This window comes from Linepithema humile, chromosome 4, assembly GCF_040581485.1.
Source record: "Linepithema humile isolate Giens D197 chromosome 4, Lhum_UNIL_v1.0, whole genome shotgun sequence".
NCBI classification, from domain to species: Eukaryota; Metazoa; Arthropoda; class Insecta; order Hymenoptera; family Formicidae; genus Linepithema; species Linepithema humile.
Genome location: NC_090131.1, coordinates 16,062,566 through 16,131,521, shown reverse-complemented (window position 1 = coordinate 16,131,521; position 68,956 = coordinate 16,062,566). Strand labels below are relative to the sequence as shown.

The 68,956-nt window shown below is 38.3% G+C and overlaps 2 protein-coding genes across 3 annotated transcripts; both read right to left on the bottom strand.

Moving 5' to 3' along the window:
- Positions 1-19,877: 19,877 nt before the first annotated feature.
- LOC105672254 (uncharacterized) lies at positions 19,878-22,828 on the bottom strand. The gene is made up of 2 exons (XM_012367063.2): positions 22,484-22,828; positions 19,878-20,932 (listed from the first exon to the last, which is right to left on the bottom strand). Exons 1-2 carry the CDS (start codon positions 22,826-22,828, stop codon positions 20,609-20,611), a joined length of 669 nt encoding a protein of 222 aa, XP_012222486.1. The 3' UTR covers positions 19,878-20,608.
- A 2,623-nt stretch (positions 22,829-25,451) lies between these two features.
- On the bottom strand, positions 25,452-51,729 carry LOC105672250 (uncharacterized). 2 transcript variants are annotated; one of them, XM_012367058.2, is made up of 4 exons: positions 51,393-51,729; positions 29,495-29,766; positions 28,228-28,500; positions 25,452-27,952 (listed from the first exon to the last, which is right to left on the bottom strand). In XM_012367058.2, exons 1-4 carry the CDS (start codon positions 51,433-51,435, stop codon positions 27,440-27,442), a joined length of 1,101 nt encoding a protein of 366 aa, XP_012222481.1. In that variant the 5' UTR covers positions 51,436-51,729; the 3' UTR covers positions 25,452-27,439. The 2 variants fall into 2 exon arrangements, with proteins under 2 accessions (XP_012222481.1, XP_012222480.1); XM_012367057.2 differs by lacking the exon at positions 51,393-51,729 and adding an exon at positions 45,921-46,991.
- Between the last annotated feature and the right edge of the window lie 17,227 nt (positions 51,730-68,956).

The following is a 68,956-nucleotide window of genomic DNA, read 5'->3' as shown; positions in this document are numbered from 1 at the left end:
AGTAACCGCGGACCATAAAACCAAAAATTTTTACTATATTTCACGTATGAAAAACATAGTAAAAATTTGTATAATTCCTTCATGGTCCACGGCTACTGCTGTACGTAGTAATTTTTTATATAAAATTTTCTCCGTGTTTAAAGAGCGCTTTAGTAATCACATTTTTATTAATTTGCATTTTTACAAATAAATAGTAAGATACAAAATTGGTTTTTTTATGGATTGGAGTAATAGATAGAGCAACAAGAAAATTGGTATAATTACGAGTGTAGAATTACTGACATATTTCACACTATCGATGACAAAGTCTGTTCCGCCAACTGTATCATTAACCACAATGATGGTGTCAATACCATTGCAAGCCCTCGTTACCGCAATCTGTTCTATGATTAATTGATATAGCCGGAAAATGCACGATGAAAGATAGATAGAATGAAATTTTTACAAGTTCTTTCATTTATCGTGTGAATCATCATGATTATTCTCATTGAAACGATACGTATTCGTGTGGGAAAATAATGTTCGCGAAGGACGTCTTTTATTCAATATTATACCTTTCCACGATAAAGTCTGAAGTATGCATTATGCAATATAACAAACAAAAAAATGCTGTAACAAATTATGCAACAATTCTACAACGAGTAGAAAACAAGCAGCATTTATTTACAGTTGAAAACAATTATATATATATATATATATATATATATAAATTTATCATAAAATATATAATAAAATAACATAGATGCACTATTATTGCTTATAATCTGATTTAATGTATTAGAAATTTTTGCGTTGATAGAATTAATTTGATAGATAAAAATATACATATTTGTTTCATAGTTAGGTCACAAAACATACCTGCAATTTGATTCATTGTCGATTGCACCTTGCCGGTCAGTCGCTGCCTTAGATGAATCATTACTGTATCCGTGATCATTATCCTTGGTCGTTGCACATAATTCGTTCACACGTTTCGAAAGCTTTGACAATCCTCCCGAGTCATATGTTTTATATTGCTTAATACGTAGCGCGCGCGCTCTCACTGAGGGCGCTGATCTAGTTCTTGACGCTTGAAGTACTCGGGTCACTTCCATGATCGTGCATCAATGTCATAGAATAGTAATGCACTAATGAATGACCTTAACGATATTATTGGATGCATATTCTACATATTGAGATAATAAGATGGAATTTTTTTTGTCAAAAGACAAAACATTATTTCAATATATTTTTATATATTTGTCATTTAAATATAAATTGGAATTCAAATTTCTTCAAAAGCAATAATGCTTAAATCAAGCATTTTGTGAAATGCACAGATTAATCGATATATAATGTGAATTCATGCGAAAATGTGCGAGAAGAGGGAGGTATCGATAAATGCCTGTTACCTGAATAAACCGGTTTCTGCACTTCCGCTATTTGGCAAGCCTCATTATTTTGAAGCAGGACCGATTTTATTTTGAATATCGTTAATCATTTCTGACTGCGAAGAGAGATCTTCAAATGATTTTCGTCACGCTACGAGAAGTTATGAGCAGTTATTCATCACTAGGTATTCACACGTCTTAATCTGTATCCTCATTACGCGTAGACGTTGAAAATGAAATACAGGATTAGATTTAATATTGCATTGAAAATTAACAAATAATTTGTATATTTCTTTCAAAATTAATTTTAAAAATATTATATAAACATTTATTTCAAAAGAGCATATAATTGTGTATATATATAATAATGCACATAATATTGCATTGAAAATTAATCAATAATTTGTATATTTCTTTTAAAATTAATTTAAAAAATATTATATAAAAATCTATTTTTTAAATTAATTTTAAAAGAAATATACAAATTATTTGTTAATTTTTAATGCAATATTAAATCTAATATATATATATATATATACACTAATTACTTTTCAAAAATTAAATTCTGCAAGTAGTGTGTACGATATATATTCATATCATCGTATAAAATAATATAATAACGATAATAATGAACAATATCATGATGAATCGCGTCTTAAGTCGATATGTTGATTATGTCAGTAATATTCTGCACTCTTACTATCGATATATGATAGTCGCTGTTGCAATGCTTTGCATATTCAACCGAATTAAATTGATTGATCTTGAATTGACGCAAATTCTATGTTACGCTTGACCTAATTTTGCATGATTAACGCAATATTCTTGTATCTAAAATTTTTGTTGGATTCAGTAATCTATTACTATCACAGTAACAAAGGTAGGTCTGTGTAATGTATACATATATTATATTACGGATCGTCTTCGAAGAGTCACGTTTCTTATGCCTTACGAAGGCATTTAATATCACGATTCACTTTCTCACGATTGCACAAATGATCTATTGTAGACATTTTCTGCACTATAATAACATCGTAAAAAGGTTTCTAATATAAATAAGAAGAGAATGAAACTGTTTTATGTATAATCAATTCTAAACATGCTTTAGTTTTTTCACGTGAAATATAAACAGTTGCAATCATTAAGTTATCATGATTCCACAATGAAGTCATAAATTTACTTTTTTGTAATCTTTATTTAAGTATTCACGATTTTAAATTTAGATAAAAGAGAAGATTGCCATACGTTGCACATAAATTGGTCAAATAATGGTTTTTATGTTACTGTGATGATAGTGTAAAATTAATTCAAAATTTAAAATGTAAAAATTTAAACTTAACGCATAAAGATTATTATTTTCCTCATAACTCTCTATGCAATATTATGCTAAATTAGCATAAAAATTATAAATGAGTAAAGATATTTATTTGTATTTCCAAAAATGCTGAAAATGAAATGTCGAAATGTTATATGACTCATTGCCAGAGAAATCATATGAGCATAATTGTATTTTAACAAACTTTAAACAAAAAAGTGAACGGAAACCGATAATGATCGCAACGTTAATTAGTAATTATGATTCTGAACACTGATTTAATTTAAACAGTATTTCGTAGCAGTTTCCTTTTCTCGAGCCGATAATGTCTTTGCGAGACTGGGAGTTTGTGCTGATACCTAACCCATTAATCTAGTGCAAACATCCTTAATAATTAGCCACGCAAGGGAAATGTTGACACACACTCGGCATTATTGCTCTGCGTCTCTCCCGTTCTAACGTTTTTTCCTTTTAATTGCATTCCCGCATTTTGCGATTCTTTCGCAACAACTCAAATGTCATGTAGTACTTGAACCTGATCTTAATTAGCGTGAAAATTAGAGCAACATGGCAGCGAAATGAAAGTAGCAACTTGATTAGGAATTTCTTCTTTTAAGATGCACGCAACGTGCGATTTTCACTCTAGAAAGTTTGCTAACGTGTACTAGGGATGCGCCAATTTAAGTATTTGTTTGCTTGAACTGTGAGCAGTTAGTGCCGCTTTTACCAAACGCCCGCCTATCATTAATCAGAATGAGCTTAAGAAAAATTTTCATCCGTTCTTAATGAGTTCCACGATTCGAATTCTGACGTAATTTAGGTTGGTGCAATCATCAGCGCAGCCACGTGGCATTCCGGACTCCTGGGGTATCGCGTTTATTTCGCTTTGAAAATCCATAACTCTTTTCCGAATACTACTGTACGATACAGATCAATGATGATGCCGCGATGAATATATCTAAGTCAAACACAGCTCATGCCGCCGTCGATCATCGACCCGGAAGAATTTTGTAACATTTCCAAACCGAATCTATTCCACGATTCATTAAATATTCACGAGGCCTTGCGGCACGCGATAATATCACTTTCTTATGTGTCTAGCTCGATATTTTCTACTATGATTGCTTGCGGACGCTTCTAAACGTGCGATATCTTTATGCAGATAAATTGATCGCTTTCACGCGTAGGTGCGATTGATGATTGCCAATACTTTGTGCAAAAGAGACATGTGCGATTTGCGACGAGTTCATTGATCAATTTGTCTCAATGCCGCTTAAGGCGTGAATCGATAATAACGCATTAGATCACAGAGCGATCTGATAACTGATATGATTTATATAATCACTCGATGATTAATAAATATATTTATCAATAATAAATTAGAGTCGTCACGAATAATCTGTATGGTGTCAAGAGATTATAAAGTAAAATGATTTGGAAAGTAAAGTGTGATCTCCTAAGGATTGTCATCTGGATTTATCTGACAATTAAAAGATATTCTTGCTAAAAATGCAGATTGCGCGCGGCAATATGCCACAGGCAAGTTGTAAATGGCCGAAGTAATACATTATAGGCATTATAGATAGTAATTTGTACATGCAATCATTCAATCGCATCGACACGGTTGCCTGTTAGTGTTTTAAAATATATTACGCAAAAGGTTTACGTCGAATAGCTTATTTGCGTATTTTGATGCGATTGATAAACGGCAACTTTTTACGAATTACATCGATATTTGATAGAAATATAAACGTACGCGAGAGATAACATTGCGCGATAGTGTGAATCTTTATGCAGGTGTACATGCGACCGAAGTTTATTAGATGCAAAATACAGATTTAAATCCTATGCACAAAATATTCCTTTCCTTCGTTCGTGTTTAAAACACGTTGGAACTCGGTTTAATTAGCTAATCAATTATCTGGATTTTTCACGCTATTTTGCACTTGCTGTGCCCAGACACTTGTGCCATCGAACCAAGCACTGCGTTATTAATTATCTTGACGAGAAACTCGCACGATTTCGCGGTTACTGCAGCTCGTTTACCAACGTTTACTGCCATCAGAGAAAGAACCGATGATGCATACACGGAATTGTGAGTAGACTTACGCGAGGCGGTTGATGAAATCGCGGAACATTCTAAATTGCGCACATCTTGCGAGCACGCATCTTATTATATGTAGTCGCTCTTTCAATCTACTGCAGTTAACGCAAGTTTCCATTGAACGAATTTATTGATTTTAATGAATTAATTAAATTTGACAATATAGTATATCGGAAATATCAAAAGATTGATAATTCAATTATATCTCACTGGGAACGTGGAATGGAGAGAAAATTATTATATGTTATAGCAAATAAATATATTACGTGGTTTTAAATAATTTTCTACTTAATATTCAGATAAAGTGTTCTATTTTATGTTTAAATGAAAATATGATAGGTTGAACCAATTTTGAAATTGCTAACTGATAAACACATCTATTAAAATTGAATTTAATCTGTGTGTATCAATCTCTCTTTTGCGCAAAGACTTGTGAAACTTGTTTCTTTTCATGTGATAATTATCCAAACGCTGTGCAGATATTTAGTATTTATAGATTAATGAATAGTCGAACATTAATCATACAAGAAATGTTATCCGTATGTAAAATTGGTAACACGCCATAAGTCAGGCGTTTATCAAATTATTTAAAAATGCGAGTATATAATATGGCACATTAAACGAAAAGAAATTCTCTATGGAATTCTATTCCATTAATTGGCTTAAGAATATTGTCCGTTTGAGATATGCAAAGTAATGCAAAGTGTAATCAATTCACCTTACGTTATTCTACATGGCAGTCAAAGGAAAAAACCGCAGATTATCGAAGACTGTCATTCGTACATAGAGAGATTCATTCGTCCTTGATCCATACGATGTAATAGATCTCGTCTCTACCGTATCTCCGTTTGCCAATTAATACTGGTTATCGTTAGAGAACTCAACAGCAGCTCTCTCGTTAGCCCGCCGAGATAAAATAAGGTTTTTATGCTACGATAATCGTGCGATTTCGAAATACGTGCGTCCTCCGACGTGTCCACAAATGGCAATGGTGGGAAATTACTATCGCGGACGAAACGCAGGTCGGTATCGCGATAACGATCTGGACTCTTTCTCTCTCTTTCGCTCGATCGACACCTTGCTGGAGCCGCGATAAAAATGGAAAATCTTATAGGACTCGATTTCACGACACGTGACTGTTAGCGCGGCACGCTACTTCTATGTACTGCCGTTTGTCCGGATTGATTTGTGATCGATATATACGATGTATTTTCGCCGTTCTCAAAAACAGACATTCCAAGTGCTCGATCTACCGTGATTGATCATTACTTTGACTATTAATCCTTCGATGCAGGTGATGCAGGTTTCGATTTCGTTTTCCCGAAGGCGAGTAACGTGGCGGACTAATGAATTTTGATACGGCGATCACTCGAGTAGCCGCGCACAGACGATGAATAATTCGTTACCATAATATTTATCTCATCGCTTACGCGTTATTAATGATCGTGAAAGTTATCACTAAGCTATTACGCGAGTGCACGCCTCGTGAGTTGATGATTTAATAACCACACCTCTTTTACTTCACGCGTTTACTTTTGAATTGCAGACAACTTCAATAATTTTATATTACGCAGTAAACATTTTTTTTTTCAAGGGTACTTGAATACATTTTTGCTTGTGTCATATTATCACGGCCAAAAAAGGAGTCTTTACGTTCTTTTGTACGCACTCGTTTGTATAATTTTAATTTGCACCTTGTTCCTCGTCATAATTATATCCTTTGTTTCTTTAATGTCTTTGTACGTTCCGACAAATGTCATTGCCATCTTGAAAAGTGCCATAATAAGGATAATAACAAGTAACTTTAACGCGGAAGTTTCTTTTGAAATATGTGTTTCACGATGCATAAAGCCTCTGGCGATTATAGTCGGCGGAGTAAAAAAATTATTTCCCTGAAATAAAATAAATTTATGAAATCTTTTCTGCCGTATTATAAAGTTTATGAATTATAAAAGTTTGCGGATTACTAGTTTTATTAAGCAAATTAAATTAAACTCCGCATAAAAATACAAAATTTGTAGATAATATAAATTTTTCTTTGCGTAACACTGTGAATATTTTAATTAGAAAAATAGAAAAATAAATAGAGAAATTGAAATAATAATAAAAATTGAAAAACGTAGAAACAAAGGAGATAAATTTGACAAAGAGGCTTTCTTTATTCGGTGCAATCGGTATACTAATCTGTGACCTAGATCTTTCTAAGGGCGCCCGCCGTTTGTCGTCACAAAACGAGAGTAAAAGCGTAACGTGCGCACAGGCGTAGTGAACTGTCGCAATGATAAATGGATGGCGGATGTCATTGTTTATCACTTGTAATTGTTATCGATAAATGTGATAAAATGTTGAACAACAAACAATTACTCAGAAAATGGATCGCTATGATAAATCTGTCGGTATCTATGTAATAAATTTCTGATTTATTTAGATTATTTAAAAATCTGAAGTTGTTTGGAAACTCATTCTCTTTTTATATATATTGATTCTGTATGTACGACATAAAATCTAATGTTAGCTATCCATTTCATGAAGTATACGACTTTACAAATGCTGATAAAGATAGTAAAGGTACAAGGAACATTCGTGTAAGCTAATGAATATTACATGCGATCGATCCTCGAGTGAATGTGCTTACATTGCGTAAGATGAACCACGCCACCAATAGTCATAGAGTTTCACGAGCCGATATATGTCATGCGTTTGCCATTGCTTCCTTTGTTTGGCACAGTTTAACACTTTAGTCCCAGCAATCCTTCGCATTTCAATTCAAACTGGTTCGTCGGCGAAGGTCAAGCCGCGTCGTTCTCCGATTGCCAAATAAAAGACATTAGTAACGGTCTCAAATATTACGGACGGCCATAGTATTCCAATTAATTCAATTCTAAAGTCGGTCAGACATGAAACTGGCCTGACACGTTTGTACCAAATTTTTACTATGTAACCTTGAACGTTACAACATTCACCGTTATAAACGGCACAATGGTATTGATTGAAATTGGGTCTAAATCTTGATAGCAGCGGAATTTTTCTTGTCAATGGAAGTATGCGGCTTGACCGAATCACCGCTTGACCTTGCGCGCATTCTCTTCTGGACTAATATCTGACTCACATCAGTCCGTTGTCGCTCTACCATTTGCTTGCTCTGTCTCTGTCAAAACAACATACGATATATGTAATTGCTTGCGGAATAGTAATCCCGGGATAAGAGTGACAGTATCGTAAGCCAAAATCACAAGAACAAGCATTATTCATTCGACAAGGTGCGCTATTGTATCTGTTCTGACAAAATACCCAAATTAATCTTAGTCGTTTATTTTTACTGTATTTATTTTTATCTATCACATTAACTTTTTGTGGGACGTATATATCGCGCTTATCTTATTTTTTATCGTATTCTAAATTAATTTTGACATAAATACTTCAAAATCCCTTGTCAGTGTTGTAATATCAGTTTATTAGTTTTATATTATTTAATAATTTTTGCAATATTTCTTTCTTCCGAAATTATAAGAGCACGTCTGTTTTTATCACTTTTTTATTACTATATACATTTGTATCCTTTTCTCAGTAATGCCTTTATATTGACGAAGCTGGAGTCGTAAATGTCAAGTCAGTCAACGTAACGGTAGCTGCTTCGAATGTCATTATCATTCATACCTTATTTGGTTTGATATCGATGAATCTTGCTATTTACACAATTATATTTCCGGAGTTTACATAACGCATATGCGTACTTATCTAAGATTTATTTTATCTAGTGCGACAGTGATTTTACCTACGCAATCGGACTATTGTTGGTGAATGATCTTATGTAATTCCTTGATGCTCTTTGTTTCATCGCTTGGAATATGAGCAGGTTGAAACATTTTAATGAATTTTCAATGAATAAGCATACGCGAGATTATTTAATTCAAAACATAACAATTTTATATCGCGGATACAAGTGGAAAACTGTTGATTAGCGATTTTTGAAAATAAAATGTTAACTTTACAGAGATTCTTCCGTCCAAAGGCACGTAATTTCAGACGCTTATGCAAGATTGAAGTATATAATAATACTTTTTTTAAATGCAGAGCTTCGTAACAGTTGTTCGCGCTGAAGATAGACCGATCATGATCATTGCGCAAAGAATTTTTATCCGACTGAGAATTGCGTTACGGCGCTCAGCAAGAGCGAGTTGTCATTATAGGAAAGCGCCGTTTCCTGACTGCGGTGTTATGGTGTAAAATACGTGAATATAATGCTTTCACCAAACGCTGATTGCTTCCACCGCGGTGAGCGATTGGCGGGTCACGGATGTCACGTTCTCGACAAGGTAAGGCATAACTTTCTTCTCGAGAAATGATGACGACTCTTCTTCTCGGACGCATCTCACTAACAAATATCTAAGCAACTCTTCAAAGCGATCATATTTACAAAGGAATATAACGCGTTACGACAACATTCATTGCGTCAAGGATTCGCTTTTTATTAAATGACAGACAGACGGAAATCCTGTTTAAAGTCATTCCTTTAAACCTCGTTTACATATCAAAAGAATGATTGAAAAGGCAAGAGAGCTGTATCAAAGAATTGTTGGTTAATAAAGTCGCTAAATCTATCTTAGCCCACATTGAAACTTAAAATGTTCGTAAGTAGAATGATTTAAGCACATTTAAGTGCTGAATAATTATGTTAAAAGATTTTAGCTATTGAAATCTCATTAAATATCATCGTTTATGAAGCAATAATAATGACAGTCTATAATTCATAATCGGATTTCTTGGATTGATGTGTTCGAAATGTAACGTTGCTTAACTCAAAGATTATGTATATTAACACTCCGAAATTTTATCCAAACAGTTTTATGATCATATCGAAATTATTATGAAACGCTTTTATTTCTTAGTACTTTAAAAAGACTTCAGAAAAAATTCAAAAAAAATTTCTACAACAACGATATTATTAAATAAATTTTATAGTATAAGCAATTTTATAAAATTTTTGTATTACTTTTTCTCTAGAGTTTTAGGAATTATTTGTACATTTTTAATTATGATTGAAACAAAAAAATTATTGCATTTTACTATATTTTTTAAATAATATAAGATTTTATAATAATTTTTATAATATAAGACTATTGCTTTTCATGAAAAATATTAAAGTGTTATATTATGTCACTGTTTTGAAAGCAAATAAGACTGTAATGAATCAATTAAAAAACTAACCGGAGAAATCGTGAATAAGATCTAATTAAATTTAGAAATCAGAATATTAGTTTTTTAAAATTAGAAATTATAAAATATGACACAGTTATGTGTGTATATATGTATATATATAAATACTAAAGAGAGATTACATATATATAAATACATAGCATAAACCGTACCGATAAGATTTAAACAGACAAAGATTATGACGCAAGATATAATATGAATATCAAAGCAGATCGCATTTCTACTTGTATCTTTGACATATAAGTTCAACGTGTATCGCTGGCTTAGGTTTAAGTTCATTCACGTGACTTTAAGCAACTTGTGACTCGCACGAGTGGCGGAGAAGGCGCTCACACCTTTATCGATTCGCCATTAAAGCAACCGTGATGAATCCAGTGGAATAGGTCAATGCACATCTTTCACCATTGTATACTTCACCTAGCAGCTGCGCGTGAGCTGCTTGAGTCGTGTATTAATGGCATATCGTGTCAATGCTCGTAAGCACCTGTGTATTTAACTCCTACATCTCATACGCAGAATTCTTGTCGTGTAAACTTTCTAGAAATAGACCTTTCCGACGCAGATAGCAATCGCTATTATGTTGCTATCGTCGTGTTAGCATCAAATAGTGATCTTTAGCCTTCCGAAAGAAAAATAAATTGTGCTATCCAAACAACTCGTTATAAGCGGTTTCGGATGACTGACAAATAGAACTATTTTCTGTAGAGGATAGTGCTTAATACCGCTTACTATCGCTATTCATTTCAATATGTGTTTTACATGTGTTCGCAAATAATAGATTATTTGACTAGGAGCTGCACCTTAAGTACGATATTAAATCATTGGTAAAATTTCGCCACAAGCACAAGAATTTATAAGTACAAAGGTGTGGCCCTTAGCGGATACCTTTGATAATCATTATGTATATTTAAACTGCGTTCTCTAAGCTGAAAGATAGCAGTAGTCGGACATATATTACCTAACAAAAGCGACGCAACTAAATTTTAGTGATGCAATGGAATTTTAGATACAGATATACAGCTTGATAGATACATATGCCAATCTAACATCAGTAAAAAGTACGGCAATCAATGTCTACGAAAGAACGGCAATAATTATCTATAGGAATACCAACATAATAAGATATTTCATGATTTATCTCTTTGGATCATATAAATTATAGTATGATATAAAACCAAGTCGATCCCGGTTTGAACCGGCAACATACGCAATGTAAAGCATAGAGAGATATCAGAAAGCGCAGGTCGCGATCCACGCGAGGCGTAATTAGCAATTGCATAGTACACTAGAAATATCTACGGGGTGGTCGTAAAGAACCGTTAAGCTGCACCCAAGCACTAACTTTTGTGTAACTTTGGTGAAAGAGTTCGGAGTCGATCACGTTTGCATCTCGCGCGCTGCTGCCACTTACGCGTTTGTTATTCCTACGCGTAAGTATGTGTGCTCACAAGTTATCTGGCGATGTACGTGCGTAAAAACCAGCCGTGAACTCGCAGAGCTCTTCACGCGACATTGATACACCGTCGTAGACGTATTTTCATTCCTAGCGCGCGATTGAGATACCAAACCACAGTTGAAATCGTGATACGCTATAGCAAATTAGTATGCGAATTTGACAAAGTAATTTACGAACGGGCTGTAATTATCGGAATAAATTTCCGGATAATTATATTGTCGTGGAAGCAGAAGAATCTGAGAATGCATCAGCGAACCGGTGAAAGTGAAAGTACGATTAATGAAACAAATTTGTCTTACCGCGTGCCGAGCAAATTTTGTTTATTACCATCGAGATAGGAGTAATCGCGGACAGTGATACCGACGATGCCTCAAATTACGAGGCAACTCGTGCATTTTCTCCGACGAGTGCAACCGCTTTCTTCATTAGTCCACGCGTGCAACAAGGCGTGCAGCGTCTTTTCTCCGGCATTCCGTTCTCGTTCCCGCGTGCATATTCAATTGACAAAACTCTTGCTAGTAAATCAGCACAACCATTGATGGTAAATAACTTCATCGATCGTCGTTGTCGTCGGGCAAAGAGAAGGCTCAGCTCGCTTCCTGGTTTCTCCCTGAATGCAGAACGGTCGATACCTGCGCAGCACGCTCTCATATCTCTCTGCGAGTGTCCCATTGGCGGTGATATTATAATACTATCGTCGCGGTTGGCACGTCGACGACAAGGATGCGCGAGGCAGGTACCAGCCGACTCCATGCCCTTGCATTCCCGACAATCGCCGTCCCAAATGCCAGGACGCTCCCTCTTCCACTCGTCTTTCACCCGCGTGCCGAGTCGAATGCTGAAGTACAATGCGGACACGACGCTTGAGTTCGGTCGTCGACGTGCACCAAGATACGAGCGATCTTTGTTTACCGTGTCGTTTCCCCGATAGCTTTGCATAATTATGCACTCACGTGCAGAAACGTATTCCCCCCCCCCCTCCCCTTCTCGACGCTGTTTACGCGCGAGGCGTACAAATCGTCTGATGTGTACTCTCGCCGGGAGAAAAAACAACTTCTCGGTAAATTCTTAATCGATAGCTTTTAACTCAATCACGTTATAATCGCGCTTCACACGCGGCTGTTAATTATCTCACGTGGATATCTTAATTATTTTTTAACGGGATAATGCTCGGTCGTGCGAGCGCGTAATTCGCGTAGGACGACGCGCGGCTAACAGGTTTCTCAGTGCATATCTCGTTTGATATACATCTTCGGTAATCAAAAAGCACGGCGGTAATGCGCTGCAATTATGTTTAATGCGCTTGTATGAGGTACACAAGGCATTTCTTTAGAGCAACGAGAAACCCATTACGTGAATTGAAACGGGTTCATCGATGAGAGCATCTCGGCATAATAACCGCGAAGAACAACGACGCACGGTACCGTCAATGACGGATTAACGAGGTAATACAGTATCGACTTGTTTGCCTGTAATGAGAGATCGCGCGTAATGACCGTACGTGAATCGCGTGCGGACGATACCGCCGCGCGTCTGCAATGCGCTACCTCGGTTTCTTCTCCGACCGCGCAATAAATCGCACTGGCAAAGGCAAAAAGCTGAAAATCAGAGAAATCGATGACAGCGAGGGGGGAATACGTGAGGACGGTGCAGATAGGAGCGAGGATCCGGTACGGCGCTGCGCGTGAGTCGCAGGACCGCATCGGCATTTAGAGGCCTTTTCAGCCGGCACTCCCTCGACTTCTCGTAGAATCTACCGCTTTGTGTCTTGTCATTTTTTATTTTTCTCAGCATTTTATTCGATAGGTCAGAAGAAAAGCGGAAATCAATCCGCGCGCGGCCGACTGAATTTTGTTTCACTCGTGACAACTCGTCATTATACGCTCAGAATTAGAGATAGTTGTTGAGATTATTAGAGGTTTCCCAGCCATGGAACTCCAGCAGTTATGATGTTAAGCAAGGAAATCGAAGTAAATGTTCGTAACGGGTCGCTGCGCAGGCGTTTCTCTATCGATAAACATCCACATTGAACGAGCGAAGCCTTATAATTTTTTTACGAGCCTGCGATCGGTATTCAGTTGATAACGTATGCCAACTCGATTCCGATCACTTAGATTATCCGAATTATGCGTTTTGTTATTTCAATTAATTTTGTTATTGCGTGCCGCATAACTGTCGCGAGTAAATGACGGTAGAATGCAGTTGCCATTTCGCGAGGCTGCGATTATATATAGCTCCTGCATTCTTTAAAATATTACATTTATATGTAATACGTTACACTACGTCTGCGATGTTATTAATTTATTCTGGATTTTTTTCTTTGCATGGCGTTTGTAGCTGAGCTATCGATTTAAACGGGAAACAAAAGCCCACGCCTCGTGGGATTAATCATCTGATTACTCAAGTAACGTCGGCTATCTCGACATGACATGAGAAAGATTAATGCTTTAACAACGTGGGTCTTAAACCTTTGTATGAGATATTTAGCTTCTATCGTCGACTTCTTCTTTATGCGCGTATAATAGGACAGGTGTTTCCATATGACTTGATATCTTGAAGCATCGCGGATGAAAAGAATTAGCAATATCAGATTTCTACGCTGCGTTTGCGTAGCCACGCTTGTTAACTCATTATCGAATATAATTAATTTTTTACAAGACATCTCTAATATGTGTGTAAAATACACTTAACAATTATGTTTAACGATAAAATATGATTGCACTTAAATAATTATTTATAGCAATAAAAATGCTTACGAATCATAAGCATTTACGAAATATTTCAAGCATCTTATTCATATGTTCTAAACAAAAAATTTTTGCACTAGCAAAAAATTAACAATCCATTTATATAAATTTTCACAAAATAGTTTTTCTAATAAAATTGAAATAATTTATAGATTTTTGAACAGAAATGTTTTGGATCTTTTACCTCGCAACGTAGTTGCACAACGGTAATTAATAATTATAATTAGAAGAAACTTTCCGGATTTTTATTGAGATTCTTGACCCACGGGTTACACCGTCGGCTACTACTGACTGAATCGAAACTCGACTACTTCTCGGTTTTCTCAATTTCTAGATTCCAGAGCCGTCGACAGACGGCAGTGCACATTTTTCTTACTTGCGATACGATTGCGAAATCGGTCAGTGACATAAGTGTTATCCGATGTCTAGGCCCTCGGTGTCTAACCGAAATATTTCATTTTGTGATTAGAAAGTCGATTATCATTATTTACCGATATATCTGTAATATTAATATTACTACATTTGAATTAAAAAACAAGGAATATTTCTCAATTTTTTTTCAAGCATCTTTTTAAATCAATTTTTTAATGCCATTGATTACAAATTTATATGATCAATTTTTTGGTATTATTAACATATCATTCGTACATATTAAATTTAAAATAACTTATAAATACGAATATTATCAAGAATTATAGATGCATATGATCATATTAGTATACTACTTTGAGTGCAAAAAATTTTTATAATTATGATCGATGAAGTTATATTTATGCTTCTGTATTATTGCTGTGCTATATATCATGAGATTATGTATTTTGGAGCAGCATTGCAAAGCCTTCATGCGGGAGTATTAAATTAAAATTAATTAGTAGGGTAATATAATTATGGTGGCCGCTGGGATTGTAATATCGGAATATAGGTCGGCAAAACTAAATTTATGGTCTCGTCTAAAGATTTATATGATTATATTCGATAGAAAAATAATGCTTTTTGTGATGACACGCGTTATTCGTCACATGGGTGCAACGAAACAGCTTTCTCATTCTCAGATGTAGGAAGAGATTTCGCGAAGATTGCATCAACATCTCGAAATATTTCCCTGTAACTGACAGATATAGCCGCACGACAGAATCATTTTATAGGTGACATTTTAAGCTGATATTTTTTAAAAATGCACACGGTGATTGAACGCTTCTTTCGCTTCTATGATTAAATGTTCTGATGAAGAGTAAAAGTTCATAGTTGCATAGTTTTTTTGCTCACGTAGCTTTTAATTAAAGGAAATTACAAGAATTATCACTGTTTAGACATTACGTGTTCAATAAAATAACACATTTTGCTAGCATATTGAAATCTAAACTTTAAATATCGCAAATTGTAGACATTCTGGAAAACTTCGCTACATTCACTACAGCTTTGAATTATTCATATAAATTATGTTCTACTTTACTTTTAATATAATTCTTATTATACATTAAATTTTTGTTACCGTGCATACAATAATTGTTTTTAATTAGAGACATTTTTTATAAGAAATGGAATAAATAATATATTATTACAATAATATTTAGGATTAGATTGAAGTTTTCATTTCACTCGTATGTGACGAACATACGGGCATAATTCCACTAGCGTGATTCACGTTAAGTGAAGGTAAGAACCTTCCGGCAATCTCGCACGGTGTGAACGTCGGAATTATTGCGTGATTCCGTGATGCCGAGACTGTCTTTATGGGCGGCACCGCAAATTATAATGACAAAGATTATAGTCCGTCCTCTTTTCGAGGCAACACGTTGGCAACGATGTCAGCGTCAGTGCAACTATTATTGCTGATTGACGATGTGTCATCCCCGATAGCCCTTGTGTTCACTTTTAAGACATAGGATTAGTCGAAGGCGGCCATGGTCGTTTGATATTACCTTTGTCAATTGATCTTCATGACATCAGCACGCGATGTCCTTTACACAACTTTGCATTGATAATTGCAATTCTTTAATTACGGACGCAAGTTACGAAAACATTCCTTAGTTCTTCGATTTTATCTTTTTAAATTATTACCCCGCTCGTTAAGCGCGCGTTAAGTGATCGATGATGCGGGGAGATGTCTTTATTCCGGTGTCACCATGATTCTTTTTATCTCATGATTCTTCTCGCTACTGACGACCGCTGATAAATCACGACGACGGATAATGACTATCGACTACCAAGCAACTTCTGCTGACTCGACACTATTCGTGAACATCCCGCGCCATCTAATTATTGCGATCCGTGTAGACGCGAGACGTGTACACGAAAGTGTGCTTTTGTAGACGTTACCGCGGTAACCATCTGTAGGAGTGTAATTCTCAGCGTGGAAACTGGCAAACAAAGAACTGGCATTTGAATGCCAGCGACTACAACTCGCATCTGGTATGATCGGGCACGGACTTCGTGATTCTAGAGAATCGAGGCTTCTCCGTTTTAAATCTCTATTTCTTAAGTTAATTACATTTAGATCACTGTTTCAATACATAGTACAAAGCACAACCTACAAAGTAAATTGAATATTGCTTAACTTTCGGTGCAAGATTACTGCCAATTCTTCTTTCTTCTTTTTATTTGAGATTGATTTACGTTGCATATAATTGCATATTATTTTTACGATGTCGATGAAAACGAGAATAGATTAATTATATAAATGGCCGCGAATATAATGAGAAAGTAAATTGTAATTTAAAAGAATCAATCGATCAATTTAATTTGTAAAATTGTTTTTTACTAGTAAAGTAATGATCGAATAGACGCACATGGAAGATCGCACAAAAAAATTAGCTGCTAATGGAGAAAGTAAAATAATGTGATCGTAGGTCAATGACCATTACTTTTGAAATTTCATTAATAACGACAGGCAGAGGAAGTCGCGTGCAAATTGCAATATTAGCGTCTGACGAATTGCAGAAATACTAGTTCCGCTTTAGCGTGTAAATTATGGTCTTAAATCACGATATTAAATTATTGACCGCATTGGAATTACTTAATTTTTGCAACTATATTTTTGAAAGTGACAGAAAAAAAGTAATGGAATAAACATAAGGCAGGATTTTATCGAATCGATAATATTAAAATTAGTTCCGATACAATCCTTACAAGCGTGATTTATAATATTGAAGTTTTAAATCAGAAAAGTGTTATCCTGACATACATATGTATCTATTAACATAAAAACGGAATATAAGTATTATAGATACACTCTCTATATATTTCAATGCATGCGCGTGCCATATTTTTTTTAAATACCACGAGAAAACTGCAAGCATTCTTTTGACGTGAAGAATATTTAATAATAAGTTGATTAAATAGTATACAAATTCATGTTACAAGTAGAAATCACAGATGAAAGTTACGGATATAGTTTCGATAATAACAAAAACTGGTATAAAGAGAAATCTCTATTTTATTCTTGAGAAACATTATAATTTAAATGTACAAAAGTGAGAAATTTTAATTGTGGCTTCCTCTTGATTACTAGGAATCAGTACCATGTAATTTTGTAAACATATAATTAAAGTAGCTTACATAGTTTTAAACTTTTACTTATCATCTTGTCGATGTTGATATAGCTTTGATATTTATTTTGATAATAATTATTATTAATTAAATATAATTTTTATTGATTAAATATTGATATATACATGTCATGTGTCAAATAATTTAATTGATGTATTAGTAGAATGCTATTGTGCGAATATCGATAAGAAATCAAATGGCTTGTGTATACAAATAGTCTACGTATAAAACAATGATGAATCTAACTGGTCTTCGTTTTTACGCAATCTAATTGAATAGACTTGAATTGTTAATGATTGAATGAGCAATAATTTATGCTATTATCGAATAATTATCATAATACATATGCAATTACATATATTTATCAATTAAGTTTTCAAGTTTAGCTACTGAGAGAGAGAATAAATACTCATAATAAGAAAATAATTGCTTATAAATACTCTCCTAATTGTAAAGTTTTATAGTTGCGCAACTATTTATTAGCAAAATATGACACATACACACATTCACACTCTTTTAAATGCGAAAATATTAATTTTTTAAGACACTAAACATAATTCGTAATTTTTTCTGAATTTCTTATTTTTACTATTAATACATTTTTCATATTTTTGACGAATAATTTAATTAAAACACATACTAATCGACAGTAAAGATGTCACTGTCTCTAAATTTTTCAATTTCACTATTGATAAAATTTGTTTTTACAGAATAAATTATTTTCTTTTAAAAGCCAAAATATTTTTTGTAATAAATGCATTTATATATTGTTATTTCAGTATTTGATAAAATTTTATATTATCTGTCATAATTGCTTTTATAGATTTAACAAGCAAAATATTTTTTATAGCGATTGTACAGAACAAAATACGAATGACTAAAGGACTAAAGAGAAACACTTCCAGAATACTTATGAAAAGTACGAAATCACTGTAGTGAGAGTGTTTACGTAATACGTTCGTTTTCTTCTGTCAAGCTCAGATCTTTTCATATCTATTTCAATTTCCTCCTCATCTTCACCTTTACCACCCACGTGTATCTACTTGAATAGCGTAAATGATTTCGTGATGATTTGACCGGCAGTTTAGCACGTTCTCTCTTTAGAATATTCCGCTATAGAAATTGAATTGCACTTTTCTACGAACTTGTATATGTTGCTTATTACGATAAATGAAAAACATTTATTTGGTTGAAGAGCATATTTTTTATAATTTTAATTATTAGATTTTCAATTTATTATAGTTTTTATTATTAATAATATTTTTAATATCACGAAGTAAAGATTCTTATTTTATATCTTTTATTTGCCTGAAAAACAACAGATATATTTACATATATATTTTAAATAATTAAATACATTATTAACATCAGGTGTAATAGCGTTTACCGAATGTTTTGATTCCTACTGTCGATATAGTATTTGTTATCGATAAATTATCCTCCATTGGTAAGCTGGTTTCTACTGTAGAAATTGTCGGATTTGCAGGTTTCAAACTATTTCTGATGTTCTCGCAATACGGAAGAATTAATTCTTCAAAAGGTATAAAGTAAAACGTAATTTTTTAATCCAATTAATTCTTTAAATAAAATTTGATGGTACAAAGCAGTAATTGGTAATTTTCAAAAACGTTTTTCTTTACATTTTACAAATAGTGTTGCATTAAAATTATTTCAATATCTCATACAGTTAAAATATATGAATAATGTATATACATATATTTCTTAGACAATAAGCAAATCTTAGAGACATCTAAAAAACGTCCAAAAAAACGTTAGAAAGAAATGACGTCCTTTGAACATCTTTCAGATGTCTTTAAAATTTGCGTGTTGTTGCTGGGTTTATAATCTATATCACTTTTGTTTTTTAAATAATTGTTTCTAATTTTATCATTTATTTATTATATTTTATTGTTTTTTAACTTTAACTTTTAAAGAAATAATAATAAATAACAAATTTTTTTTCAAGTACATATTTATGTAAAAGATATCTTTTCTTTGAGGAATTATATGGAATGTAATCTTTACCTGTAGAGACATCTATCCATACTTTTCTTACATCAATGTAATAAGATACATAAGAATCAGAGGATACTGATAATGAAAACAGGATACAAATATATATATGTAATAAATTATTTTTTTATTGCGAAATTTTGTATAAAATTTATAAATACGTTAATAATTTTACAATATATAAATATATTACATCTTGCTTGAGTTATAAATAAGTAATACTGCGAGAAATAAAAAAGAATCGTCTCCTCTACAAATAATAAATACAAATAATGTCTTTCACGAATAATCTATCGCTACGAAAACAGTGATCACTTGTCACTAGCGTACAATAAATATGTTTATCGGCATGACTGATTATCACAAAATGCAACCAGGAATCCTTCGGATCGATACTGGTTGCGGAATACCTTTCAGATAGAGATAAGATAGATACTACGTCGATTTGAATAAATAAATAATTAATATACAATAATAATGAAATAAATAATCTGCTACAATGAAAGAATAAATACTACGTACTAAATGCCCAATAGAGACGTGATAATAAATAATTAGTGCAATAAATAATTTAAGAAATTTTCACGGACTAAGACGAATTCGTAATCTTCGATTTCGCAATAGTCGCTACGTGATCAACGACGACAGTCAATGGCTTCAATGTTTTACTGCATTGTCATGCAGATAGTGACGCGCTTTTACGACTCTAGCCGCGACAGGCACTGTATCAATAATTTACAACAGTTGCATACGCGTTAGTCCGATGCATCTTCGCGTGCCATCTCTAGAATGATCGATGATCCGCTGACGACAGTCTAATATTTCTTCTCCTTATCTTTAAAACTTGAACACGTACCTCCAGGCATCTAGGTAATCTCGGTATTTGAGAACTACGCCCCAATCTCTGATGAGCCTCCTCGTCTCATCGACGGGGTTTCGCTCGATGTCGTTCATAATGTTCCTCTCCACGCGTCCCAGTAGTTGTATGAACGAAATAGCGTTTATGTTGGATTCTACTTCGCACAACATGTTTCTCAAAGATTTCTGAGTTGACTTAAGAGCATGCTTGCGCTCAACCTCAGTCTCGTCTTCGATTAATTGCTCGAATGCCACGGCAAATTTCTGAAGATTCATGTGTAACTGCGGAAAATGGTCAATAATCTGCAAAAAAAATGTTATTATAAAATTATTGCTTTGCTTTTGACATATTTGAATATCGCAAAAACCGCTCACTTAAGCTTGCTAATATTCACGCGTTTCCTTCAAGCATTAATAAACTACGATTTAAAAATGAATCACGAATATGAATAGCATCACTTTGTCTTACGTAGGTGATAAAACTATTAATATTAACTGTAAACAATGTTCGCGTTAGAAATTATTTTATCACATTCACATGAATATTTATGAATATGTCGTAAAACATTATTTTACTGCCGTTTCAAGAATTGAAAAGGAAAATCTAGCAAAAATGGTCATGAGATCAAATACGTATAAATTTAGAAACTCATCATTGCACATAGAATTTTTATTTATTTTTCTCGCGCAATTATGATACTTTATTGGAAAAGTTATACATTTATAAAAATCTTATTTGAGTGGACATTCAACACATTACTTTAGTACAATTTTATCTAACGAAGACTTTAAAATAGAAAAACAATGCACAATAGATTATCAGTGGACACCGCAATTTGAAGAATAATTCTGCGATCAATGAAATGACTTATTTATTAATATTTATGTGTGTTATCAGCGATTAGTTGTCGCGATAAAATTTTTCAGAAAAAATTGCATCTACCGTGAATAGGCAACTAAATTCTTAACAAAGTGCATCATCGCGGATCAATGTTTCTGTAGTCGGTGATCGGGGCGTGGCAGAGAGCGGGCAAGGGGGCTGCGTGTCGGCATCCGGGGAGTACCGCGGGTCGCGATATCGGGCTGCGTTATCAGCATGCTTGCATCGAGAAGGCAGACGAGCGCGATTACGCAGCCGCGCGACCCGGCGAACATGAGTGCACATGTACGGCCGCGTTGCGCGCGCACTGCACGAGAACCGCATTCGCTCCTGCTCGCCTGCTACTTTATAATAATTACCGTCTCATTAAAATTTGTTATTTAACGTTGCGTTAATCAATTGCAACCGGGTGGTCAGCGGGCCGGCCGGTTGCTGAAAACGCGACGGTGGTCTGTAACGCGCAACACCGTTCTCATTTTCCCGTGCACTCGTTCTTCGTTTCTCACCTGCACGCGGTAGGATCTCGTTCGGGTTGCTCTTTCGTTTCTGCTGCACGGTAACGGCGATTACGTGCGATGAATATTAATGTTGGCGAAGAAACCGACGACATGAGGTATAATGTCGCTGACATTGGAGGATAATAAGAAACGTGTGATGCGGAACAGCGAAGAACTCGGTTAACAATGTTGCAATAAGCCGCAGTGCTACGCGGAATAATATCTAAGGATGTCGATTGGAAGCGAGATTCAATTTAGAGAAGTTTGTTTGCGCATCAAAAAAGAGTTCTTCGATTGCGACGTCTCTTCACTAGTGAAATAACGTGTGGTAATTTGTGTCGTGTAATAATGTTAAGAGTTCTCGAACGGCTGTGTAAACCGTTGTGTGAAACACTTAAATTGGCAAGCTTAAGTCGCGGTTTTTGAAACATGTACAAAGTAAACATGCAACAATGTTAATTGAATGCCTGCACTCACCGTTTGAGGGCTACTGTCGTTCAGTTTTCTCACAGTATTTGCGTCCACCCTGTCGGGCACCCAATTAGGTATGTATTGATGATCGAGGACGCCGATCCTAACTTTCTTGTACAGGCTCCCGTAATTTTGCTCCAAGTAGTTGTTCAGCGTCAGACGATATTGCACCTTGATCCTGTCCAATCTGGTACTTATTTCCTCTTCAGATTCCTCCAATGAGTTCATATCTTCGTACTCGAATTGGCCGCACGGCAGGTACCACATTGGCACCCTTCTGAATAATCTGCTCGGAGCGGCAGACGTGACAGCGAGGATGACTGCGATTAGGCAAACTCTCTTAAGGAACATGTTCGAATTTGTTGTCGTGAATTTCTTGCGATTGATTTCGAAGGTTCGGCGACGATCTCGTTGAATCGATTCGTAAGGAATGCGCTGTATGGCACTGAACAGTATTCTCGATCGACGTGAGATCGTGAACTGAGATTGTCAAACTCTCGTGCTTCCTCCTTATATATGGGATTGTGTAAACAATCGAACATGTACGTACGCATGTTCGACGTTTCGTGCGGTGAAACGGTGGGGTTGCAGCGAAGATTTTGTCCGCGTTTTTTACCGCCTCGTCGCCGGAACTTCGGGGAATCATAGGCAAGCGTTCTTGCCTGATTAAAACTGGAACACTTCATACAAATATTTTTAGATTACACGATATGACTCGAGTCTTCTGATATGTAACGATCAATTGCACAGTGGCTCATTGGACAGTCTTATCTGTCTTCCATTTATTAATGATATCATTGCAAAACTATCATAAATCTTTAATTCGTTTAATATCAATTTTAACGTAAAATTAGAATAACTTATTATAGTTTACTTGCGGCTTTTGTAGAATTTTGAACAATTGCGTAATATTGTATTGATATTAATCGATAAATTTACATTTGCGTTTGTCATAGACATCCTGTCACGTAGGCTATCCAAATTTATCTAAGTGACGTGTTCACTTAGTGCAATAATTTCCTATGCTTTGCTGATCTCGCCCACATGTATGAACATTCCGATTTTCCCCGAAACACGAACGGTACCTATCGTCATGCATTTACGGCGTCTGCATGCGCATCGGAAGTACGCGCAATTCCGTCAGAAATCTCTCGGATGCCACGCGTGCTATTCACAAACACCGTTGTGTTTGCACTATGAATCAAATGGGAAAGCCGCCGTGTCGTCAAATGAATCGCTAGAAATTTATGATCGACATTTCCTCATACTTAAAATAGTTATTCTTACATTCGTAACAAACACAGTGATTATTAACTAAAAAATTTATGTATGATGCTATATATATTTGAAATCGAAAAGAACGAGGTAAAAAAATATTTATAACAGAAGGCGTCGACTCTTCTCCCAGCGCCCATTGCATCCGCTATTTCGGGAGAGTTTCGATATACGATTCTCAAAAATTTAATGTATATGTAACCCCAGTGTAATGTTTAAATATCCATATAAAAACAAATTTACATTTATAACAGTAGGTTATATAAAAACTTTTAAAGAAAATTTCAATTTTAATTTTATAAATAAATTAATTTAAAAAAAAAAAAAATGTGCCACAAAAGGCGGTACACACACACAAATTTTTTGCTGTATATATATATATATATTTTTTTATGACAGATAAAATAATTTTTATGCGCTTTTATCGTTGATTGTTCTAACGCTGATCGTTTTAACGCTGATCGTTCTAATAGCCTGTAAGGAATCTTGACGTCAGGCGGTCAATTCTTTCGCGTCGAGACACAGAGAGTAGAGGAGATGGTGACAAAAAGTTCTGAATGAAGTAGACGTAACATCTCGAACGTACGTCGACGTGCGTACACGTTTGTTGTAAGGGATACACCATAAAAGGCGATACTATAATTAGGTTGTTCGTGAATTCATCGAACTAAGATTAGAGATCTTCTCACGCCCGATTAAGTTGCGACGCGTCGTGACGTGTTATTTCGCGTGTAGCGAGTGTATATCATGATCGAAGAAAAGCAAATAGTCGTCTGATTTAAACGCAGAAGCGCAGCGGTTTGTTAAGGTAATCTCGATACGATTGAATCAATTGGAACAGTTTATTCGATGATAGAGACATTTACTATTTTAATAAAGTATGACACATAAAATTTGCGATTATTGTAATGCGTAAAATTGTTTGCAATATTATGCGCAATAATCGACGATGGTAAAAAGGAAAATACAATATGCAAATTAAACAATGAAATATATTATAATTATAGTTGTGCTATGAATTAAAAATTATAATTGATTAAATTAATTGTTTGCACATTTGTTTAAGAAATATTGAGTTGAAAGATCTTTTAGCGTTTTTGCATATTTTATATAATGATAATTTATAACTGCACAGTAGAGAATCAAGTAACTGAATTTAATCTAAAACGCAAAGTGCATCGAAGAGCAATTACAACCTATCCGCTCTTCGTGTACTCCTATTACAATATTTAATACGTTCGGGAAATGCTCCTGCTAATAATGAAGATCTGATCATTTTTACATATTTAAAAATATTGGCAAGATAAATTGAAGTTGCATCGCAATATCGCAATATTTGAAGTCTATAAATACTAAATAGCCATTACAAAAATTAACATTATAATATATATATATATATATATATATATATATATATATATATATATATTATTTATTGATTATGTAAAATATTAATGTACGATGTCATGTTTATTATTATTTTAGTATGCTCTTTTCTGCATTATTTCCGCGTTGCATATTACAACTAATGGTTGAATGCTACGAAGAACTAGAAGTCTTCATGCACTCCTGATATTTCCGGTAGAATGTGCATTTTTGCTCAGTCATTTAAAACGAGCAATTTACAATATTCGTAAATTAATGTTCTTAAAAATTAATTGTGTGGGTCAGTGGGGTATATTTGTCATCCAAACTTCAGTTCGATACAAAACATTGAATTTATTCGAGACGACACTTTACATACAAGTAAGGGAATGACAATAAATAACATATGCAATGGTAACGTGATACAATAAATAGAGCAGAATGCTACGTCAGTGAATACTTATACGTCCGAATAAATACATTGCGTATAAAATAATGCGTATAAAATTTATACAGATCGATCACCGCTTACATTCAAACTGTCCGAATTCAAAGGTCATTTCTTTTTTATTTCCAATTGTTGTTCGAACAGTTCAAACATACGATATGTTCGAATCCTTGATCTGAATCCTAGTCTAATTGTGATTAAAATTAAAATACATAATGTTCTTAAGTCTAATAGTAAGTGCGCGTGTATGAACAATCTGAATCGCGACGTGTGCATATGTAATACAAAAATATGTGTATACCGCTAAGATACGAACATACTCAAGTACTGTTCCAGTATAAAAGAAAAAAAACCTCTCTCTCTCTCTCTCTCTCTCTCTCTCTCGGATCTACATTATATAAATATATTTTAATCTATCGCGAGAAAGACGCCGCATATCGTTACATGTTGGCGCGCAGGTAAAAATCAAGATTCGCAAAACACTCTTAAAATCCTTAATGGTCCCTCATTATCGGCTAGTTATGCGCATTGTCATGCGCGTTTAATCTAAGGTGAGACGGAAGGAATGGTGAAACCGGAATCCTCGGACTACGGCTGAAATGTTTCTCGCGTCGTTGGCGCGCGTACGACGCGGCGGTCAACGGACTAACTACAAAAGGTAAAATTGTCATGTTCGCGCGACACAAGGCGAGATTCTACGGTAAACACATCGGAAAGGAGGAGAGAATCACCTACGTCTAAGTACGTATGGTACGTGTCTAACGTACAATACCTATCTACATTAGCGCACGTACGTATGTGCGTTACGCACTTATGTATAAATGTAGGAACTCTGTACGTCCGTGTACGCTCGGAGTATCACAGCTGAACAACATTAAGCTCTCGCCATATAGCTCCGCTTAAGTTAAAGCTAGAATAAATAAGTTGCGCGTACCTAAACTCTCGGTGATCTCGTCGTTGATCCTGTTATGATCTCGATATCTGCGCGGATATCGTCGATTCAATCGAGTTTTCAGGTCTGCGTTCGCGCGCGCGCGCGCGCGTTTAACGAGTGGTGAGCGTAATCTATCTTGGTATATTAATATAAATGTGCGCAAAACGTGCGAAATGCGTCTGTACATTTATTCTCTCCGTCTTTCTCTCTCTTTAAAGCTTGAATTTTGTTCCTTATGATTGTCTTCACAGTGTTTGTTCTAGGACCTATAACAAACGCATTTCTCCCCTTCTTTCTTTTATTCTCTCTCTTTTTTTCTTTCCGATCCGTATTTCGATGCCATACTATTTTTTATCGTTGTCTTCGTTGAATAGCTTACGAATAAAAAGAAACAGACTTTTGATATTTCTTTTGCACACGATATGGCTAAAAGTTTCGCGATCTATAATCGATATTTCACTAATCGATTCAAGTGTGCTTTGGATACTTCAAAATGATTTTATCAACATAATCGATATTATGTATGTTGTTAGATGTAATACTGTTCTAAAGTAGATCTCTTAATACTGAGCGCAGCCGTGTTGTCCGTAAAGTATTTCTATCGCTATAATCGGGATCTGTTGGCTCAACACTAGCCTGAAAGACTTCTATCGAATTAAACAATTGTTCATCATGTGCGCGGCTGTCGAGATATTTAATCTTAACGCGATAGTGGGCACAATTCTATTGGCAAATCCGCGAGAAATACTAACACGACTAAACCTATCTAAACAAATGATTGTGACGATGAAATAGATATATAAGTTATAAGTTAGTATGACAATATGTGATTTGTCGCTGCATAGAGCGATGTCTTCGATAGATCGTGTCGATCGTATTAGAGAAGGCTAACCTTTTCGTTCAAATTGATTCCGTTCAAGCTTGTTACCTCAGATTCACATTAGGTTTGTTCTTGTGCTGAGAGTTTTTTTCGTTTGTTCCTCATCAATCTATTCTTCGGAAATCTTTTTCTCAGAGGAGTCTTGCGCATAGGTTTCTTCGTTAACAATTTCTTTCTTATAGATTCTTTCTGAGGGTTTTCAAGCAAGGATGGCAAAGAAGTGTTTTGATTAAAGATCGTCGCAAGCACGTACTTTGTGCTCAATTTCGTCAATTTTCTCATTTTTGACATTTTTTTGCCCCTTGTTGACTTCTTGTTATTGGTTACTTTAGGATTCAACTTCATTTCGCGGTTGCAAATGCCGGGTCCTTCTGCGGTGGCGTCGTTGAAGGCCTCCAGCCATTCGTTGAGGAAAGATTTATAAAAATTGAATATGCCCCAATCCTGAATCAGCATTCGCGTTAGATCGCCCTTACTCTGGTAATGCGGGTGCTCCGTCACGATGCGCTTATTGTGCGGAAGGGCTACCGTTATGTCCAGAGTTTCGACGCTGGTCTCGACTTCGCACAGTACCTGCAATCGTGCAAACGAAATGTTACTTTTACGCGTCTTTACTTTCACTCGCGAAACATCGATATTGCTTGCCGTTACACATTCGTATATTTTATGATAGCTTGCTTCATGATCGTAAATCGAGGTAATGCGATATTCATAAATCTATATCTCATACTTGTTGAATGATTCATTTGATTACGATTCATTTACGACTCAAACGAGCGATGGAAATGCAAATTTCAATTGATATTAACGTTGTTGACACAGATTATGTTAGAAATACGCCAACTTACTATGTGACTCCACATGTGCGTCCTGTTAACAATCTCGTTTCGGATTAGCGTGACGTTAGTGCTACTGGTGTGAGCTGAATTCGGATGAAAATGCAGAAGTTGATAGAACGTAATAGCGTACAATTGCATTGTTTTGTATAAACGTGGAAGCATAAATTTGGCTTTCCGCTTATCATCAAAGCACGCGATTTTATTTTTATACCAACTCCATTGGTTTTTGGGCAACCAACTCAACCTGTAGTGCTGCTTAGGTTTCTGCAGCACTCTGCGCACCTGTGACAGAAAGATGAGATAACATTTAGTCTTGTACACCGTAATTGTATATCACCGAGTGTTTTAACGTGATTAATTTCTGAAGTTACAAGAATCTTTTATTTTTATAAAATATTTACAGCTGTGCCACGTAGAGTTGTACATAATTTATACGCGCTCTTACTATATGTGTAATTTATGATAAATTTCATTCGGAATTATGGTATGATGCCGTTATACTGCATAACTAATGTAACACTACATTGCTAGCTAACTATGTGTGCATTTATAAATTATTTAATGGATTATCCGCTGTGACATATATGGAATGTTCAAGCGATTCCGATTCTGCTGCTGATCCCAGAACGGAATATAGCTAAGCCTGCACGTATATATTCATGCCGATATAGTACTACGCGTATACAGTATGAAAAATTACAGTATCACAAATCTGTCTTGGAATGCGGTCATGCATATCCCAGAGTAAGCTTTGAAGTGATAAAAATCGATAAACAAAATATATCGCTCTATCCAAGTCACCGCGATCCGCCGGCATAAACACACACACACACTTGATTTTAGACTCTCTCGATAGACCAAACAATAACATCTATCATCTCGTTATACAACGGCGTTATAAACGCGTAAAGCCTCTTATGTAAATGCATTCACTTATCTTCGGCCAACATTTAATGACATTTGCGATAATGACGGTTTTAATGAATGAGCGGTGCGTTCGTTCCGCAACAGGACGGAAGCAATTTGTCATCAAATCCGCGAGGTGTCTGGAACGCGCGTCGCAGGACTATAGAAAAAGTAATTACGCTGAATCTCTGCGTGGCACATCGTAACCAATGCAAATTGCAGACGGAAAGTAGGACTGTACACTGCCCGACGTTGCATTGTGCGCACGTGCGAATCCCCCTCGAGCGACTGCCCACGCGGTTTTACCCCGACGCCGCGCTGCAATTAATTACGGAATCGCGGTCGCGAGCAAAGCACTTTCGTCTCTTACCTGCGAGTAAACTTCACGTACAGTATTGATATCGGTTTGGTATTTCGCATTGGCGCTCTGCAGTTGCAACTGCACATTTTTCAAGATGTCCTTTATTTCCGTTTTTGAACTTGAATTTTTCAACACTTCCGGTATAACGTGGCCGCAGGGCGTCAGCCACGGTTCGGAATCAGCCGGGTCGAATAGATCGTACGAAACCACTTCGGTAGGAGATGTCATTTTCTCCGAGACAATCCCATTGCTCAGGAAGCTCAAAATCATGACCACCGAACCTGTAACCAAAAATGCAAATCCACGTCAAAGACCTACTAGAAAACATTTAATTGTAGAATAAAATGATTAAAATCTGTGTAACTATTTTGCGTTTCGTATCTCAACACAGAGATATTGCATTATTTATTTTAATTTAAATGTAACGACGTTGAAAAGACGTATTTCATAATTGAGTTCTCTATTGTTAAGTCAATTGAGATGTTAGCGGAGTAAAATATTGACGTGGTAGTTGCAACAAGTATATATATACCGCGGTACAAGATAATATTTATCTTCGCCAAAGTTCACATTCAATCGATTGTAGATAATTCGCAGCTAAATCCGATAAAGTCAACGGATCGCGATTGAAGAAAGGTCGCGTACCAGTTTGCACGCCAGAATAATAAACGCGCGTGAGAAGAGGGAATGGGAAAGACGAGAGATCCTTCCGACTTTCACATTCGGCGTACCTACACGGAAACGTAGGTTCCTACCATCGCACCTACGCATCAATTTAACAACGACCAATCGTCGCCCCCGCATTAGGAAATAGATTGCAAATCGGAAAATCGAGATGCATTACGTAATTATACGTCACAGCTATGACTTTCCTCGTAATTCCACGCGCTGCAAATTTGTTCAGGGATGTGAGGACCTTTTAAATTTTTTTTGCACACGATTTCGTAGTGATTTTGTAGTAATAATAAGTTAAACTTCTTAGTGCAAAGGGCTTTATTAAAAATAAGAGGAAAAAGAAAACAAAAACTTTCAATTTATCGTAATCTAAAGTTTAAGCGGAAGAATATGATACTTTGATCTTTCATGCGCAATCACGCAAACAATAAATTTGACGAAGAATAGCGTCGTATTGAATGATGTCGTGTAATACTTGTCAGCACGTAGCAAACGCATCGCGTCGAATCAATTTTCGATCGATGCTATTCAGCGACCACGATGTTTAACAGTAGTAGGAGTGCTGTAAAGACCGACAAAGACTTCATGGGCCACTGCGTGGGCAATTAACGCGCGTTGATTGTTCGTGCGTGCCTGCAGAAAACCTGCTTAAATCCATTCGAAGCGACGGTGCGAACGCTCTCAGGTGCGAGGCGTAATGGCAATTCGATACGATAGTTCGTACAATTCGCACGTCGCTCACACGTGAACTAACGTACGTGGCGCGGTCATTATAGGGCGAAAGCGCACACGCGCTATGTGATTCACGCGTGCACCATGTGTTTCTTAGCATTAATAGCTGACGCTTTAATGATAGCTTAAAGTATAGCACAGAGCTTGCCACACCTCTTTGTCTTTTCTGTCACTGTAATTAGAAAATACAAAGAGGCGATAAGAAGTGATAAGATATCAAGTTTCCACGTACTATAGATTTGATCGAGTAGCACTTATGCTAATTTTTATATGTGCACTTGCGATCAGATCTTTCAATTAGACGATTAGGTCTCTCAATATAGATAATTACTGCGAATAACAGTCAACTTTATTATTGATTTGTTGAAAATATCTTACGGTATCAAAACAAAAAAAAGTATAAGTTTCTACACGCGACGCGATTACGAATGAGGCGACGCAACAATAAGTCCCAATTCGATTAGTCTGTTAGCGCGAGACGCCAGTGGAAGCCAGTGTGTGCGGCCGTGTGCGTGTGTCTTATCGTAAACTCACACCTCCTCCTCTTCTCCCGGAGTTGCCCCGAGCTAGCAGTTTCAAGCATCCTGTATCGTCGGCTACGCACATCGCGTGGGCGTACGCTAAAGGGAGGCGCATCCAATATTATATGTATTCCTAACGACCATCGCCCCCAACTATATCAATTTACGTTCTTATCTACCAGTTACTGATTTTCTACATGTATTATTCTGCTTCTAAGAGCAGCAAGGTATCTTTATGCAAAATTATTCATTTTAGACTGGTTGCAATTTAATTTCGCAATGTGCCGGTGAAACAAACATGAAAATTTCACGAACGACTGAAAATTTTATTTGTACATTAATTCACAAATTTATGAATTAAGATTTAACTTTATTTTCATATGCTGCTGTATAACAGAGACTATTATTATTTTTAGAGAGCATCGTTTAGATATATTTTCAGTGCAAAAAAGAATGAATAGATCATAATTAGCGTAAAAAACGTAAAGCAAAGCTCTAGAACGAGTGCGATGCAGTTTTCTTTTGGCGTAATATCCCTGTAATCGCGGCTTACCACCTATGGACCACTAAATCGCACGCAATAACCACGTTATTGCCTTACGATTTCACCACATGCAATTATTCGAGCAGGCGCCTCATCCCGCTGTTACGATGCACTCTCATTACACGCGATAACGTCGATTCAAAACGCGTTTTCAGAACGAAACGTCCATCATTCATACGGGGGGGAAATTATCCCAAAATATACTTCTTTTCAAAGCATTCGCATTCCGGGCGAATGTCGTGTCGACCGGGGTAGCAGCCTCCGCGGGTTTAATACATGCCTTCCTCGTCTCGCGATAGATCCCGCCGAGGTGGAATCGCGGCTATTCTAATGGATGGATTCTCCGGATGCCAGTAGTCGGACGATCGGTCGGCCCTCCGGTGATTTGGCGAAAAGGGGCGGGGAACGGGACGCGGGGTGGGCAGTGGTCTTTTTTTCCGCGGCACAGGACGAAGATTGTTGGTTTTGCAGCACCGGTACCGTGGTGGTGAATGCCCCAGGGCGGCAAAAGGCGGTTGCTGCTTTCTGGGAACAGGTCGGAGTCTCAGCCGCACCGGGAGCGGTGATTGCGTGGTGATTAGCCTCCACCTTCGCCTCTTTGGGCCGACGAGTGGAAGACGGAAAGGAGAAAAGGAGCGAGAGCGCAGGCGAGGGGGCATAATATCGCGCGAGCGGAAAGAGACGCGAATGGTACCGAGAGAAAGAGCGCAATATCATCGTCGTGCGGGCGAGTGTGGGAGCGAGGTGCCCGATACGAGCCATTCGGGCTGACTTCGCGGATCTCGTATCGGAAAGCGAGAGCGCCGACGTGCGTTCAAAAGTGCACGCACGCACGAAGATAAATACGTGGTGAGGAAAGGCTGCGGGATAAAAAATTACAATTCGCGTGTCATTGCCTCCACATATTGCAGAAAGTTCATAACTACTACTTTAGTCGGGGCAAAGTAATTTTCATTTCGATTGTGAAATGTTAAAGGTAGGCACCGAGACAAGGTGCTTTGAAGGAAGAAAAATCAAGAAGTGAAGAAACTTATTCAACAGAGTGTACTTAAACAAAAGATACAAGCGTAAAAACAATTTTAATTTTTCATACAATTACCATTGCATCTAACGCAAGCGATCCAATGACGAACGCACTGATGTATCTTTTTTCAGAGAAAATGATTTGTATTGCGCTATTCAGCCACGTATTTACAGCTTTTTCATCTCCGTGTCAGGTGAAAAACATTTACCTTTCTGAGTGATAAAAAAATTTTAAAATTGCAAATTGAGATTGTAAAGTGTAAACAGTCATATGCGGTCTTTGAAAGTGATTCCTCTTTTAACCGCACTTTGCTTTTCGGATAATATTGGTTTCAACTTCTCGAGAGTGGTTCAGAAAGTAGCTGATCTTGTTTATCGAAACTCTTGAAGGTAAAATGGACAAGAATAGGGTCAGCATAGGATCAACATGATCTTTTTTTACGATGCGCGATCGCAAGTGCTTGTCAACGCATTTGAAACCACGAGGATCAGCAAAAATTTGAAATTTTGCACCATCCAATTATAAAACCTCAATTTGTCGCCTTTTATATTTTTTGACCACCCAAAAAAAAATTCCAAAAAGCAAATGTTTTGTGTCGAGGTAGAAAAAAAAGCGTAAATGCGTGGCTGAGAATGCAACAGAAATTATTTTCTTCAGAAGGCCGTTTGGTTACACCAGTTCATTCGCCGTTGGACCACTTGTGTCGAACGCAGTGGCAATTATGTCGAAAGTTAAAGTTATTTTTATACCTGTATTTTTTTAAATACACTTTTTTGAAAAATTTTCTGTACCTTTTGATTTTTCTTTGTTCACAAAACGTTCATTTACAAATTATTCAAGAAGCTAGATCAAGTTTCTATATAAATATGAGCACTACAAACTCTTAGAGAGAGCGAGAGAGCATTATTTAGCGATGACGCATCTCAAATATCTATAGATATCGTACGTGCAAAGCGACACGCGACTGTCGGATATACGCTTTATCGTGAAAAAAACGCGCGCCTTTCGTTACCGCAACGTCATTCATAAAGGTATGTGGGACGCGTAGCTGCGTCTCCTTCTACACCTCCTCGAGTAATACACATGTATGCGCGAATATACTTGTGTACGCGTAAGTCATGTTTATACGCTGAGGGAGCACCACTCTAATCGGCACTTATGGCGAGAATATCGCATCACGGGTGAACGCACGGTGAGCACCATAGAAAAGATAGATTATACGTAGCTCGCAACATTTGATACGGTATGCGCATCGTCGGGAGCAGTCTGCAAAGGCGTCGGATTTCTTCCTCGCTCGAGTTCCGAATCAAGCGGTGATTAAAAAGTCAAAGAGAAATAAGAACTGATCCGAGTGCCAGCGAAGTGAAATTGAATTAATGCGTCAGCGAAGCAGGCGGCGAATGTTAATTGCGAGACATAACAATAAACGTGTGAACGGTTAAAGCGAAGGATACTAATCACGTATTCTCTTCGCAGACGGTTTATAATTATTGATGAACGCTAAAACCAGATGGACGAATGTGATTAGATCATTTGTGACACATCGGAGCGTTATCTGAACTTTTAATCTCGCCTAGACCGGTTTTTCTGTCAAGTCTCCGACCGGTGTGCGGTCGCCGCAGCTTCCCGCATGTTCAGCTTTCGCTGAATATGAATCAGGCAGGGTGCGTCAGTTCGACGAACGCGCGGCCAGACGCACAAGACCTCGGCTTCCTTCCTGAGCCGGCCACGGCGCGGATGACTTTGATTTACGAGGTACGCGGGAAAACTCGAGACGGGGCCGCGCGCTCGCGCACGACCCGCACTCTCCGCCAATGGGTTTCGGCCTCACGGATGCATCGGACAGATTAGCGGGGCGCGCGGAGATTTGCATTTTGTCTGGCCGGACTACTAGGCGCACCGGACGGTCCTTCGTCGGAGGGCGACCCCACCCATAAAATGCTGCTGAAGGGTTTTAAGTTGCCGGAGTTGCGCGTTAACCTCCATCCTTCACCCCCTCCCGCCAATTCCGCCTTGGCGTGCTCCTTTTGTTCTCTCGCTCGGCTCTTCATAGTCCCCGTCCCTCCCCGTCGACCCCCACGTCTCCTTCGGTTTACCTGCTGCGTCGCCGACGCATCGAATTATCGGAGGTGTCTCTATGCTGACGCGTCGTAAAGCGTCTGTGATACGCGAGCGAGGCGCCTTACCGTGTTACGACGATATGGATCACTGATGTCATACTGACGTCACCCGTCGTTTATATCCAGAGGTGACAGCCTACCGTTGGCATCGGTGCAAGAGTCGATCTGAAACGACGTTCCGCCACCGCAGCACCGGGTTAATGACGAAGCGGTGAAAGAGATACGGGGGGTACGGCACGCAGGAATGCACGCGGTCGGTTACTACGGCATTCAATGTCATCGTCGATTACGTTATCTCGATTCCTCGGCGATAGGCCGTACACGCGTGTGCACACGTGCGTACGAAAGCACCCGCGGAGGCCGATTGTATGTGCGTTAATCGCGGTCGATGGTAGCGCGACGCGACGGTGTCTTCCTTTCTCTTTCCGTCGCTCTCCGCATCCTTCTCCTTTTTTTTTTTTCTCTTCGGTCGATTGCGAGAATTGCGTAAGACTTTAGGTTTTTTTGAGATCGCGCCAGGGAATGGAATACCTGTCGTTAGGTGACTTCTTGTGCGTTGGTCCGCTGTGAATAAAGGATGTCCGTTCTGAGAGATATGCGCCGCTGCGCATTTTACACTTTGAACTATCTTGTATGTTATCTTACGGACGCTTCTTCCGATAAGCCAGATATCATAACGATAAATGTGGTATCTAATGCCGATAGACGTAATAATATGTGTGATATTAATTAATAACGTATCTTAAGGTTAGCATTCTACTTCAGATACGTTTTCTTTACAATTCTTCACAGTTCCTGCAGATTTTTTTCATACTATATAAAGCACCGGCAATGCGATACTTTTTTTGAGATCGAAGCTTTGCTAGTCTACGATCGAGTTAATTATCTTATCATACTTGCAACGATGCACAATGTTTTGTACGAGTGTTTGCATCCGGAGATAATTCATCCTGATTCTGACTTAATAGCGGTTTGCAACGCGTGCGTGGACGTACAAGAGAAAGCTCGGCCCTCGGCGTTGAATTATATTGTTAACTGAGACAGTAGGAGGAGATCTTGCGGAAGAAATCGTTATAAGTAATCACGTTGTTACTCCGGATCAGCGGTATCCGATGAAGATAGTAATTACGGTGTTAGAATGTGATATTATCGGGATGTTCCGAAATCTCTCCGATCTTCGTTTTAATAATAGATTTTTTGGTGGAAAAAATAAAAAAAAGACTATAATTAACGAAAATGCTTAAAATTTAACGTTCTGAATGTTCTTTTTAACAAAGTCACGATATAAATTTCTGATTAACTAAAATTTCTGAAGTTTGACATTTAAAATTAAACGGACAATCGAAATAATTAATTTATTTCAGAACAATACGTCTTATTGTTTTTTATTTTCAATGAAAAGCTTTTGAATTAGTGGCATTTCGATTTGTTCCAGTCTTCATAGATAATTAGCAATCAGTAATTGTGATTTACTACTGTAAGAAAGAGATTTTATCTTTATTACATTCTTATCAAATTGATATCAATCGTTATCATATTATAGGTCGTGACTTTTCTCACTATCATAGAAAAGAATCCATTCATATTAATGAACTAACTCAACCCAGCGACATTAATGACAGTAAGATATATTATGCTAGGAATTGAGATTATCACTTCAATGCGAACGTTATAATGCGATAAAATCAGTTGCAATTAATAATCAACGGCATACATTATTCATTGTGTGCATTCCTCTCGGTCTGGCTCATACTCAGGTGCGACTTTAAAAAAAAAAAAATGTATCGAGAAACGCGCAACAAAATTAAAACTGCAATCTACGTTACCGTCTCCTTTTATGTCTTACTTATCACCCTTTAATTACACAAATACTACATTTACGATATTTCTACAGCTGAAACAGAATTGTTATTAACGAATAATGCATGACTGATGCATTTACTTGAATAATAGCAACATAAAGGAAGCGACTCGGCGCAAACTTCCGTTCGTCCATTAAATCCGTAGGCACGATGCACACAATAGGTAAGAAAACTGGTCGTACGATCTCGTCGCAGGCGAAGGTAATTCGCCGTTTGTCGCGCGGCCGATTTCGCGATGTGTCTTTTACGAGCGGCAGGATAGAGGCACGTTCACAATGGTCCTCTGCTCTCTCTCTCTCTCTCTCTCTCTCTCTCTCTCTCTCTCTCTCTCTCTCCCTCTCGATTCCATCGGCTTTGAGATCCGCGAGAATGATGACTTTGATAACGGCAAGTACGCGCGAATAAACAAGATGACAATGTCTCGCCGCGAAACGAGACTATCGCGCGCGGAACCACAAAAACGTACAGCACGTGTGTCGCGTTGAAGAAAGCAGAAACCACGGTGTGACTAACGACGGGCGGTCCCGGACTAGGACGGACATAAAATCGAACTCTCACGTCGCGACGTAGAGGCCCTTTACGACGACCTCGCGCACCGTGAATATACAGAGACGTCAGCGCGGGAACCTTCAGATGGAACTAGGTACGTGTACCACGCCTCCGTCGACCCTTTCGGTCCTTTACGATTTCCCTCGCACAGTGAGACGCGCCGACCCGATAACTCGACGCAAAGACGGTAGATTCTGTCATCGCCTGCGTGACCAAGTCAGCCGTTTCAAATTGACAGGAAAAATCTTTACTACGATTTATATACCGCGTGTTTGTCGCGTCGCTTTAGCCGCCGCCGAGCGATTTTTCGTCAACGCGATAAATCTAAAATTTCAACGTATCGCGTGAAAAATTCGAAGCTGTAAATATTGGGTTGAATAATAATCGAACTTTCAAACAAGAGCACTTATCGCATGCACGCATATAGAATGTTTTACGTAAATCGTCGTGTTTACGTTGTCACCAATAAACATAGAAATTAATCTAGCGTGACTATGGTAGCGTGACTTGTAGTAGCGTACGCGATACTTGTACTCATTGTCAGTTAAATTATATCTGTGTTTCAATACCTGCGTTTAGCTGAACCCGTCGAATCGCCGCGTAAGGAACGAGCGTGCCGTGCAATGTCGGATGCCCAGCGGCGAGAGATTAACCCTTTAGCCTTTCGTGTTGTCCGATGTAAACCCTCGGTCGGTTGTGCATGCGCGGGGAATAGAAAATCGTCCGCTCCGGCTGATCGGCGTCGTGGTCGCGATATACATAACCGGGAGCATGATCGAGCGAGCCGCGAGCACGTGGTGCTCGTGTGTAAACGTGACTCGCTCGGCCGGCCAGCGGATTGCGACGCGCGTACGTGTGCTTTGCGTGCGCGCGTCGTTGCGGACCGAGCGCGACGGTGGTCGCGTCGTCGGTGTGTGTCGCGCCGATCATTGAACCGGCTCTCAACAATCGCAGTGAATCAAAGTTGTCGGTGGTCAGGCACGGACCCGGGGCCGCCTCTCCACCCACGATATTCGCGCGCGGGATACGCGTTCGATACGTAACCGATTTTACGAAGCGCCCGCGAAATGAATTCTTTTCCCCGGAGCCGCTCTCGCAGACTTCTGCCTACGCGTGATTCTGCCGGCGGCTTATTCGTATTGTTTCTTTTTAACGACGCGGCGGTGCAGTTGGTTACGAAACTTGTTGCGTTGATAGGTTTAGTGTAGTCCAAACACGCGGAGAAGCACTAGCGCAACCAGCTCGCTTGCTGCGTGACAAATGATCGAGACGATCTATAAAAAACGTATTAAGCACGTAAATGAATATTGGATTAAATCATTTGCATCGGCGAACACGACAGCTTGCCTGACCTTGTGAGCTATTAACAATTTTTTTACTATTTTATCGAATACGTTATCGACAAAAATAACGTTAGAAAATAACGATAGACGATTCGATTGAAAAATCAATTCCAAATTGGCCAAAGAATGCCGCGCTACGCGAAAGGCATACGAGCGCAAGCTTCGGCCCGTCCCGCAATACAATGCTGAATCGGTTCCTTGTCATATTTCATCGCGCGCTTTCTTCGCCTTCCACCCACAACCTTCAAGTATCGCGACATCGGGACGTTAAGTACCTTCTTCCTTTGCTTGGAATAATAAACAGGCCGGCTGCAGATCGCAGCATCAGCGTACCAGCACCTGGTGCTCTCCAACGAGCATGCGGCCCGTGTAACGCCGTTTCTACCGGTCTCATCTTAGATCGCTCGTCGTGCATCACCCCGCTTGTATATCACGGCGAGCGCGATCAACCCGCCCGACACTATCGCGAACCCGGTTTATCGGCATGAATGAACGCATCGCTCATTGCGCACGCGGCCTCCAGGTAGAGAATAGCAATCAACTGCACGATGGATGGCGTCAGGTGGTAGGAGATTGTAGATGAGACTTGTCTTCGGCTCCGTCGTGCGGCTATTGCTTAGCGCGCGTTTCGTAATTGGCCGGACTTGATGGAAAACCAACATGCAGCGACTCTTCTCGTTGCATGACTAGTTGGTTTAATTCCTTTTTGATTCGATAAAACGCTCTCAAAGAGTAGAATATCATCCGAGGTGTACGATTTAAGTTAAAGCGGCGCAATCGCGCATATTTAATATTATCTAAAAGCAATTTTTCTGTCTTTGAAACAAAATAAATGAATAAAATGAATACTTTAATATTAATTTCTTTCGAAAGAGACGTCGAAGCGTTAAATATTTTCTGAGATAACGAGAGAGAATGCTGCGTTCTCACATATCTGGCAAACGGATACTTTATGTCGAGTGTCTTTCGCCCACGTTGTAATAATGAATTTTTTAATTAAAATATGCGGAAATAAGTAATTGAATCAGAAATAAAGCGCGGTAAATGTTTGACGCAGCTGAATATTGCGCGCACGCCCACTTAGCACACTACTTGTGCAGCGGCCGGCGCATTAAAGTCTTCTGCCAAAGACGGCTGTTCCGTCTCGAAGAATGAAAGATACGCGTTATAATTTCCACATGTCGTACTTGGTTGCGGAAGTGAGCACATTATATTGCGGTGTGCCAATGGCTCGCTTCAGGCTTTGTAATTGCTGTCGTAGGTGGTAGGAACGGAAGAGTTTGTGCGGTGGGCCCTCGTAAAGCTCGGCTCGCTATGCAGCGTGTAATTTAAACATTGCCTCACTTCTATACAGCGTACCACCCGCAGTGCGAACTTCTAGATTTGCGCGACCGGTGAGAACGTGGCCAACATAATAGCCTGCAGTAATAATCGAGAATTGACCAAATACGGAGGATAAACCGAGATTAAGTTCGAAAAATTTCATGAAAAGCACGTTATTAAGTACCGACTGGTACTTTTAAGCCGGTGATTATTAACCAATCGATTGGTGCACTGTAATTTGCTAAAATATCGAAGAAATAATATCGTTGAATGAAAATCGTTATTTAAATGGGTTATCAAACACAGCAATCAGACACAAATCGGCCGCGTCTCATGTGATTCTTTAAAGAGTCGACAAAATGAAACGTAAAAAGATATTAAGAATATGCCGCAGGATATGTTGAGAGTCACCTTGAGAGAGCAAGAACGATCCGCCGACGCGCCTGAAACGCAATATAGGAGAGCTGCCGATACTTAACGCGCTCATAAATCCGAGTAATTAGCGACTCGTTACGGATAACGAAACCGCGGGTAATCCTAAATTACAACGCAGAAAACCTTACCTCCCTCGCAACGGAATTAATTGCCGGGATTTGCTACGATTGTAGTAAATTTATCCTACGATTTTCTTGAATATGTAGAAAGAAATTGCGACGCTAAACAAATAGGTCACTTGACTACTGACATTTGATAGCAATTATAATTTTTCTGAATTTTGCCACCGATGGCAGTTGCGCGAATGATTAATGTCTTTGTTATATATACATTCCTTTTTTCATGCTAATCACAAATATTTATAGAGGCACTAAACATCTAATAATGTTGTATTCAATATTGTAATTATACGAGAGACGAAGAAATACTTTGCAAAACACGCGTATATTTATTATCTTATATGACAGAGAGACGATTCAAGGATACGCGTTGCATTTCAACTTGTGTGCATAAGCAGTTCTACTACATATAATACAAAGTTAGTTAATATGCGAGTCTTTACTTCACACTTATCGCCATGTCAGCATTGTGATTAACATACGCATTACATATTGATAATTAGCGTTATTAGGTATTATTATATTTTTTGTTCGCGTCACAATGTAATCATCGGTTCATTTCAGTTTTTACTATGCAAATCGCGCGCGCGCGCGTTCACGTGCGCGTGTTTCTTTTTATCGAGCAGTCGAAACGGAAAAAAAGCGCTCCACGGTGTTGCACAAATCGACGCGAGAAATCGAGAATGCCGCGAGAAAGTACTGCGTATGACATTCGTAAAAGTTTCTGAACACGCGATCGATTTTATCAAATCGCTTATAAATCACGAAACGACGTGAGGTCGCTCTTGTTCCAGTACCGCGATTTCGTATAAATCGCGTATCACACCGGAGCCCGGCAACAAGATCGGATCGGTGGCTGGTTAGTAAGCCGTTAGTCGGAGACACGGGAACCCGTCAGAAAACTAGATGGCAATGTATAAAATTGAAGTTATCTCGAGTCTGGTTTACTCGCGCAGGCTATCCTTCTCTGTCTCCAGCTTTCTTTCCTCTTCTTTCGCCGGCACACGGCGTCTTTCTCTCGGCTGTAAGTACGATTAACAAATTGCCGCAAAAAGTAATCCCGGGACCTCAGATTTCGATGTTTTATCGTCGTCGTGTGCGCTTGTATCCAATCAAGACTAGATGCAAGCTAGTTGCTATCAGATGAAGCTCGTTATACGATTATAAGAAAGAAGCAATAAAATGTTTACGAGAATATGTGAAAGTTGCGTTAAAACACGATCGTCTTAATTGAAAATAAAAAAAATTTAAACGCAAAGGATTCGATATAATAATGAAGATTGCATCTAATTTGCGCTAATTATATTTTTCTTTTTTTTTTTTGAGGGGAAAGTTCTTGATTAACTTTAAGAGCAAAGTATTATATAAGATTGATTAGAAGTTAGAAGAAACATAGTTATTGTCTCCGTTGATTTAATTTTCTGCCTAATAAAAATTTATGAAATTCTAATTGACGCGATTTTTTATTCCATTTAATCATAATGAGGAACAAAGAGAGTTCAAGATCATAAATCATGACATTAGGTCAGCATTTAATGTTATAAAAAGAAATATTACTCTATTGTCTGATTTCTATCGTAGATCGAATCGTGATAGTAGGCGCTGATTAACTGGGAACTAGCGTGATCCTTTCATAAGAGATTCGCGGTAGAAAAAGCATTTCGTTGCGAGATACACGGGTGAATCCCTGACTTTTATATGCATATAGTAATTCTTCGATGTGTCATGCGTGGTGCGGCAGTCTTGAGCGCTGGCATAATATTTTCATTTCACGCTGGAGTGCTTCTCTGTCCCATAATATGTCCAGTGAACCCTGCTGAACCCAAAACCACAACCCAGTATGCGTCCAAGTCGCTCTTGGGCCCTCGCTTTTCTTTTATTTCTGTCGTAGGACGTAAGTCACTCGGTGACACTAAGGGACGTACAAAAATTCCGTGATGTACCTCGTCAAAACTTCGTGTTGTACAGGGCGCCGCAAGAAATGTCAGTGTGCAGTTTTAAGAGCTGGTATTACGAGGAGATCGCTTCGATGACAATCAAAAACTACACGAGTAGTTTTTCAGCTACTAGCGATCGAAAAGAAGGCAAACGTTGAAATCGCGCTGTCGGCGAAATTAGTATCTCATAATGATTATGACCTGGCAAAGTAGAAACGCCGTTGCCGGAATCTAAAGCCGTTTCCCGGCGGCTCGGTCCGACCTGACAAAAGAGAGGAAGGTTTGCCTGAGCGATGTTTGACTCCTCCTTCATTCGTTCCTTCCCACCTTCGTGAGGGATCGCTTTCGCCTTGCGTACGTACGGGAGTAGTGAACTCCTCTCCTGGCAAGAGGGTACCGGAGCGAAGGCGCACGTACGCACGATGCTATACACGCCTGGGCTCCGGAAGACGGGCCAAGCGCCGTCGACATCCCCCGTCGTCATCGTTCGTTGTCCGCGTCGTCGCCACTTTCAGCTACGACGGGGACCACCTTCTGGGCGCACGAGTGTTTAATAAACCGGTTAAGGCCCGTCCCCGGATCTGTTTGCCTTCGACTTTTGTAACTTTACTAGTGTTGTGACTCGAGTCGGGGCCTACATAAAAAAAAAAAAAAGGGTCCGCGATGGTACCCGAGCAAACAGTCCGTGTGTGTCCCGTATCAACACGACGCGCGCCTCTATCGGCGGCCGTACCTTCTACAGAGAAAGAGAGAGAGAGAGAGAGAGAGAGAGGCGGAGGACGTGGAGGTGGAGAACAGACAGCCTGGTGACGAATTCAAATTTGTCGTCCCGGAGTTAGAATTATCCTTTGATGGGGAAGTTTTATTGCTTAACAGTATAATTACACGAATAAATTTACACTGTCATTTGTAGTTTTTATAAACGTTTAACGCTATAATTATTTTGTAATGCCAATTTTGCAATAATATTTAATATTTATACTTACTTGAATTTATTTGAGATACAAAAAGAGAAAGTTGCATATTTTATTCGCCGTTTAAGAAATTGTATTTATTATCCCGATTGTGCATTATAAAGATATTATTAAAATGCATGAATAGTTATTTGCAGCAAATTAATTGCGAATTAATTCAAGCAATAATTTAACAAGTCGAAGATCTAGGTAAACATGACGGATTAAACAGATAGCAATGAATAAGACTGATTCGAAAGTAGCAACGACGCGGAACAACGATGTATCGTAACTAAAAGAACTTTTAATCTGTAGAAAATGGACATAAATAGATGAGGCTAAATAAATTATTCATTGCAATAAGTATCACGTGTACCAAGATAAGATAGAAATTATAATCGAAATAACCATTGACATAAATTCTTAGAATTTTTATCAGTTTATATGTTTACGCCAAAATATAATTGATAACCATTAATTTCGACAGTTTGTTTTTACGTCTTTGTTTGAAGTCTATATTGCATACATGTTGAATAATGATTTTGTTCCGCTCTACTTTAGTGATAGCGACTTATCGCAGGAATCATATAAATGATTTTGCATCATTTTTCTAATTATAAAAATAATATTACCTGATAAGAGAAAATCAAACAGAGAGCAAATCCTAATCAATAAAGTGGGCGAAGTGTTAACGATAGAGGTCGTAGGTGAGGTAAGCTATTGACATCTATCTTCTTACACATCAATTCCGGGACCGAAGCCAAATAAACACACGAGCAACCTAATCTCATGCACTGACTCAGTTTATCGCTTAGTCACTAATTAGCCAATAAGAACTGTTTGAAGCGCACATGGAGTCGAAAACCTTGACCCTCTGCAAAATCGACTGACATGAGAATATATGTCAGCTGAAAAACTTGTTTTCGCATTAACTGCAAATAAACATTATAGATATAAATGGGAATATTAATAAATATTTTGGAAGAATTTTACTGAAGATTAGGACTGTAAATGAAGCAAAATGTGCATTGTATCAATGCTACATCATTTCCGCAAACCATAATTTTTTTCAGGCTATCAGTCTTTCTACATTACGTGAGAAATGTGTGCATTGTTTTCGCCAGAAAGTAGAGCTTAAACATATTTGTCGTTCGAGCTAAGAATGAAATTAGTATAACAGTTCATGCAATTGCAATGTTAATCAATGTTAATTTTTATTCCAATAAAAGATATTTTTGTATTGTCAAATTTTTTTAGAGTTATTAATTAAAATCGAATAAAATGATCTATAATGTCAACATTAATTAACATGAAATTTAATCTTGCGACAATTATAAAAAAGTATGATGTAATAATTACATTTATATTGGAAATAATTTATGTAGGATAAATTTCCATATTTCATACATATTGGATGAATTTAATTGCAAACTACAATTTATAGCTGCAATTGATTTTTTATGCAAACTCTAGTATATGAATGAAAAATCTGAATCTCTCGCAAACTTGAACTATTTTTTTTTTCTAGCTAGTTTGTTTGCATCGCAATTATAATAAGCAATTATAATTAGCCTGAGACAATGCTTTGCATGATTGTAAATTAGTCGAACGTCATACGTAATTAATGATTATCGTACGAATACCATTATGTCGTAAAAAGGCAATGTGCTTTTTTTCTCTGAGTATTGCAAAATATAAAAAAATTATCTTTGACAGAAACATTTCTATTCGAATGTGACGAGGCATGAGTAAGAAATTAATTTTTTGTCAGAGAGAATAATTATCTGTATGTTGAAATTTTTCTGTTTGCTACAAAATGCGGTTTTATCCTTATTTTTCGACATCCATCTCTTGAAGGAGATTGTTAACCCGATATCAATAATGACGACAAAGAACAGCACGAATGGACAAACGATATTTAACATTGCGCAAATTTCTCGTGTGTCATTGCATTACTGCATATATTTCAGTGAACCTCGTCATCGATAAAGCGAACGTGAATAATTTCTCCCTTCGGTTGCATCGCGGCTTTATATTCTCCTGAAAACGCAATAGAATCTCGCGGAGACGTCAATGCCAGAAGCGAGGTAACATTACGATGCACGTCGGTGATCCGCGAGAGGAGTGACATGACGGCACGCGTCAATGCAGCGTGACAGCCGCGACCCGTTTTCGTCTATGTGTAACAAGTGTTTGCGCGCGGAATACCTCGCCTCTGTCAGAGACGACGGGGGCAAAAAAAAAAAGCGAGATAAATATGCATTAGAGAAAGTGGATAGAATTTAGCAATGTACACACACCGCCTTAGTGTGGCGAGGGCGAACGCTCCGATCACCGCCACCTCGCAGATCATCTCTTCCTCGTCCTTCTGCGGGAGAATCCTCGGCTGCTCCGGATGACAGTTCCCGCTCGCATCCACTTGCGCACTCGAGATCCCACCGCGAATCGGCGATCGGTCGCTTCGAAGACGACGTATATTGTCCGCCGTCGCGTTTCGCGAACCGCCACGCGACGATACCGAAGTCCCTCCGGATACCGAAGCCGCGACACCGCGAAACGTAAGTGCACCTGTTTACTACCGTGCGTAATCAAATCAACGTTCGAGTGACATAACAGCGCACCAAGAATCTACACATCGTTAGCGTCCTCGCGCGACGAGCCTCGCGATCGGTCGGTCCGCTCCCGTCGGAAGATCGACGCAACGCGACCGACTGTCCACCCGCGCCACGACTGAAGATCGGGGTAGCTGTGAACGATCGCGCCCGTTGACATTCGAGGGACCAGCGTGCGTCTGATCCAGAGCCCCCTGCGGAGCACCCTTCGGCCCGTTGCGATCTTTTCAGAAGAACCACCGGCGCGGTTGACCATTCGGCTTGCCGATCTCGTGGTGACTGACTGGGTCCCCCAGTTGCGCGACTCCCAGTTACTCACTCGGGCTCACGGACTTACTACTCACTTCGTCCTCTCGCTCTCGCACACTCGCACACTCGCTCACCGGCACTCGGTCCCACCTCCCTCCCTTCTGCCGATGGTTTCCTCCAGCCCCCTTCTGTAGCCCCACCGTGGTTCTCGGTCTACCAATACGTCCTCCCTGTCCTCCCACCTGCGCGCACGCCACCCTCACTGCGCGATCTCCGCGTGGGGAGACGTAATCGGGCTGTGCATTAGACCCCCCGGGTCATGCCGATTTTATTACACGTACGAAATGTCATTAAACGCAGTTTTGCGGTCTCAAGCGATCGTACGATAGGTATTGCGAAGTGCGATTGATAAAAATCATTTGGCATGATCGATCGATGCACGTTAGAGGCGAGAAGGGTCAAATCGGAGATATTAGAACGTAAAATATGAGTATTTAATTTCTCCTGCGTATCGTGAAACGTGAAATAAGCGTAGGAATACTTTCACATATTTGCGAGAGAGTGTAAAATAACAAGAAGATCGTAAATATATTTTGGTGTATAATATTTTACTACATTCGAGGAATTATCTTATAGAAGTGTTAATTGCAATTCAATACTAAGATAATAATAATGACGCGTGGAAAATAGAACGAGGAAAAAGAATGATCTCTTCAAATAGAATTTTTCAGCAGAACATATTGGTTACGTTAATATTGGTTAATTTATTACGCAGATAAAAAAGAATAAATTACAAAATCAAAATGTCAGAGTGATAAATTCTTAGTATCTAAATTACTTAGAAATTTGTTGCAATAAAATCAATATGTAAAAAACCTGAGAAGTGGTAATACCAACCTCATTTATTCAACGCTATTGTTTCCAATTTGCCGAAGGCATTGCAATATAAGATATAATCATTTAGGGAAATAACCGCATCAATATATACGGGAAATCAATTGCAGAACCAGGAAAGTAAGTTTTTGTGTCCAGCACGTGGTTCATAAATTAATGTTTGCGAGGAAGGTGTATATTCTCGACACGTTGATGACTAAGGCTTGTTACATATGTATGTCTGCCAAAGTGCAATACTTAATATGCAATCTGTTTAGTCTAGTCAATGTTTATATTTAACATTGCATTTTTTACTCATTAGAGATAAACGAGTTCAAATGTTGCAAATAAAGTAAACTGACTATACTTAGCTTAAAATATTTTTGCACAAAAGTCTCTCATGCACGCAAATTGTAATAAAAGAGTTTATTGCGTATTTTGTATTCCAGCCGACATATCGCTATGCACATCGAAAGCACCGCGTTACGTTATCGTTTATCATTTCCATTACAATTATACAGCTGCATAATTTCTCGAATAGTTATAAAAATAGTATTAATCGCGATTGCGTAGAGTAAAAGTTTGCAAACAGCGTCCGGTCGGAAGATAACGTATAAGACGAGTTTGATATTTTTATTCTTTTATGAAACGTAGGAGACTTGTGTACATCGCGCTCGCTTGTGATACGTCATTGATAAGATATATCCGCGATTAAAGTCGTTTCAATCGATGTTAATCTCATCAATTTAATTATAAAAGTTACACAAATACAACAGTGTCAAAGAAGTACTTTCCGTTAACTTAAGGTAAAAGAAAAATAAGAGTAATTATATAATAAGCTATGTGAATTTTGTTTCTATTATTGTGAGTAAATTCTTTTTCTATTTTAGTTGATATTCGGAAATACACTCGAATCTTTGCTTTAGTGTTTGTTCGCTCCGATTTGCGGTGAGTCCATCTGACACCTATTGTGTCGAATCACTTTTATTGCACACAAATATTTGCAAGGTGGTGCCGTGCGCCGTGGCCGACGAGAGACCCGCAGCCGGTTCCATTAACGCGTGCAAATTATTCGAATATTATGCGCTACAAATTAGACGGCAGCGCCGAGATGGCCCGCTGCGGGCCACGTCGGTGCCGGTGAATGCCTCGGGATTTTAATTTAACGATGTGCGCGCGGACGCTTAACTCAGGGCCCAGAAACGCGCGAGCTTCCTCGGAGGATCCGAACCATAAGGGGATCGAATTACCGCGCCAATTATGGTGTCACATCGTTAATTGACCGGTAATCCGTTCTACGACGCAGAGACGCGTGCACGCGAAAAATGAGAACTTCGAAATGTGTGTCGTCTCGTTAAAATAGCATTGCGATGTTTGACGCGCGTATTCTTAACGATCTATTTTTAAACATTCCTTCTTTTTAATTATACACGTAAATTTTTTAGTGCAGAAGAAGAAATATATGTTAGCGACATGATAAGTAAGCAAATTGCACATGTAATAGACTGACGCGTATAGCGTACAGCAATGTGTAATCTATATTTAAAGGCGCGAGACGTACGAAGTATACTCGTGATTTTAATTACTGGCAATATTCTTGCAGTTGGAGCTTAACACATTTTATTAACTTGAATTTTAATTTTGTCGGGTTTTGTTACTATATTTACGGACGTATACGTCCGTAAATATAGTAACAAAATATAGTATATATATAAATGCCGAATCATGAATCATGTCGTGCACCTTTATCGCGTATTTACATATATAAAATACCCGCTTATACGCGTGTCAGCGCTTTATCGAAACGGCATCGAAAGCGCGGTTGCATTGATGTTATAAAGTTTTCTGATAAGAATCGATGGCGTCAGGGAAAAATAGTGGTGGGCTTCCCCGAGTTTCTTGGTCTCTGTAAATCGCACCTTTTTAACGTTTCCATTATGTAACGCACATGACGGTTAAAGCTGCAGGCTTTTTCTGAGTAAATGGCGCGCTTTGGTAGGAGAAAATGGAAAATTCTCGCCACGCTTAGCTAACTCCTGAAATCGACCGATCTGTCGACATAACGTACATTTCCGAGTTTAATCCCACTGTCGATAGTAAAGTCGAGTTTTTGCCAATTGCTGGAACGGAAATGCCTTCCACTCTTGCGCTACTTAGTCCTTGGCTCGGTCCACTTATAATTTTTTTTCTGTGTAATATCCACCATCTTTAGCATTACTCGATCTGATGGGTTGGTTCTTGTTACTGACTGTTCGTTTTGATTGGTCGGCTTCGAGTATTACAAGCCGTGCACGCAAATATTACACGTGAGAAAAAGAAAGTAGGAGTGAACATAGCGAGGGACTGTTCTGCTCTGTCGTTTTTAAACTCTCAATCGTTACTTTCTTTATCGAAAAACACGTTTTATCATATTTTTAGAAAACAATTATGATGTATTTATTATTTGCATTGTATAAACAATGTTGTAGCAAAAAGTAATTGTTATAATTTGCGACAAACACATTGCGACAAATTACATTTTATAGCAAGAAAAATGTCATGAGAATCAGATGGTTTATATGTACAGTTGACTTTCCTTTAATCTTTACTTCCTGTAGATATTGCGAACTTGACACTTATTCGGTTCACAATATGATAAGATTATAGAAAAATTTAATCAAAATAATTTGATTCAAATATTTCGTCTCACTGTACTGTCGCATTTGCAATTGTCTTGCGTTTGTTTTGCTTTTATATCGCATGTTTTGTATAGTATTTATGTAAATGTGACGAATACGTGAAGAACAACATGGGAATCGTGCCACTCGCATCAAGCGGGATCGCGATAAAGACGATAGTCGACAGGTAGCCGTCAAGATGGAACAGGCGCCGCGAAGGTGATTCACAGTGATAAGCGTGCATCGCGTAAGTCCGTTTATTCATTCACGCAAAATTGTCCACACAACTCATTCAATATTTGATGTTACTTTATCTATTCTATCTATTCCGTCGCGGTAACCGATTACGTTCCATTACGATTTTTTGTACAATATGACGCAAGTGAAATTATGTTATGACTGCGTAATGCATTGTGCGTCATATGTGACGCGCGTACACGTGGGAGAAAAATGAGTGGAAAAATTGTTGAATGCATTGAGTGCATTCTCTCCTTGTGCAAAATCACTCGCGTAGCTGTTGTCGGCCGTTTTCTCGACCGCGGCATTCCGCGGCTCGTCGCAGAAAAACGAGGGTTGTGTTGTCGAAAGAAACGCCGTTTTGTTCGATGTTCTCGCTTTTCAGATCCAACGCGCGGACAAAGGAACGGCGAAAGATCGCTGGATAAGACTAGTATCGCGCTGCGAACAGTTCGAAGCACCATGGCGTGAACGATTTACCGCAGAAGTATTTGCACCAGTCTGATACGAGATGAGCCGTGAAATTCATCGGTTTCGTTAAAAACAGAAATTAGAAGCGTCAGTCGCGAAGTGCCGCTATTAATGGCGTAGTAAGAAGCAATCTGTGCTTTTTCCGCGTTCAGCTTGCCGCAATAATGCACAGTGTATCGCGATTTAAATAAGAACGAAAATGAGGAAGCTTTTGTTTAGCGAATCACGACTTTTCTTATCGACAACATTTATCATTGTAAGCAAGCGAGACTAGTGATACCATTAAGATGCGATTATCAATTATGATAGTAGAGAGGTAATGAGTTACTCATATAAGATGACGTTTATCAGTCGCGTAAGTATCGTGTGTGAGAATCATGAAACCAAAGCATTCAATTAGACTATCTCCTTTAATTAACTTTAAGAAAGATATCACGTTACAAAAAAAACTCTTTAAAACAATTGCGTATTAAAGAGCCTCAATTCGCAAACAAACTCCCCCCTCCTAAACAAATATCACTATTTAACATGCTCGATGATATTTTTCGTCGTCAAATTTTTATTTTCTAAATCGAATTTTTTGTATTAAATGCTGCTCTTTTGCGAGACAGGTACGAGACGTTTCTCAGAATGTTTGTCGGAAATCGAATCTGATTATGAATCATTCTTACCTAATAATAGCGTCATCACTGGTTGCTGCATTAAATTTGACATTAATTCACTTTGCCGGAGACGTTGTACTCTTCGATATCACATGCTATGTGACGAGCGTGTACATGGGCGAGTTCGAAGACGGGTCACTCGAACAATTGAGAGTAGCGATTATCCGCACAATCTGTAAGGACACTCTCACCGTAACAGGTTAATGAAAGACTACACTCGAGAATGAACTAATGAATGAACTCCGCATGGCAGTAGAGAATTTATACTATGCGGCACTTGTGGGCGTCCTCCGTTCTCGGCCAATAGGATTCTCCTGCACGTGACCTAAGACGATTACGTTCGGGCGCCGTAACATTTTTCCTCGGACGTTTACAAGAAACTGAAGACGATTGGGCAGAGGAGTATTTGTATCGACTACCAATAGTGTGTCAGTTCGGTAATATCCCGTCTTCACGGGCAAATAAATCAAAAACTAAAAGAACATAATGATTGTAATGGAAGAAAATAATAAAAAACAAAAAACTGACACATAATTGGTAGCCGATACAGAGATCAGTGCTAACCTTTTTTTTATTTTATCTTTGTTTTCTTATCAAAGTCATATTTTTTAAATTTTTGATAAGTACGGAGGTAAATATTATTGAACTGATAGATGACAACCAGTACAAATATTTTTTTTAATTGTCTTTAATTTGTTATAAATTTTCAAGAAAAATGGTATGGTCAGTTACTATAGTTTGCTGTAATTTTTACGTGTTAATGATCTAATTTTTAAATCGATTTTAAAACCAATATCTTGTTAATTAATAAAATGCAAAAGTAATCTTTATTAATTATTAAAAAAACACTGCAAAAGTTTATATGCATGCACATTTTTCTGATCAATTTTAAAACCTGTCAAGATCATGAAATTGCTATTTTTATAATAATTTTTCTTTATTATTTTTACAATAATTTTTCAAAGTTAATCAAAAACAAGTATCTTAATTTTTGTGTTATTGAGATATAAAGCCGGTTCACTTTATTATAAGATTTTAAATTTCTATTTTTGACAGTCTTTCATATTTTTGGATAGACGTTCTTGTAGCTGCAGGACATAAATTATTTCCTTTCTTAATTATTTTTTATTATTAAAATGATTTAAAAAAACATTTAGAAATAATTTCAAAAATATTTTTAAAATTAATATAAAAATATATAATTTTTTTCTTTCTATTTTTTAATTGTTATAAATCATTATTACACGCTAATTATTAGTAAATATCAGAAAAAGTACAACCATATACACCATATACACCATATACAACATATACACCATATAAGCTAGTAGAGACGATAAATATTATAATTTATCTTCAGCAAAATTACTGAATAAAATTTTTGACATTTTAGATGGAATTAATATTTTAATAAAAGTTAATTTAAAATTGATTTACAAAGATTCTTTAATGCTAGAATGGAAAGTTTCGATAAATATTCATCTTCCTTGATGTTTTCACTATTGAAAAATCAGTTCCAAATTTATAAAAAAACCAATCATGGATAATTAATCTAGAAAAATAGGACATTTCTTTTCATGTTTATTTTTTATATAATAACTTTAGATTATAATTAAAAATATATTATTTATTTTTATAAAAATTATGTATTATTTAAGTAATTTTTATAAGGAAATAGTTTTTATTTAATTTCTTCTACTTACTTCAAATAAATAATAATAGTAAGTTGAAGATTTGTACAAAATTGAATATAAATATATGGCTTTAGAAAGAATATTATAGCAAATCTAAAGTCCATTTTAGATTATGCATTAGTGATTAAAAACTGAGTATTAGAGATTGGAATTCGGCTTATCAGTACAAAATGAACTAAAAGTGAGATTAACAATTTCAATCTCAATTCTATATATGGTCCAATACGATCTTAAATCTATAATAGTATCGAAAATTATTTAGATTAATATTTATTTTATCGTAAATATAAGCTATAAAATTGTGACATAAGTTTATAGACTTATATTTATTGTTGCAGAGATTTTAAAGCTAATCTTTAGAATTGTATGAGTCATACTTGTCTTTGCGAAGACTCCGTGTCCAACGCATTCACAGTGATATCTCGTTATCAGTTACATCATTACTCACGTACGCTAGGTCATTTTGTTAGCAGCCAAATGCACGATAGCATCTTGATTTCTGTAATACTATATAAATGTAGAATTAGTCCTAAAATAAATAAACGGTTTAATATGTAAAAATTTTTTTATATAATTATATAATTATATTATATCATATTATATCATATTATAATTATATAATTATATAATTTTATATAATTATAGATTATTTTTATAATTATATATAACAGAAGTTAGTGTTAAACTATTATTACGGCCAGCAGTAGTGCTTTTCAGGAATTTAATTGAACAAAGGTCATTTTAGTAAATTTCTCTTTTCTATTTTAAAAAAGAATTTAAAACAATCAAAAATAAAATAATTTATCAATATTTGTTAAAAATTGTATTGATAAAATCAATATTTGATTTTTAACAAATATTATTATATAAATTATTTTGTTTTTGATTATTTCTAATTTTTTTTTTTAAATAGAAAAGAAAAATATTTTTTATTAATATTTGATTTTTAACAAATAGATTGACAGACTAATATATCTTTAAAGATTACTGGGAGCTTATTAGATCTTCGGAAATCAGAAAGAACAATACATAATTTGTATATCTGTGGCGGAAAGTTTCTTCTTTTATTTGATCTTTTAGATTATTTACAAATCAATTAATTTGGACAATATAGACAATTCTTGAACAAAAGAAAGATCCGGAGATTAGACTAATTTTCCAACAATCATATACATATACATTTTTATTAAAAAAAAATTATAAAGGATACAAGAAGAACGAGAATGTTTGTATAAAAATATCCGTAGAGCACGATATGCACGCACGGCACTAATAATACTGACATTAATGAGACGAAAAGAGTTGAAGTTTCACGGAGTTGACACATATTGCATGTTTTGTACAGTACTAAATGCAATATTTATCGCGACGGAATGAACATTACGTCCTACGTTGATATAGCATTACTCGATCGTGCACGCATTAACTCGGAATGACGCGGGATCTTAGATCCTGTGCGTCGTGATCGCGATTGACTAGGATTCAATTGCTCACGGAGGTGAGATCGCGGCATGTAATAGATTCCACGAACGGATACGGATGACAGAAGTATCGAGATAGTTTGCGAAAATGCGTGCGTCCCGCACGCACACGTACCAGCGTGTTCGGTTAAGACATCGTCCGGTAGCTAGACAGGTTGACAGGGGCTGAACCAATTACACGGAATATTATCCCGCCGACGATTTGCACTCCCCTGCAATCACCGTGATTAGTGTTGCGCCGACACTCGTGTACACGCATCTCGTAACGGCGGCTAATTTGTAAACTCTCGCACGTATTACACGCACACATACGTACGCGCGACTACGGATCACTTACATAATTAGATAGGATCGTTCAGTTCGAACGAGAAAGAGCTGTCGCGGTCCAAGTGTGGTCGGTAGAAGCGTAACTACACACACGGAATCGTTCGCACGTGTGAGTGTAATTCTTGGATAAGAAAGCTTCGTTTTATTTATTTCACTTGATTCTTCAATCTTAATTGCTAAACTGCGCATATATGTTTTACGAATCACGGCAAGTACTAAAATTGTTGATCAGTTTGGAAAATGTGAATGAGAGACTTGTCTCATTTAGATTGTCGTTGAATTGTTTATAGAACAGAAACTGCATTTTAATTAATTTATACAAGTGTACCTATTTAGAAAGTATATTTGTCTACACGGATGAGAGGATTAAGCGCGAAAACATTTATGAGAGCCATATATCGGCAATCATACATATGCATATTTATACATATAAGATGATTTGTGTTGCTATACGACTTATTCAATGTTTGCAAGTATTTTACATATTTTACATATTTTAATAGTATAATGTATTTGGAAGCGCGATAATTAAATATTGAAAAAAAAAAAAACATTGCACACTGCAAACTACAATAATTCTGCCATCTGCACGTCGAGCTTCTGCTAAGTGATTTAAAATGACACATAATCTACTGCACTTCAAAACAGCGCTTGACTTATTACAGCTTCGTTGAATTCCACATATAACAAAAATCGCAAAGTTGTATCGCAAAATTATAGCTGTAATAATCCCAGGTGCAACCGCACCGTCTTTCAGCTCGCGACGTTCCGCGATAAACAGGCAGGTACCTACCTGGAAACAGGTAACTACTTATTGTCACCTCTAATGAGACCGCGGCAAAAACTCAGCTATTCGCAGGTGGGAATGCTGCCAGGTTATGAAAGTATCAATTACCTTCTACATCCAGTTCCCTAATGAGGGGAACAGAACCACGGATTACGAGAGCCGTACCGTAGTCGGGGTTCCTAGATCCGCCCTGATTTTTTTCGAAATCTTATTTACAGTCATCGAGAAGCATAATAAGATTCATTATGTATGATTTTTCAACTTACACATTTGTGAACATGTCATTATAAATATTGGAGACCTGTCGTTCTTCTATTAAGTTGTATGTTCAATAAAATTAGAAAGTTCTAGTTTCTTTTAGAAAACAAAAATTTCTTTTAAAATCAGAAGATTTTTGTCAACGATGACAATTTTGTTTCTGGTTTTATTCGTTAGACACGATAGATTGTTTGTATTTATGTAACAGGATAATAAGGATTTTCAAACGAACGTTATTTCAAACCAATTTACAGCGTGGGTACAGCGTGAAATTCCGAGTGTGAAAACCATAGAAGGCAGGATTCGTATCCATCGTGACGTCATTCACTTTTCTGGTGCCCTATTGTTCACAGACAAGCGTGTATTGCTAGCGAAGAAAGTGAGCTAGAGTCATTGCGGCTTGAACAACCGACAACGGTAGGTTCCTGCGGAGGAAGACGGTAGGCTGGAACACGATCCATTGTGTTGGTCGCAAGCTAATCATTCAATAAACGATTATTAGTATCGATAACAGCGAGAAGCTAATTAAAACACGGCGTCTATTGAATTATAACATTTTGAAGACAGGATAAGAAAAAAAAACTAATTTTACCAAAATAAATATTTAAGTGTAAAGTTATAAATATTGAAATCGTAACAGCTTAGAATCACTGGAAAATTCTGAGATGCGTCTCTGATACGGAATCGGCGGAGAGACCATGACCATGGTAGCGATGATGTCATCGTCATCGGGGACTTTCTCTTCCGCGAACTTTCGATACGCGGGCGGTATCACTCCGTGCGGCACGGAGGTGTAGCGGCTCCGAGCCTTTCCATTCATGAATTCAGCCTGTCTTCAGAGGTGAGAATAGTTCAATAGTGTGTAGGAGATAAGAGAGTCACGCGAGTGCAGTATTGCGCAGATCGGGGATATGCAGATTTTATAGTAACCGCGTACAATATACTTTATGATGATGCTGACTCCCTCTCTCTCTTTCTCTCTCTCTCTCTCTTTTTAATGTCTCTCCGCCGCTCCGCGACATTACTTTGTATTCAGTCGAGCGCGGGATTGTTTTGCGAGACCGAATCGCAGTACCGTACTACTTATTGACATGCCGATTAATGCGCTGAAGAAGTGACTCAGTTGTACTTCGTGCACGGCTTTACGACGTCTAGCAGATAAGAGTCAGTGCATTGGCAAATAACGAATGAATCAGCGTTTTCATTGCCGATGACATTTACGATCTAGTCGCGCGACTTGGGCAGTCAAATTGATACTAGTGATAATATGTCGCGGCGCTAAATGTTTTTTTCTCTTCCGCTTGTTTTGCAAATGGTGTCGATTCATTGCTGCGGGGTTCACTGAGCCGTTTATAGGTCCACAGATTGGAAGGCGACGACTCCTCCTCTCGCGGACGAATCCTCGAAAATACTCTTACGTGTATCTAATCGTAAGTGAGAAACCGGTCGGAGTGCAGAGCGCGGCGCACAAGGGCAGTAACGTGTCGAGGTATATGGAACAACGGTCTCCCACTTGAGTGCGACTTAAAGTAAGAAATAATTTTCGACGTTCGTCGACTGCACAAATAGTATCCGATGCATCCTTCACCCGCGACATATGGAAGTGGAGTTTTATGATGACAGAACTGCTATCGTCGCGAGCACGGTGGTCGCCGGTTTCGAATGTCTTAAGCCGTTTCATTTTTTATTTTCGATTATATTGAACGTCGCCCAAGTATCACCCGTCATCCAACATTCTCAATACCTAATGGCTCGTATTAATCGAACGGTGCAGCGATTATCTGCGTCACTGGCCGAAAGTTGACCAAGACACCGATTACGTGACTGAATTAGGTCGCCCGCGGCTGCAATTAATAATAGGATGACACGTCCATTAGCTCAGAGCCGATGCAGGTCTGTCTGCGTGTTCTGCTGACAAACTTCCACCCCGTATGCATATATCTTCATAAATATTCCGTACGGTTTTATATTGCGCAGGAGCGTCGTGAAATATATAGTGCAAAATGCGCGCTCTCGTGACGCGTGCTTCGACAAATAATTCTAATAACTTATATGAATATATTCAATATATTTAAAACTATCTTAATAAAACTATAACATAAATATAGAAAATTGATGCACATATAATTAAGTTTTTTTGATTACGCGATTAAATGTCGAATGTAGCAGAATCGCGCTTTTTACTAGCAATACAGTCGTGATATTATTGCGATGAATTAAGATTCTTCTATAATATTTTTGCAACCGAGCGCGGAAGATTTTGTAAGAATAGTCGGACTTTTTTAATTGGCAGCAAGGAGGATTTCGGTCTACGTAATGTTAATTAACGTAAGCGTATTCCATACTTCACGACGGTATAACGACAGTATAATTGGCTTGTTATGATCAAGAGCGTGTCATCACAGGATTTGGTTGAAAAATCCAGTTCCCGTCGGCAGACTTACTTCTGCCTGCTGGAATGCGAGTAATCTCGCCATTCGCGCTTTCTCGTTGTAATACACGAGACGAGCTAATGCTAAAAATAGAAGAAAATTAACGCCGCAGGCTACAGGCATCTCCCCTCCTGTTGTATACGCCGAGCTGCTTGCATGAACGAGCGGCTCATCACGGCTCGGCGAAACATTCTTACGTCATCGTTGGCACAACGTCACGATGACGTCGTGTGACGACGTCGTATGACCGGCTCTAAATATTTGCTCGCGATTGAATCGAATCTTCCGGGAAAAGACTTGCGCGCGCCCACTCCGTATCGTCATAATTGGAAGGGGATCGACCGGAAGCAATGTATGACACAGTTATCCACCCACATCTGCCATTTCCGCGTTGCTGACTTTTCGCGTAAGACGCAAATTGTTGTTTGTCCAACAATCTAAAGATACTCATAGGAAATCCCGCGTGCGTAATGGAAGAAATCTGTTGGACAATTCTGATTTTTTATGTAAGTCTCGCAAATTTGTACTTTTTGTTATTCAACGTTAAACACCAATCAATACCGATGATTCAGTACTGGAGACTATAATGGAGGATTATCTTCACAATAATTCATTATTTATTTCCAATTAAGAAATATTTTGCTGAAAATAGATAAGAAATAATTTATTTGCAATACGATTATTTTCAATATATCTCCTTGTACACGCGTGTGCGTAAAATATCGCGATATAAACTCCACGAACCATATTGTACATTTGCGCGATATTTTCGTCTGGACTTATTTCGTGGCGATAAGACGCGGAGAAAGGATACCGTCCTATCGCCTTTTGCACGATGGTATATTCAAGCGCGTCGGCGAACGTGAAATCCGCCGATCAAGGTTGTAATGCGTGCGTTTAAATGCATAAGTCACTCGTAAAACTAGCCGTGGCTGTATCGTCGCCATGACTACATAACGAATCCGACGGCGACGTCCCGCTGAAGCACACGTTTAAAGCCTTTTACGAGGCCGATAAGACGGCGGACGCAACGCGTGCGCGGGCGCTCACATTGTGGAACGAATTAATTCCAGTCGCGCCGGCACCCGCAGACTGGTTACGATACACTAGCGGTCTTGGCAGTGCACTTGACAGTAGCCGCGATCCTTCACGATCTTCACAATTGATCGGAGCTTCCGTGAGACTCTTCTTCAACACAACGGGCCGATTCTCCGCGAGGCAGAATACGAGTCATGGACGCAGGAACGGATTCATCGCGCAAATAATGCCGCGAGATTTACGACCGGATATGGAACGCGGATGTGCATTTATCTCCTTAAATTATTTCTCGTGTTAAAAGTATAAGATACCGATATAATATCTCTCGGCACTCTCTCACGTGAATCGATAATAAGTTTCAAACAATAAGATAAAGCGTGAAATATTGTACAACGATGCGTATCAGATAAGGAGAAAACTTGACGAATACGTTTGATAATCTAACAGCATTAACTTGTTTTGTATATCTAACACGTTTGGCAATATTTAATGATGTATACGCAAGTCAAACATTGCATTGAATCGCGGTGTTTCGCGTAGCTCGCGGTAACTCGCGTGATTCCCGGAAATTTCGGTTGTCCCACGTGACAGCTGTAGCTCAATTTAACGGATCTCCGCAGAAACTGGTATCACGTATCGGTACCGACCGGTGTGACCGGGTCATTCGCGAATGCATTATGATAATTGTGAAATAACGAATTTATAATTTGCGCAAATGATACATGATGGCTGCGGCCCTGCAAATTACACGGCATGGCAAAACAATTTCTGTCTGTCATTTTCTCGCGCTCACCGCTCCGCGCGGTGGACCCCGTTTTTTGCACTAATCGTCGAAATTATCCTCGTGAGAAAATCGCGAAAAACGCCACGCTCCCGCCCTCCCCCTCCCGCCGGTCAGGTCGCTCTTTCTTTCTCCTCGATTCCTTTTCATCCTTCCCTCAATGCCGCCGCTACGCGAACGAATACGCATAATGATACGTCATTTCAGCGGGGATTCCTGCTCGTCTTGTTACTCATCGTTTATTGGTGCAAATATTACGGACACCGGATACAAAAGCGGCGGTAATGACTTCGGCCAAGAATGTTGATGACACGAAGATAACGTTTGTTTTCACAAGATGATGCTGCGGCCCCTCCCAGATGTTATCTTCGGGATCTGTTCTTTTGTCTCTATCTTAATTGCACGATCGCTGCACGTCGCCTACCGCGGAACTCCGGCACGATCGGGCTCCACCGCGCTCCGTCTGACTGACAGTGGAACAACCGAGTTCGTTCTAGACCACGGAGAGAGCAAGATGGCACCCGAACGTCAAAGCTTGATGTTAGCTTCGTTACTCTTATTTTCGGGCCGGCTTTCGTGCCGCTGCTCGTTTTTTCGTTTCCTTCGCGGGTGTGGGCCGGCTGTAATTACATAGGGCCCCGTCAGCCCGGTCAGAGCAACTCCCACTTAAGCATCGCGAGTATTAAATATTAATATGTATTTAAATAAATCTGCAACGCACACGCGGAACACCGACGCCGCCCCCTCCAACGAGGCCTAATCTCCGGCCGTCGAGCTTTGCCGCGTCTTCGAATCCGGTCAAAGAACGGACACACACGCACGCGCGCGCGCGCGCGGTATTTGCACTTTTCTCGTTGGGCACCGTTGCTCGTAGAAGCGACGTTTAACGATGCTAGGTTTATGTTCTTTCTCGTCGAGAATTTTGTATTTCCATTACACGAGATCTTGTGACAAGCATGTCAAGTAACGGAGATAAAAGACACATGTGTGTGTTTTTTTTTTTTTTTCAAGGTGGACAAACGCATGAAACGTAAGAACGAATGTGAATTCAGATATATACGTGTCGTGCAAAGAGAATAATGCGTATTTGCCCGCGATATATTCTTTTCGAATTCGAAAGTATACGTTTTACGTGAAAAGTCGGCTAGTCATCCTTCGTCAGGACGATTGCACGCGATGTTGGACACGCAAATTGCGTTTGCCAATGACGTTCTAGGAAAGACCGATGGTCTCACGGAATGACGTGCAATCGCGAACAATGAGTAAAATGATTACATTATGCAATAGATTTGAGATCTCATCCGAAGGATTTCCCCTACTCTCGCGGCGGTTAATATTAAAAGTAGACAAAATTGTTCGATTTTCAATCTAGTGACGTCAGCAACACGTCATTGCAGCTTATTAAATCTTAATTTTCCGGTATATTGTACTTAACTTACATTGTACTTCCGCAATTACGTTCCTTTGCTCGTGCCATTATTTTTCATTGCGATTGCTAAGATTGCGTTGCGTTGATTTGATACCATTAGCATAACGCTACAACTCGATACGTATTCAAAGCGTGGAATAAACCGAAAAACATTCCACACTCGTAACGCAGCGCGGTAATGGACGTTTGATTAATGAAGAAATGATTTTGTTTTTACTTCGCCAACTGCTGAAGACTGATCGGATGACAGCTATAATTACTAGCGACGCGTCAAGAATTATCTTCAGATTAGGAATGTTCGACTGATTTTCTTAGAAAAAATCGATTTGGAATCAAACATCCCTATTTCAGACGCGTTTCAAGTCACAATTAAATCAATGTGACGTCAGCACTTAAATCTTTATCCACTTCGCGCATTTAACGTTGAATGAGGCTGTCCGATACCGAGTCTGTTAAATACGCGGATAATAATTAATGTAAACAGGACATGAGCGATCGAACGGCCGCATTTAGCGCTAAATACGATAGGAATGTGAACCTCAATATTTAGTCGGATGAGAGTGTGCGGCTGATTAATAAGGTAGGATTTCTCTCGCTTGACGGCCGTGCTGCGACTCGAGATGAAGAAACGGAAACGTAAAGTCAGCTGGCAGATAATCGGAGAAAGCTGATCGGGAAATTTGCCGCGATAATAATTGGCACGCCGTGCTTTCTTCCGCAACTGTACGCTCGTAGGCACACGAGCGACGAGCAATAAGAATAGATGTAATAACAGCAATCGACAGAGCAAATGACACGTTGCCGATTCAATCCCGGACTATTGATTTTCTATCTAGATGCGATCGGTATTCTCGGTAGAATGTATCTGTGGGATTAACGACGCCGGATTATGTTTGATAACCGTACTCTGGATTGAACACTGATTCACGCGTGTATTCACGCCGAATACTACTATTACTTCTCAGATATGCGACGCAATAGTGCGTAATGATTGTTAATCCAGACAAGTTGCTCTCTCGTATTTAACGAATAAGAAACGCAATTCATAAATCTCGTAAATATTTCTATTTGAAAGAGATATAAAATTGTCAAAGTATCTCGTCTCGCAATTGTTACATTCATTCTTCGAGAAAGAGAATGCGTTGCTAAGATTTTAACTTAACTTTATAATCTGAGAAATATTGAAAAAATTGTTTCTTCTAATGTTATTTAATTTACTACGTTACACAACGTAGAGCTTCAAAATAAATAATCTCTGCTTATCTTCTGTGCTTACTTTGTACTGTGCGGTATAAATTTCACGGTAGAGGAAGAAACAGGAATGTAGTTACAACTTTTTGTAACATCTGGCAAATTTATATGTAATATACAGGGATTATCAGAAAGGACTGACGTATTTAAAAAGAAAAGTTTTAGATTTATTGGTCTAAATTGGTAAATGTGTCACGCATGTATGAATACATACATTTTAAAATAGAGAAAAAAAGAAAGTTTCAGGCAAATGCTTTTCCTTTGATTCAATACACTGTTCTGCACGACGCTTCAAATCTTTTGTGACATTTTTAACTGTGGAATTTTCTTGCATGTAATCATCATTTTTTCCATTTTTTGGTAAAATAAATATGACAAAGGTAAGCCTGTCAGTAACGATTCATGGGTATAAAGGAATGAATCTTAGACTGCTAGAATCTTAGACTGCTAGAATCTTATTTTATGACAAAAATAAAATGCAGAACTGTTATGCCAATTATGAAATGTCTTTCCTTCAATTCGATACACTCCTCTACATGACGCTTCAACTCTTTTGTGACGTTTGTAACTTTTGAATGTTTCTTGTGAAGTTGCAATGTAATCACGTATAATTTTGGTAAAATAAGTATGACAAGGGTAAGCGTGTCAATAACGACCCATGAGTATAAAGCAATATTATTGAATTTTAAACTGCATGACAAAAAGAAGGTGCAGAACTATTGTGTCAATTATGAAAGGAAACTGCGATTTCAAGAAAAAGGATTTAGTTTCAATTTTAGGTTTTTCATATGCTTTGTAGTTTTTTTTTTTGACAAATCCCTTGTGAGTTCAATAAAAAGAACTTACAAGGAAACAATACGAAAGTGTTTATTTGTTTGCAATTGAACGAAACATTGGATATTAAGGATTATATGGATATAGGCATATTAAGGAATACTTTTTTTCAGAATAGTGGGATTAAAATAACGGATTAAAAAGATTAAACGGATTAAACGGATTAAGTTTTTGAAGAATCATGGCCAGTTTATAATTATGGACATTTTCGTATTGTTCCTTTGTTAGTCACAATATTTCCTGCCCTTGTAAAAGATTATTCTCCGCCTCGACAAATCCTTCTAGCCGACTTATCTTAACGCAAAATTTCTTTTTTGGGAGATTTAAACAGCCGAGTCTTTTCTATTATATTTTGTTAAACTGCAGGATACGGATATCTTTTGTCGCAGATGTCAATCGTAAGAGATTGACTTAAGGAGGTATTCCTCCCTAGAGTGCTGTTTTAGAGGTGATTTTTAGAATAGAATAAATAAAAAACTATTCGAGTTTTCTTTTTGCAATTTTTTATACATATTAATTGGTGCTTTGAAAACATTAATAAATTGTGTAGGAAAAAAAAAATTTTTTTTAGATATAGTTTTGTGCGCTCGGGCACAATGATGCGCGGAAAACAGCCCTGACTGGCAACCAGTGTTGCGGACGTTGTATGTATTTGAAAAAAATAAACCAAACATATTCTTAATCTGTATAAGTGTAGTAAGGGCTGATAGCAGATTTAGCTAAAAAAAAACTTTTTTGACAAAATGGCAGCATGCTAAACGTTTACTATCGATTTTTCCTACGTTTTTTCCTCTTCAGCGAGTCATTAAAAAAAAAATATTTTTTATTTCGACTTAATTCTGCTACCAACGTTCAAAAACAGTCTACTGAAGATATATATTAAATTTGAGCTGAATCGGCCAATTGGTTGTCGACATATCGTGGTTGCCGATTTGAAAAACATAGTTTTGAGAAAAACACGTTTAAAGTTTTCGTACCGTATTGATAAAGTTTAAATCTAATTATTGATATTTACTATAACTCAGCCAATTTTACGAATTTTACTATACAGTTTTAACAGGCGTATTTCTGAAGGTCTGTAGTATAATAAATTGCAAAAAAATCGATTTTTTGAAATTTCTAGAGAGGAATACCCCCTTAATGATGACAATATACATCCGCATAAATGAGTTCCGTTAAGCTGGCCTATGAAAGCGAAAATCTGGAGTCTACGCCTACAATCTCCGTAAGTAACCTTCTCGCCCGTTGCGAGAATCTGTAGCGAGCGAACGATCGTGAAATGTGAACCGCTGCATGTCGCTGAAAGTATGCGCCTGGTGAAGCAAGGTAGTAGCATTGATACAGAGATATGTAAATTAAGGCCGGGGCAGCGGAGTATATAACAGAATGGTAGGAGAGGAGGATGAGGCTACGGTCGCTAGGTACCTTCCTTGCGCGCGCAAGGACTAAAGGATGAACTCGGATAAGAGCGCACTTTATTACCAGGACGCGCCCACACGACCTTATTAACCTGCTAACCGTGACGTCATATCATTAAAATATTTCCGCTCTCGCTAGCCGATTCCACGGTCCATAGTCTCCAGCGGCGACGATAACGTATTAATTTAGTGTCCTGAAAATACTCGTTCACGCATTTACATATTTCCAGTAGCTCCGTAAAGCGCCGTCACATATTTGATGTTTTAAAATCTCTAATATAAACCTAAAATATAAAAAAGAACCAACATGTAAGTATAATTGCTTAAGCAAGATGTTTTAATCGGTCAATTTAATTGTGAAAATGTATTAATAGCTAATTTCCGATCGAGAACGCATACAATTCGTATTTTTCCACAAGTATTTCGTAAGCAGCGAATATCTTATTGCGGTTAAAAAATACATTACAAAAAACCTGTTACATCATTTGTCATGTCGTTGCGAGAAACTCGAATGGTATGAGAATCGATCAATTAAACTGATATAAGAATGTCAGGTCCAAACGACTCGTGTGCACAAAAAAAAAGCGTACAAGTCAAACCAGTTGAAATATCGCAGCGGGCTATTTTTTCCGTTTGGTCGGAGTTCTTTACTTTCGGCAAAATAGTATTGGAATCTCGTTCTATTACAGCGTGAGGGTGCGTTCAAAAAGGACACTCTGGGTGGCAGTCTTTGTCTATTGTCCGCAATTATGCGTAACGTATACTATAGACATAGATATACCACAGACAAACAATAGACTTTCACCCGGGATGTGGTTTCTGAACGCACCCCGAGAATCTTCTGTAATGAGACAAAGATGGCCGATTGCCGCCGGAAGATTAAGTATGTAGTACGCTTCTTCCTTCTGAGCGTCGTAGCGGGAGTTTATATATATATTTGCGAACCTTGGGGCGAGGGACGATCGTTAAACAGTCGTGCATAAAGAGAGAGGGGCGGGGGACGAAGGAGGGTAGCTGGAGCAAGCATGCACACCCTCTTACGGTACAGCATTCTAGAGATTCTTTAAAGAATAAACACAGGCGCGTGCATGCAAGCGCGCATTGTGCTCGTCGCCGCCGGCCGATTCTCTCTCGTCCTCCGTCCTTCGTCGATGCATCTTTCTCCCCTTCATCCCCCTGCTGCACCGGCGTCTCTCGCTTTTTCCCTCTTCGCCGCGCTCGTCGTAATTTTCTGCGTTTGCTGTTCCACGGGTTTCTTTTTCCCTGCGTCGCCCTCACCGCGATTACACGCGAAGGCAAACACGACGCTGATTTATCTGCCGGTCTCAGCGGGGACGCGCGTAATTTACTGCGACTTAATTGCATTTAATTCAAGCGGCGCAACTGTAAATCACAGAGCGTCGCGCATTGCGCGGGTCAGGCACGCCTGCTGTCGATACGATGTAATTACGTCCATCCGCGGGCCCGCGAGGATGCGAGAGCGGCGATAGCGATGTGCCGCGCGGCGCTCGTTAACGGATGACGCGTTTTTTCCTTCTCCCACCGTCGATCGGTCGCGCGCGACGATTAAAATCAGCTAGAGATTACTCAGACCTGTTCTGCAAATAACTATCGCTTATTTTTAACAAATTACTCACATTCTTGTATTAGAAAATTTATTGACAAACGGGTACATCCCGGTTGAAATCTAGGAATTTACGCTGCTAAAGAATATTTAAGTTTCTCTAGAATGAAAGATTTTACTGAGTTGAAAATGCAGAATGACTGTAATATTTGCAGTAAATTAATATTTAGATTAACTTCATTAATATTGTAGTACAAAGTTAAATTTCGCGAACGTAATTAGAAAATCCAAATTCTAATTGGATTAGAAAATTAGCATTGACCCAATTGTAAAAGAAATATCTGGTATAAATAATTTTACATATCAAATTGCGATATGTTATAAAATATAGATGTAATTCAGATGATTTTATCGACATACTACTCCGCTTAATAAATTTTTTACTTGTCGTGCATCAACGCTCTTTTACAAGAAGATTCCGATACGGTCTCGGTGCGCGATGAAGATTCGTGAGCAACGACGTAGCTCAGCGCGCTTATTAAATTTGCATACTGCAATTTATAACACAACGCAACAGGCATCCTCCAATCATGATAGTATTGTCCCACCTCCCCGCGGAGAGCGCGCACCATCGTGACACTCGGCACGGGCCTCTGCGAAAGCTTATCGTCGAAAAAATCGCTCCGAGCTCCTTGATCCCGGGCGGGTTCCCTTCACGTTTGCGAATTTTGAACGTCCTTATCGGTCGCCCGCTGTCAGCGAATCAAGGCGAGCGCGCGACAATAATTTCAAGGCAGTCTCCTCGTAAATCTAGCCGGCGAACTGGTACCACACCTCCATATGCGCCAATTTCTCTCACGGGTAAAAAGCGTCGGGATTGGTAACCAATAAGCGATCTCACGAGGCGTTACCTAGCGCGAGCGCGTTCGTTCGTATGCACACACGTACGAGCGTGCACCGATCTCGATTCGAGCGCATATGTCGCCTATGCCCGCGAGGTCTCTCAGAGACTAATTCCATATCGCCGCCGAACGCGCGGCCACGGTGTCGCTTTTAGATGGCGAGACTGACGGCATGCCGGAACCACGGTGACTTTCAATACGTTTTAACGAGCCGCAACAATTTTTCATAGAATCTGAAATCAGATTACACTTCCAAGAAAGATATATATGCATGTTGGTGGCCGTAATGACGCATTTTCACATAATAATTTTGCGGTGTTGTACGCGCGCAAATCGGGCCGTTACATCACTATATACCATTGCCCATATTGCTATTTGACGCGCACATTTAATTAAATCTTAGTTATATTAAATCTCAGTCCATGTCAGGTACGATATTTAATATTATTAGAAAATTCATGATGAAAATCAGCATATAAACTGATTATTTATGTATCGGAACGTACTTTATAGCCGTATAACTATCGTATTACATAATATTAATTATAACCCGCGGCGTATGATATCAATTATCGATTCTTAACAAACTTAGAATATAGCAAAAGGGCGATCGTAACGTAAGTAACTGAGTACCGCAGCGAACCGATTAAACGTTAAGTCGCCAATATTTATGCACGAGCAGTCAAGATCGCAAATAAATGTAAAGATTGTTTCTAATACCCTCAGCTAGGGAGGTACGCAGAATTTTTTGATAGATAAGCATATTTGTCATGTATGTTATAGGGAATTATTGATACGGTAACGAGTGCGCGGAGTCGCAAAATATCATTAGCGCGTGCAGTGACGTAGAACGAAAAGAGGCGGATAATTCGTTGGGCGCCGAGGGGGACGTAGGCGGCCTCCGGTACCATTTGTTTTGCTCGAATACTGCGCGCGATAGGACGAGTACTATTCATCTTATCCTTTTCCTTCTCGTCGCTCGTTCCGTAAGAGGATCGAGATAGCCGCCGGCGTGTGGCAATACCGTGGCACAAGGTGCGGTATCACAAAGAGCGAAAAGTCAATCGCTGACGAATTAAAGGCAGGAGCTTTTCTTTGTACGCGCGCGACGACCCTTGCTTGAGAAATCTTTAGTATGTCCATAGATGGCTTATACGCCGCTCCGCGATGGAAAGTGGATGTTATCAGGAGTGAAATGCAATAAGATAATGAATTCGACTGATACGATGACCGAAGTGACGCTAATCCGGCGCGATTAACGCAGTGTTTACTTTAACGCGACACGACGCGCGAATTTATCCTTTTATGGCCCAATAAGTTTATTAATCATGCAAATGGTTATCTCTCGCGATATTATTGCGATAAAGGAGTTGTTCT

Excerpts from the sequence above, each read along its gene's own strand:
- LOC105672254 (XM_012367063.2), bottom strand. The coding sequence starts at position 22,828 with ATGTTCCTTAAGAGAGTTTGCCTAATCGCAGTCATCCTCGCTGTCACG. Across the intron at positions 20,933-22,483 it reads ACGACAGTAGCCCTCAAACG|ATTATTGACCATTTTCCGCA; the intron begins GTGAGTGCAGGC and ends TTTTTTTTGCAG.
- LOC105672250 (XM_012367057.2), bottom strand. The coding sequence starts at position 45,975 with ATGATCTGCGAGGTGGCGGTGATCGGAGCGTTCGCCCTCGCCACACTA. Across the intron at positions 29,767-45,920 it reads CCTCGCCACACTAAGGCGGT|GTTCGGTGGTCATGATTTTG; the intron begins GTGTGTACATTG and ends TTTTGGTTACAG. Across the intron at positions 27,953-28,227 it reads CGCACATGTGGAGTCACATA|GTACTGTGCGAAGTCGAGAC; the intron begins GTAAGTTGGCGT and ends GCACGATTGCAG.